This window comes from Biomphalaria glabrata, chromosome 16, assembly GCF_947242115.1.
Source record: "Biomphalaria glabrata chromosome 16, xgBioGlab47.1, whole genome shotgun sequence".
NCBI lineage: Eukaryota > Metazoa > Mollusca > Gastropoda > Planorbidae > Biomphalaria > Biomphalaria glabrata.
The window spans coordinates 23,268,987-23,341,075 of record NC_074726.1 but is presented as its reverse complement, the minus strand read 5'-3'; the positions used below and the strand labels follow the sequence as shown (position 1 = coordinate 23,341,075).

The 72,089-nt window shown below is 37.8% G+C and overlaps 2 protein-coding genes across 2 annotated transcripts in view; one reads left to right on the top strand and one right to left on the bottom strand.

Moving 5' to 3' along the window:
• LOC106069984 (deoxyribonuclease-1-like) overlaps positions 1–558 on the bottom strand; it is an 8,909-nt gene extending 8,351 nt beyond the window's left edge. The window contains exon 1 of the mRNA XM_013229773.2: positions 428–558. The gene's annotated coding sequence lies outside the window, so the exon portion shown is untranslated. The remainder of the gene's footprint in view (positions 1–427) is intronic.
• An 11,958-nt stretch (positions 559–12,516) lies between these two features.
• LOC129923295 (protein PRRC2C-like) lies at positions 12,517–28,308 on the top strand. Its single transcript, XM_056013563.1, has 2 exons — positions 12,517–12,586; positions 27,713–28,308. Exons 1-2 carry the CDS (start codon positions 12,517–12,519, stop codon positions 28,306–28,308), a joined length of 666 nt encoding a protein of 221 aa, XP_055869538.1.
• Positions 28,309–72,089: the final 43,781 nt, after the last annotated feature.

Genomic DNA, 72,089 nt, shown 5'->3' with positions numbered 1-72,089 from the left:
TTCTTTTTACCGTGACTATAATACTAAGGCTTACCTTCGAGCTCGAAGATAAATGAGGCAGTATTTACTGTGGCTACGTAGCCCCAGCTGCAACCTACATATTTGCCACATCTAGCAACTATTTATCATTACTAAGCAGTCTTGACTGCTTGAAAAGGGTCCCCTTGCTCATGTATCTGTGCATGTTTATTGTGCCAGCAGAAGTATACACCAATACAGTAGGACAAATATAAAGTTTTAATCTTTTCTCTATATGTGTATTACACTCCAATCTGCACTGGTACCGATTTTAGCACTATATCTGTTTCATTAGTGGATTACGTACTTACAATAACCATAAACTCTACGCTAATATATACATGTATAAATATATGCCTTAAAATATTATAAATACAATAACAATATAAACAAATTAAACTCTACTTACTGTCTGCTTTTTGAGAGTCTGTGCGGTCCCACCGCATCTTGTTAAGTTTAAATTTCCACTTTAGTTTTACCTCCCTTTGGAGCTGACGTGTTGTTTAAAAGGTTCCCCGCGTCACAGACTTAAAATAGATGCTCTATATTTAGTCTAGCTTGACGTCAGAGCTAGACTTTTTTTTTTTTTTTTTTTGTAAAGCGTGAAGATAGTAAGGGGAATTCCGCCCGGGCTTTCACAACTGCTAATTATACATTCAAACAGAAGGGGAGAGCTGGACTAACTCAAACTGAATAATCGCCTCTCTAGAGTTTAGAAGGGCTGTGAGGGCGCTGATTTTTTTAAATTACAAAGCTTATATCAACTCACTTTGTCTGTCTGTCTGGTCAAAAGTTTCAACACGTCATTTCTCCCACAGCCATTCTTGGATTAAGTTGAAACTTCCCACAACCATTCATATGAGCAGAGGCTTAAAGAAACTTAAAATTTCCAACAAAATATCTTTGCAAAACAGGATTTTGCAACTTACAATATAGAAAAGTAGATTTGACACAGAAGATGACCTTCGTTATGATCTGGCAAAGACTGCTTTAGAATTCCAGATCTGGTGAAACAGAAAGAAGCTTAACCTTCCCAAATGACATTGTCATGTTCTGCACAGACTGTCGCCACAAAGTCGTAGCCATGTAGGATTTAGCCTCTGTAGCTACTCTCTCTGCACGATCATGCTTTTCAAATTGCAAATGAGAACATGAATATGGTGAATACTTCATTGAAAGTAAATATTCAATTTAATATCGGTAATTATTCATTTTATTTTACATCGAAAAAAGGCAATAACTTTCCATTACTGATATATATATATATATATATATATATATATATATATATATATATATATATATATATATATATATGTAAGTGTGGAGTTCTTCCCCTCCGATAAACTTTAATAAAAATGATTTTTTTTGTATTTTGCTTGTTTAAAATGTCTTATTAACCTTTAAAACATTAACGCATAGAAAGAAAGAAGGGAAAAAATCACAACAAAGTGTAGAGTGGCCACTTACGTCTTTCGACAAAGAGTTTTCAACCTTAAGTTTATTGTTTTTGTTTAACTCCCTTGTGTCTATAAGATTAGAGCAGTGGTGTCCAACATCATACTGCCTTGAGGCCTGTTCGTTCACTTCTGATGCTACTACTTTAATGCCCGGTCTATACTTGTAGCTCCAAACAGCAAAATAAAAAACTCGAGTCTAATGGAACTGAACCTCTGGATTGTTTTGTAGTCCGGATAGCAACGCATCACACGCCGGAACTGGCCCGCGAGCTGTAGTTTTTGCATCACTCGAGTGTAGGGTAGCCCTAGAGCAGGGTCAAGGACCACTTGTGAAAAGCAACATTGAGGTAAAAACATACGTCTTGTGTGGGCTGACATGAGTTACTTGTTACAGTAAAATTAAAACAAAAAGTATTTGCAAAATCGCGTGCATTTGAGAAATAATTATTACATGGTGACCAGAGGCGGTCTTAGGGGGCGGCAACCGTACCCAGGCCCCCGCGGCCGATGGATCCCTAGGACAGCAGAAATTGATATGATCTAGTTTGTTGATATTTCGTGCAAAATGTTTTTGAATCATTAGTTACGTTGTTTAATCAGTATTTGAGGACAGAGGACACAATCTTACAATCAAAACCTTGTTTAAATGTATGAAACAGGTGTAACCAAAGAATTTTTTTTTTTTTTTTGAATTGTATTTTTGGTCTCAAAAATTTATTTTGATTTTTACTTATTCATAATGTTAAAAACCAATCTGAATGTATATTTTTAAGCATATGAATAAAAAAGAATATACAAAATTTTACACCGAAGCCGCATATTTTTCAAATAAAGCTTTTAACACATACATGGCCACTCCTAAAAAGTTCTATCAAGCAGCAAAGCCAGTTAATATCTACATTAGATCAGCCTCAGGGACGTAGGAGGCAAGAATATAAGTCATTCGACTTGTGGTACAGTACCTTCTTAACGTATCAAGTGGTCGGTCGAACTAACAATACAACAGCATCCCTTTTGACATGAGCACATGTCTTCTTGAAACTGTAAGGTACAGTTGAGCCTTCGCCTCTTGGAACTCTAAGCCACCAAAAGTGAACAAGAGCTCCCTTTCACGGCCTGAATGAGAACAGTGTACACCGGGACCCCTGCCATTTTCCTTTTCTATACCAGGCTAACCGTGCAGGACACGCCAGTTATGTAACGGCCCCTTGAGGAACGGCGCCTGGATTGTGACAAGGTTGTGGGAGCTTTTTAACAACTCCGCGCAGTGCAATGAGGATGCCTCGCACCCCCTTAGGCACCCCCACGGGAGTCTTGTTTTGCTACCCTTTAGCCTAATCGTTTCCTCCTACGATCGTTTCCACCCGGGCGCCACTATGATGCAGGGTAGTGGTAGCATGCCTGGGTGAGCACGAGTCTACTTTTTGTATCGACCGAGATAGGGTTGTAGTTGTTAATAGTTTGTAGTTTATAGTTTGTTATTCTTTCTGAAAATATTGACGCCTGCCTTTTTACCTGCATAAGCGGACACTTTTCGGGACCAGCCATTGTTTCGTATAGAAAACAAACAGTTGACCTTGTTTAAATGTATGAAACAGGTGTAACCAAAGCATAGTTTTTTTTTAATGTGTTTTTGGTCTCAAAAATGTATTTTGATTTTTACTTATTCACAATGTTAAAAACCAATATGAATATGCATTTTCAAACATATGAATAAATGGCATTAAGAAGTTGTTATTATTCCGAATGCCAAATTTCTTCGTGTAAAGCTTTTAACAAATATATTTCTTAAAAAGATTTATGTAAATTGAATTTGTCTACTCCAAGAACATGATGGAAATCCTGGAATATGTTACGAAAGTATTTCCTTCATAAAATTTGTTTTTATAAAATATATCTTTGTATTATTATTAATATATAATAATATGTTATGAGTTTTCTTTAATACAAAATAAAAAAATATTTAACTCTTAAAGTGCTGAGCTGTTTTATACTGAGTGTATTCAAAATGGAATTACAATTCTGATGTTTAGAGGCTAAACTGCGACACGCGTTATAAGGGTTAAAAAAAAAAGTAACAATAAGAACGACGAACAAAAGTAATATACACACTTGGCTGTGTTTAGTACACCATTCCGAGTCTTCTCCTAAAATTGTAGATCTACAGAAGAAAAGACATATGTTCAGAATTTATCTTATAAAAATTATTGAACGCTCTTTACACTATGAGAAGGCGTGGTGGCTGAGCGGTAAAGCGCTTGGCTACTGAACCGAGGTCTGGGGTTCGAATCCTGGTGAAGACTGGAGTTTTTAATTTAAGGATCTTAGGGCGTCTCTGATGTTAGTTGGGGAAAAGTAAAGGCGGTTGGTCGCTATGCTGGCCACATGACACCCACAGAATCAGATGAGCTTTACTTCATCTACCCTATAGATCGCAAGGTCTGAAAGGAGAACTTTGCTTCTTTTTTACACTATGAGATTGATTTTTTAAAAACATTTTGTATACACCTAAATAAAGTAATGCTGTTTTAAGAATTAATAATACAGTTCAAGAACACTAAACACCCCAAAACAGGACACTTTAAATAATAAACTTATAATATTACACATATTACATTCATGAGATATGATAGGCTAATATAAGAGACCCTTGTCTAGAGAAAGAAAAATAAAAGAAAAGAAAATCCTAAAAAACAAAATAAAAAACAAAGCTTATCTAAGGGGAAGAACCACAAAACTTTCTAGCACATATATCTCACTACTGTATTGATAAGCTCTCGTGTTTCTATATAAAACATAATTAATTTATTAAAACTGATTAACTAACTATGTAATTGGTTAATTATTTTTAGGCACAACAAATATTCGTGTAACGTTTCATTTGGTCCGAGTATGGGTGCGGAAGGAGTTGGGTGTAGTAAATATTATACCAGACAGACAGAAAGAGTTTATATTTGCTTTGTAAAAAGTAACAAGTAACAAGTATTTTAAATGTAGTAGGAAAATAACATGGTCTGGAGTCTAGCGAGTACATTACTGCAGACAACAAAAGGGACATAGCTCTGTTTTTTTTTTGCATTCTAGTATTTATTTTTGTTATGTCCCCTGCGCCCTAAAAAACAACAACAACAACAAAATTGTATTAATCATAGAAATAAATAAATATAAACTGGCCGATAAAAGAGTTATATGAAACGAAAATTTGTGACTGGCAATTTTGTGTACTTTATTATACCTCATTTATGAGCAGTATAAAAGTTAAGTATTCATATCTATTTCAGCCATAACCTATATAAGTATTACAATATTTTCACTTATGTTTTTTTTTTTTAAATCTTTAAGACTGAGGTTCTTTCAACTTTTCAGAATTCGGAAATCCGACAACAATAGATGTACATGTTTTCAAGCTACATGAAGTTACTTCCTTCGGCCAGTCTCTATTTATGTATGTCTATGGTATTAATCTTGTGGTCCTTAGCTATGGGTAGAATAGTTGGTAGAACGCAACTGGCTATAAAAGAAACACAGCAACACACACATGTGGCGAGGTTTTTAATATTTTAAAAGATTATGGTTCGTTAGCTCTAGGGGAAGTTAATTTTGAGTTTTCCCCAGCCCACAAAAGAAATTTTATTTAACAGGCACACTACGAGCCAACAATGAGAACAAATGAACAAAATATATACTCAAGATGTGAATAATTTAATAAAAAAAAAATAGTTTGGGTAATGGGTTGACAATGGGAGATAGTTTGATGGATTGATTTCATCACAGATTGCTTTTAGAGGAGTGGATAAGTGTCTCTATTTCTGTTTCTTATCTTTTCACTGCTGGTTGGTTGACCGCTGGACTTATCAGCATAGTAGATGCAGGATAGACTCGGGGCCGATCTTCTGTAACTTGTAGATGGATGAGGTTGACTCATAGAAGCTAGTCGTCTGCAGCGAAAGGTGGGAAGGGTGTTCTCTAGGCTGTCGGCAGTGGGCAGTAGGCGCTCAACACTTGCCAAGTCTCTTGGCTCTGGACCGTAGGCAATGGATAGTGGGCACTGGGCTTTTAGGCCGTTTGTAGTGGGCACTACAGAGAGTAGGGGGGAGTTCTGGCGTTGTCGGCTGAGGTTTTGTGACGCTGTAGACCTAGTCTATGCTGAATATCTAACATGTGTAGACAGTACAGGTCTAGTGGTGATAAAAGCTGCACGTTTTGTGTGTTTAATATTGCCCCACAAATAACAACCAGGCACGGCTGTTTAAAATGTACAGGCGACTTATAAGATAGAAACTAAGTTTTAGCTTTGCCTGCTTACTGGAGAAATTTGTTTGGCGGGTGTGAGCTAGTGAGTTTGACCCTACTCTTATAGAGATTGGGCCTAAAACTTATTAGCGTAGCCACTAATGCCGGATCCAATAGATTTTGGGTATTTTAAACCTTAATTTAAATCAGCCTTGATGTCGGACCCAATAATATTAACGCTTTCTAAATTTCTAACTTTCCCTGCGTCCAGTAGAATTTAACCTTAAGTTTTTTAAAGTTACCCAAAAGGGCCCAATCTAAACTTGTGACCAGGTTAGGAGTAAATAAGGTGGTAATTTGGAAAGTTATCTTTTCCCTAGTAACTACCTGGAAAGAGAAGATGTCACTAACTGACTTTATTGTTAAGTCGACGTTATTCTTTTTATGGGCGGACGTGTCCTGCTTGAGCAGGGGGGGGGGGGTTGCAGATATTATTATTATAGCTTTTATATAGCGCTACTTTCATGCTTTTAGCATGCTCAGAGCGCTTTGGTCCAATCTCATTTGTGGGCCAGTGGGGCGCGGGGGTATCTAGGAGTTGGTTTTCCGTGTTGCCTTTTGGCGCTCAGTAAACGCAACTCTGCCCGAGTCGGGTGTCGAACCTCGAGCCAGTGGCGTAGCATCCATGACGCGAAGGGTTTCAATGAACCCGGGCCCATGACCATTAGGAGCCCACTGCGTCTGGGCTCATGACTCTTGACTAGTTGAGAAGTTTGGGGTGACACCAAAGTGAAAAAATAAATGCACTTTTGTAAAAACCGATAAAAAATAGAATTTAAAAGTTCTTTCAAAATATCCTGAACTTTGTCCCAGAATTTATATAAACTTAAAAAGCAGTGTTTTAAGCTTTAATGTAAGGATTTGCTTTCCATCAGGTTTAGTGAATTGTAATGGGGGCTAACCCTAATCGTGCGTTTGAGGTGACAATCGTCTCCATATTGTCCCATTCTTTTTTTTTCTTGTCTGTTTATAGTTATACACTTATGGGTAGTACAGGAATGGTGGGCGATAGAGAGAGTTTGGTTAAGAAGTATGGATAGTCCCGATTATCACTAATTAAAATTTCGATACAGCTGCAAATTATTCAATTTTTTGAAAGCTTATTATGTTTTTTATTTGTTTTGTATTTAAAGTATGTAAAGTGGACTTTTGTACATTGAAAAACTAATACATTCCTAATTACCTAGTTACTTGTTGGCAAGGTAATCTCTTCAGTACTAAATAACCAGAATTACCATTTATATTTCTTGGAATCCTTAGGCCAGAGGTCGGCAACCTTTTGAGTTGAAAGAGCCAAAAATTACAATTTACCAAATTTTAAAGTTTTTAAAGAGCCACACATTTTTCAATAAATAGCATAAATAATTCCCTAACTATAGAGTGAACAAAACAAAAAAACTATTAATTCATATATATACGTGTTTTTCACAACAAATTAGGTTTACAAAGTTTGGATACATTTGGCTCATAACTTATTTTTAGTTTCAAACACAACTCGAGTGTTAGTTGGCTTGTTACTTTATATTTATAAAAAATAAACACTTGCTCGCACGAATATGTCAATCCAAAGATTGTCAGTGCTTCAAATGCCAACTTCACCTCACTGTAGCATTATGGAAGATTATTCCATGCGTCGAATATAGGCTAAGTGCCTCAGCTCGAGACATTTCTTTTAAAGTTGTCACTTTTGTTGTGTAACGTACATACACTTCTGGACCTCCAACTTTTCCAACTTGCTTCTAGACTGTACATTTTCCAACCCACAAAGCTTTACTTTTAAAATCGATCAATTGCATTTCTAGAGATCCAGTATCAATTTCAAATTACTCAATGTGGATTTGGTTATTAGTTGTGTTGAGAGGCTTTACCAGGACTGTTCGAATGGTTTTGTTGGTTTTGAATTGCTCAAATCTGTCAAGAAATTCATCTTGATTCTTTTGTTACTGTGCTGAAGCAATTCATGTCACTTATTTTATCGCGATACTGATTTAAACATTTTGCTCCGTAGAATCATTGTTGCTTCTTTATTTGTTCCTGTCATACTTCTGGCTCCACCAATTGCTGTTTAAACGTTTCTATTTAACTCGATCTTAATGTGTTCAAGGCATTTTTGCACGGCATTCGCTCTATCGTCCTCGCTAGTTTGTCATGAGAATAGCATTCCTAGAAGATCTTCTTTTGGACCTTGGGAAGACATATACCTGACAAAATGGGCAACTTGTGCCGTGTCTTTAATGTCGCAAGACTAGCAAGTGATAAGGCAGAAGAAAGTTAAATATCTTCCACCTGCAACTATGTTACATTTGAAAATATTTTAGCTATTCTATCTTGTACTGTTTTTTAAAATCACGAAGCAGTTCTTCAGACGCATGTAGGAAGCAGTCTTTGACATACTCACCATCTGAAAATGGTTTGCCTTTTTGTGCAATTTCTATTGGTACCTCAAATCTTGCCAGACTAGCATTACTTGTAGATTGCTTCTAACTTTGAGAAGGTAATCGCTTCTAACTCATTTACTTGAGACAACAAACTGTACGTCACAGTCAAAGCACGAGGTGAAGATGCGTTTCGACTTGCGTCGAATTAAACCTACATAGAAACACCCGACGACTGCGTCCTTCAAGAGCTTCTGACGACAGTGACGACGCGTGAAATGGGGGGGGGGGGGCTGTAAGGCTGCCTAATCCTCGTTAAACGATGTTTCGATAAAATAAATAATATTTGCGTATGGAACTAAAGAGCCGCAGCTTCACACCCAAAGAGCCGCATGTGGCTCGCGAGCCGCAGGTTGCCGACCACGGCCTTAGGCTTCCATATGAAATGAATGACAGATCCTTCCGAAAGAATCCCAAAAACTTCGTTTGTCTACAGCAAAGGACAATGGAACACCCAGTGATCGTCAAGTGTGGACAGTTTATGAACAATTTTAACGTGAACTGTTGTGTGAACCGTAAACTTATGTTAGTGTCTTATGTGTTGTTGGCAAGGTAATCTCTTCAGTACTGAATAAAAAAAAACTAAGACTGACATCTTTTCAGTCTCTGATGGTTCTAACAGAACTTCAGGACCTCTCGGTGTCTTGCTAACATACTGGTACTTTAGGACATCCATTCTGTATCATTTGTCTCTTTCATTAGTGGCAACACTCAAGACAAAAAGTTGATACCAAATTCGTATTATTATTATTGTTTTATACTGCTAGTGATCTCCGATGACGCAACATCCAAAGAAAAAGAAATAAGATAGTAATTTCTAGGTTTTCCTATTTGTTAGAATCATACGTCAGCAGAATTTGCTGAACAAATGCTCCAAGTAATTAAAAAAAAATTCCCATTTATCCTTAACTAAACTGCAAGGCCTAAGCTATGATGGTGCTTCCAACATTAATGGCATTTGGACATTGTTTCATCAGAAGAAGCCGCTCGCGCATTAAGAAATAGATGCACTGGTTTCTTACTTTGCTACTTAGAAGGCCAGAGAAATGTTCAGTAAATAAATATTCGATCCATTTACTGTTAAATAATGGACGTAGAACTAGATACTAGCTTGTATCAATGCTTCCAAGTTTGACACCTGGAAGTGTTTTAGGAATGTCATAATGTGTAGAACGGGAACTAGAACTCTTCTTTATATATTTGAAACTCCGTTTACTGGTTGCATTCTGTTTACAATTGTACAAACATTGACTTTGAATTCGTATTGGAGACTTCTAAGAGTCAAACGTAATAAGATTATTAAAAAGCTATTCTACTTGCATTGGAATGTCTTTTGGTCAATGTACCGATACATTCAGATGACTCAATTGTTTTGTCATACATTGTATTTGTCTTACTGGGGAAGGGGCCCACCAATATATTCTTGAACCCGGACCCACGGGTATCTTGCTACGCCACTGCCTCGAGCCCCCTTTTAGGTAGCCAAGACAAGCCAAGTTCAAGCGCACTTAGCCTCTCGACCACGCTTATCCATCTCGTTGCCGACCTTGCTGGACGTTTGTAAAATGTTTGTTAAATGTTTTACATGTTTCGAATGTTCCTTCAGAGCTGAAGATAATTACTTCCTAGTCCAAACCTCCCGCAGGACGACGGGAGGTGGGAGCGGGCAGGGTTTGAACCCAGGACCATCGATAAATCTGAACGACAGTCCAGCGCGCAAACCGCACGACCAAGCAGCCATCCTGGAGGGGGGCGGGAGTTGGACGAAGGCGTATCCGGGAGGAGTTTATGGACTTAAATACACTGGGTCAAGGGATCGGTAATTAAATGAAAACCAAAAATTCTAACAGCAAAATTTTCTCTCTAACGTTGTAACAACACAAATGAAACTTGTATATGCAAGCGTTTACGTATCGTGACAATATACACGATAACAAAACAAAAGAAGGAACAAGAGAACAAAAAAAGTGGATACACACACACACACACATACACACACACACACGCGCACACACACACACACACAGAGATAGAGAGACAGACAGACAAGACAAGACAGACAGACAGACAGACATACACACTTCAACATAAGAGAGTAAACTAGACATTCATATGTATTAGTAACTAGCCGGATATGACTCCCGGCCTGCGGGCCCTAGTATGGACACTACTGATCTAGTGGACTGGATTTGGATCTATTTCAAACATGCCGAATGTTCCTTTATCATTTAAAAAAATATTTTACCACTAAAATGAAAGTAGAGTATGAAAATGGGTTTACCAGTTTAGCCGAAATATTAAGATAGATAAGATAATTTTTTTTGCCAGTTTAGCCGAAATATTAAGATAGATAAGATAAGATAACTTTTATTGATCCAATCAAATGGAAATTCGGTTTGACAACAATTGACAACCTCAGCGTAACTACTGTACACTAACGATATAGATGCACATACGAACGACATTCACACACGAAAAGCACATATACACTCATAACCAGCGCTTTATAAATAGACTTCTATGTACCTCTCGATGACGACAGAATGTTAATTTTTAATGTTGGTCATCCAGGGTCTATTATTACTGAATGTTTTAATTTTCTTCTTTGGTACAATCATGATTTCACAGAACTGGATGTACGAATTAACAGTTGTGGTAAATTCATCAATGTCTGGGCAGTTGTTTACAAACATGTCCCAATCTGTTTGCTCCAGACAACTTTGTCGTTGCATCACTGATAATTCGACTTAAATATCTTCGCTACAATTGACATTCTGGAGTTTTTCAATTCCTGCTTAAACTAATGGGTCAGGCAGAGGAAACAGTGGCGCATGTCTTACTAGAGTGTCCAAGAGCTGCGGGGAGACAACTGAAGGGTCACGAACTCCATGGAGGCTAGGATGCACTACGTTCAACAACAGAGTTTCTTACCAGAGCACTACGGGAGGCCCACAACAGACTTTCTTACCAGAGCACTACGGGAGGCCCACAACAGAGTTTCTTACCAGAGCACTACGGGAGGCCCACAACAGACTTTCTTACCAGAGCACTACGGGAGGCCCACAACAGACTTTCTTACCAGAGCACTACGGGAGGCCCACAACAGACTTTCTTACCAGAGCACTACGGGAGGCCCACAACAGACTTTCTTACCAGAGCACTACGGGAGGCCCACAACAGACTTTCTTACCAGAGCACTACGGGAGGCCCACAACAGACTTTCTTACCAGAGCACTACGGGAGGCCCACAACAGACTTTCTTACCAGAGCACTACGGGAGGCCCACAACAGACTTTCTTACCAGAGCACTACGGGAGGCCCACAACAGACTTTCTTACCAGAGCACTACGGGAGGCCCACAACAGACTTTCTTACCAGAGCACTACGAGAGGCCCACAACAGACTTTCTTACCAGAGCACTACGAGAGGCCCACAACAGACTTTCTTACCAGAGCACTACGGGAGGCCCACAACAGAGTTTCTTACCAGAGCACTACGGGAGGCCCACAACAGACTTTCTTACCAGAGCACTACGAGAGGCCCAAGCTTTCCTGCCCTACTACCATTAGAAGTTCATCCAAGGTTCATGTTGTCCAATACGTTATGCATTTCTGTACAAAGTTTACGTATTAAAATTCAAATTTATGGATGCGCTGTTCAACCTTTTTCAAAATGTACACATTTTGATTCACATATTACAGATTCATAAACTTTAAAAAAAATAAAATAAAGAAAATAAAAAAAAAAATTCACTTGTATCTTATTAATTATTGACGATTGAGCATTCCACGACATTCGCATTCTTAAACATTACACCATTTAACCTTTTACAAGATTACAGTCATTTTAATGTCACCAAATCTAGATTTATATCACCAAACTGGAATTTTTAAAAAATCGGAGTAGATTTACAAAAGAACAACCAGAATTATTTTAGGGAGAAAGGTTTGGGTGGTGCAAAATATTGTTTCTTTTTTTTTTTCTTTTTTATCAAGTCACTCTGTCTATCTGTCTGTCTGTTAAAATGTGTGTACACGTTATTTCTCCCACACGTGAAATCGGACCAAGTCGGAAGAGATGACTGAAGAGATGACTGAAGGTATAAAAAGATAAAACGAAGAGATGACTGAAGAGCAGACTGAAGGTATAAAACGATAAAACCGAAGAGATGACTGAAGAGCAGACTGAAGGTATACAACGATAAAACCGAAGAGATGACTGAAGAGATGACTGAAAGTATAAAAAGATAAAACCGAAGAGATGGCTGAAAAGAAGACTGAAGGTATAACAAAAGATAAAACCTCGAAGAGATGACTGAAAAGATGACTGAAGGTATAACAGAAGATAAAACAGAAGATATGACTGAAGAGATGGCTGAAGGTATAAAAAGATAAAACCAAAGAGATGACTGAAGAGATGACTGAAGGTATAACAAGATAAAACCGAAGAGATGAATGAAGAAATGACTGAAGAGATGACTGAAATGGTGACTGAAAAGATGACTGAAGAGATGACTGAAGGTATAACAAGATAAAACCGAAGAGATGACTGAAGAGATTACTGAAGTAATGACTGAAGAGATGACTGAAGGTATAACAAGATAAAACCGAAGAGATGAATGAAGAAATGACTGAAGAGATGACTGAAATGGGGACTGAAAAGATGACTGAAGAGATGACTGAAGGTATAACAAGATAAAACCGAAGAGATGACTGAAGAGATGACTGAAGTAATGACTGAAGAGATGACTGAAATGATGACTGAAGTAATGACTGAAGAGATGACTGAAATGATGTCTGAAGAGATGACTGAAGGTATAACAGAAGATAAAACCGAAGAGATGGCTGAAAAGAATGACTGAAGGTATAAAAAGATAAAACCGAAGAGATGACTGAAGAAATGACTGAAGAGATGACTGAAGAAATGACTGAAGGTATAAAAAGATAAAACCGAAGAGATGACTGAAGAAATGACTGAAGAGATGACTGAAGAGATGACTGAAGAGATAAAAGATAAAAAGTTAACCCTTTCAGACCTTGCGATAAATGGGAACCAATGATGTAAAGCTCTATGATGGTTAACAAGAATGTCATGTGGCCAGTACAACAACCAACCGCCTTTATTCCGCAAACGTATGTGAGGCAGAATTGGTTGGCCTCAGGGTGTCTTAAAAAATCTTAAAACTCTAAACCGACGTTGGGATTCGAACTCGAGAGGTCCACGTTCGGAATGCAAACGCTTTACCACTAGACCACCACGCACCAGACTAAACAGAAGTAGATTTAGAACTTGAAAAGACTTTATGAATCTTCTTTTGAAATTGTCGTCTGTGTGTGAAAAACAAACACAGTTGAATATTTAATGAATGAAACAAACAAAATAGTTTCGATTACAACAGAAGTAGACTAGCAGTCTCTTATATCCCAAGTATGATATAATATGCGAAACGGGAAACTCATAAGCGTGCTTAATTTTTTTTTCACTTTAAACACGACAGACTTAAAGACAGACGAACGGACACACGGACTGCACAAAGACAGTTGCAGCTATTTCCCGGTGGCTAATTATAGGCTAACCCAAGTTGGCAGCACTTAGGCTTTAAAAAAAAAGCCGAGAGATTTGTTTTGAATTAGAACTATCAAATTCTTTCCAATGACGCCCGGCTTGTTTGCTTGTTTCTCGATCCTACTGATGTAATCTGTTGAAGTGTGTTCTACCAAATGTTTAGGCGACACGTACACCTTTCTGGATGGATGGTGTCACGATGTTAAGGTCAAAGTTGACGACATCGATTACCTGGCCAGCATTGCGGTACATTCTCACAATATTGACAGAACGTCGTCACGCCTGATGACTCATTCTACCTGATTTAATAACTGGGTTACGAAAGTGTTTCTCATCCTGGTGATTCTAGAGGATCTGGCTCCAGTCCCTTAGAGATATAAGTAATCCGCATGCTAGATAATGTCAAACAAGACAGATTTTTATCATAACTAAGCTTCAAGATACCAGTGTGTAGTCGCTGAATGAACTCTTTATGTTGTCTGTTGTATTTATGTGTATTTTTCTGTTGTGTTGTCTCTAAATGAGAAAAGAGTCCTTGTAATCACAACAAATTTCCGTAAGGATCAATAAAGCAGTCTTAGTCTTAGTCTTCGTCTTAGTCTATCGACAGCTTCTGAAATTTCGTGAGGAAAGGGTACAACGTCACTGTTAGGCCGTGAGAACCACTGGGCTAGAAGATTGTGGAGTGGATATAATAGACAGGCAGGTACAATTAACTCAATCAGATAGTCGTTAGAGTGGGTTGATATTGCGTCATGAGACCAACAAGTGTGACGCCATGTGATGAGAGCATTGCTAATACACACGCAACAGGTCGTTTTACTACTATGTAAGAAAGTATCTGGGCTCTGAAGCCAGGGTTTAATAGTTCTAATAGAACAATAGTGTGTTGAAGTCACAATAGAGCACGAATACGTCTAAATACAATGATAAGATGGTAAAAAGTACAATGTTTCTGATGGTAGTAAAATTAAAGCGTCCCATAGTTTCTGATGGTATAACTGCTGTAATAGAAAAGGTATTTTGACACATTTGAGTAAATTATAATGGGCGTAGACAGAGTTTTTTTTCGGGGGGAGGGTGTTTTTTTCTCCCCCTCCCCCCCCCCCCCCCCCCAGAGCTAAAAGCATGAGACTGCACTAAACAAAAACAAATGGTATAAATATTTCTAATCGCACAGGTTAGTCTAAATCTAATACGCATTTTCTAACATGACTTATCCAAACTAATGAATACAACTACAATTAATAGAAGCTTGTTTTTATTTTTTTAAAGTATTTTTAAAAATATTTTTATAGTTTCTTGTTATTTTAATATATTTTGCTGTAGGGTTGTTAGGAATTAATATTAGATTACAGTGTGGCCACTTAGCAAGTAACTTTTCCCAAAGATATACATCAATTGTCGAATTTCCAGTCAATCGTTAGAGCCTTTTTCGGGATCCCTGTCTCTGTATGTCGCTCTTGTTATTTGACCCGATGACTTTGCAAGCTGAATAAAGGAATTAAAGTAATTATATTGGTTGTTTAAATTTGATTATTAACCTTCATGTTGAAATAAGTGTTCCTGACATTGTTTAGTTTGAATATCTACAATAGTTTTATGAAATTAGTCAATAAATCGATCAACATTTTACATATATTGTAGTTCAATGTACAGTGAATGCTGCCTAACTCTAATAGCTCACATTACAACTGCCTGATCTACTTCTTGTATAGAGACACCGCCTTCTGTTTTGCATTCATATTTTGTGTTTTGATCCGACATCTTCGAGGTCAACCCGTGCAGACAAACATACATACTGCGTCGATGCATCCCATCCCATGTGTGAGTGTGCCCGCGTGCCTGTTTGCTAGTCGCCCCATTGGTATTAAAGCAAATGTCTCGCAAGATGCTGCAAGTCTTCTGACGTCTTCCAATCTGCTGTGCGAGATCGCTTGGTCTACGTAGATTGGAAACAATGTGCGAAGACACTGCGGATGGGTCCATGCAGTACAAGTCGGAAGGAAAGAATTACGAGGCTAAGTTTTTTTTTTCGTATCAAAAGCTTTTTAAACCTCATGTAGATCCAGACAGTGTCCCCCCCCCCCCCAGATCTGTGCGTAACCTGTTTATCTCATAACCCTAATCCATACTTGCATAACCCCATAACCCTTTGTGCTTAGTTATGCTAGTCAGATCTAGTTTTTTTAATAAAGTATTTACATGGCTGTTAGACTAAAATGTCTTTAATTGACAGATAAATACGGCTCCAAGTCATGGAGAGTCACGAAAACAAATATGATAAAAACTTCCAACCACAGACCTATATATTTATTATATCTAGACCTCAAAGCAAAGAAAAATTCCTATCCGATCGTTATAAACGAAACACTTTTTCAAGTTGTACGGAAATTTGCTCGGAATCCTGGGAAATCGCTTTTTTCTGTCTTAGAAATATAATGATCTTTTGTTTTTAAAGTTTAGAGATAATGTAGTGCAATTTTGTGGATTAAAAAAGAATGGGCTTTTAATCACAGAACTATATATTCATGGACATTTATGATATAAAACCATTTTCTTATAATTCCACTGAAATAATGTTTCGACAATCCTAGATCGAAAAAATTCAAGTATGTCGATGTTAATTATCTTATGATTTTAGATTTTACATTTAAATATATTGATTACCTAGATATTTATAGATCTAGATTCTGGAGCTAAAAATTCCAAAGTAATAATTCTGTGAAAGTGTGCTTTTCTTTACGATGTTCATTTATCTTATCTTATAAAATACAAACGTTACTTCCTACGCGTCATGCATCTAGTCATGCATATTAACCAATGACTTGAATTCTGCCAAGTAATTTGGTTTTCCTTTCATTTTACTCGGACTAAACATTATAATGATAATTAGTATTAAATGTTACATAGGTAAGTTTTTTTTAAAAAGAAACTACTTTACTTCTTATAACTACTTTACAAAACAAAACCTTGTTTCCGCTTTTTGAAGTTTTTCACAACATTTTTATGTAGTGTTAAGAGACAGGCGCGTCCAGACTAGGTCAAATATATATGTAGATCTGTGCTCCATACTTTCAAAAACAGTTGCCTACGCCGGATATTGGGAATTGGGTGGGCCGAAAAGATATCTACTGTCGACTTGTGGGAACTCATAGACCAAGATATCAAAAAGCGAAAGTGGAGCTGGATAGGACACAGCATGCGAAAACCAGTTACCAATGTTGCAAGGCAGGCACTTGACTGGAACCCACAAGGAAAGAGGAAAGTGGGCAGACCCAAGCAAACCTGGAAGAGGACAGTCATCAGCGAAGCTGGGGATACTTGAATAACCTGGGAGCAGATAAATAAAACTGCTGAGATCCGAGATCGCTGAAGAGGTGTGGGGTGGCCCTATGCTCCCCTGGGAGTCCACTGGAATAAGTTAAGTTTAGTCAAATAACGTCTACTCTTAAGATTTACCAACACAAGGGGCAGTTGATGTAGAAGTTGTTTTTATGTTCGAAGGTTTACCAGGGTGTCATGTGGCCAGCGCATCAACCAACCACCTTTACTTTCCCCAACTAATGACAGGTACCCCGATTTAAGTTGTAAGTTATTAACGCTTTGAGAAAAAAATGAAGATTTTTACATCATGGTCTAAAGCTTCTGCAAGAGGGCAGAGAAGGTGGAAGGCTTGGTTCTAATCTAACCATGGACCATCTTGACGTTACTCCAGAGCGTTGGGAGGATTCAGGGATAAAATAAAAAGCCCAAAGTTGAAAATTTGAACATGAGACCGCTAGGTTGGGAAGCCAAGCTCTTTATCACTCGGCCACCTAGCATCATAATTGGCGCAGCACTTTACATCCTCTGCCCTATAGACCAGAAGGTCTGAAAGGGGAACTTTAATTACTTACTTAATTTCGTAGTGAATTAATATAAAAATGGATACCTGACTTGGGAAAGAAGAGGCGGTTTTTCGTTGTGCTGGCCACATGACACCCTGTTCGTTAACCGTGGGCCAAAGAAACAGATGAGCTTGACATCATCTGCCTTGTAGAGCGCAAGGTATGAAAGGGAAACTTAATCACTACTACTCCAGGGATAGTATCAGATAATTCAAGATGGATACAATGGATTGTTTACTCATAGTATCACGATTGCGAGACCTTACATTGATTGCATTCATTGTATGAAACCCATATCCACCTACACTAATAAAAAAAAAAGCGGTCAAGGCCATTAGAACTCCGTAGCCAGCGCACAGATCGTCTGCTGCCGTAAACTGACGAAGAAATCCAACTGCAAACGCCAGGAATCAATGTTGCCATGGAAACATCAAACAAGTCCATTTCCTTTAAAGTGAAGCAGGAAGGTTTCAAGTTTCATGGCTCTCTATTGCCCCATGCTCGTTCGTTACGTTCTGTCTTGAGTTGATTTGAAAGCATTTGCTCAGCCATCAGACTGACAGTGAGATAGCACAATCCATTCATGCTGGAACAGAGAAGAAGTTCAAGCCTTGAAGAAGTATACACACTACTTTGCAGAGATTACAGATCACACACAAAAATTTGGGAGTTTTGTTTTGAGGTGATAGCGATTTGATTTTTTTTTAAAAATATTGCCAAAATTTCTTGCTGAACGGAAATAGGCTCTGGGGTAAAATGCATTTTCATTTGATGGACTTAGTGTTCAATTAACTCTTTATCTCCGTAATTATTTTTCTACGTTCTGACAGAATTGTTCATTTTTCTCATTTGTACATTCTACCTTGTTATGATTAAACTCGAGTAACATTTTTTTTTTCATAATCAGAAAAAGTTAATTTCGGTATAGAATTATAGGAGAATGCATGCTCATTTTATTTACCGGGTAACACAAATTATAAAAACAAAAATTAATTTAATTTAATGAGGTCAAATCAACGATGATATCGTTAATTAGGAGAGAATTAAAAAAAATAAACGAAACAAAAAAAAAAGCTTATCGAAGGAAAGGAACAGCAAACAATCCCTGCATAGCTCTTATTACTGCAAGGTTAAACTGCATTTTCCTATTTAAAATTACCACTCATTGATTAACTAATTGTTTAATTTCTTTATTGATTCTTGTACTGTCTTCGTCTATGAATAATTGTGAACAAATTTTGAACTTGATCCGTGATTGGGAAGAGGGAGAATAATAAAAAAGCATGTACACAATGTGTACCAGACATTCTGCGTTAATATCAATTACATAGAGACATACGATACACATAGGAACCAGATGTACACCTGGACATTCACTTAGCACAAAGAGCTCATACTTCAAAAAGACCAAAACAAAAAGAAGGAAAAATAAATTTCGAGACATCCAATGTATTTCTTTGTATTCTCTTTCTTCAAGACTCCCTCCCCCCCCCTCTCTCAACTTTGACAGCATAAAAATTGAGGCTTACGTTTTCCCTTCAAGACCCTCCACCATCCCTTAAAGGGGATGTTCCATTTACTTTTTAATCAGTAAAAAAAAGTCTAGAAAAATACAGCTTTGATAGGAGCCCCACCCCATTTTCACAAAGCTTATGTTAACTCACTGAGTCTGTCTGTGTGGTAAAAATGTTGAACTTGTTATTTCTCCCACACTCAATCTGTCTGTGTGGTAACAATTTTGAACTTGTTATTTCCCCTACACTCAATCTGTCTGTGTGGTAACAATTTTGAACTTGTTATTTCTCCCACACTCAATCTGTCTGTGTGGTAACAATTTTGAACTTGTTATTTCTAATACACTCAATCTGTCTGTGTGGTAACAATTTTAAACTTGTTATTTCCCCTACACTCAATCTGTCTGTGTGGTAACAATTTTGAACTTGTTATTTCCCCTACACTCAATCTGTCTGTGTGGTAACAATTTTAAACTTGTTATTTCTCCCACACTCAATCTGTCTGTGTGGTAACAATTTTGAACTTGTTATTTCCCCTACACTCAATCTGTCTGTGTGGTAACAATTTTAAACTTGTTATTTCCCCTACACTCAATCTGTCTGTGTGGTAACAATTTTAAACTTGTTATTTCCCCTACACTCAATCTGTCTGTGTGGTAAAAATGTTGAACTTGTTATTTCCCCTACACACAATCTGTCTGTGTGGTAACAATTTTGAACTTGTTATTTCCCCTACACTCAATCTGTCTGTGTGGTAACAATGTGGAACTTGTTATTTCCCCTACACTCAATCTGTCTGTGTGGTAACAATTTTAAACTTGTTATTTCCCCTACACTCAATCTGTCTGTGTGGTAACAATTTTGAACTTGTTATTTCCCCTACACTCAATCTGTCTGTGTGGTAACAATTTTGAACTTGTTATTTCCCCCACACTCAATCTGTCTGTGTGGTAAAAATGTTGAACTTGTTATTTCCCCCACACTCAATCTGTCTGTGTGGTAACAATTTTGAACTTGTTATTTCCCCCACACTCAATCTGTCTGTGTGGTAAAAATGTTGAACTTGTTATTTCCCCCACACTCAATCTGTCTGTGTGGTAAAAATGTTGAACTTGTTATTTCCCCCACACTCAATCTGTCTGTGTGGTAAAAATGTTGAACTTGTTATTTCCCCCACACTCAATCTGTCTGTGTGGTAAAAATGTTGAAATTGTTATTTCCCCTACACTCAATCTGTCTGTGTGGTAAAAATGTTGAACTTGTTATTTCCCCTACACTCAATCTGTCTGTGTGGTAACAATGTTGAACTTGTTATTTCCCCTACACTCAGTCTGTCTGTGTGGTAAAAATGTTGAACTTGTTATTTCCCCCACACTCGATCTGTCTGTGTGGTAACAATGTTGAACTTGTTATTTCCCCTACACTCAATCTGTCTGTGTGGTAACAATGTGGAACTTGTTATTTCTAATACACTCAATCTGTCTGTGTGGTAACAATGTTGAACTTGTTATTTCCCCTACACTCAATCTGTCTGTGTGGTAACAATGTGGAACTTGTTATTTCCCCTACACTCAATCTGTCTGTGTGGTAACAATGTGGAACTTGTTATTTCTCCCACACTCAATCTGTCTGTGTGGTAAAAATGTTGAACTTGTTATTTCCCCTACACTCAATCTGTCTGTGTGGTAAAAATTTTGAAATTGTTATTTCTCCCACACTCAATCTGTCTGTGTGGTAAAAATGTTGAACTTGTTATTTCCCCTACACTCAATCTGTCTGTGTTTTAAAAATGTTGAACTTGTTATTTCCCCCACACTCAATCTGTCTGTGTGGTAACAATGTGGAACTTGTTATTTCTCCCACACTCAATCTGTCTGTGTGGTAAAAATGTTGAACTTGTTATTTCCCCCACACTCAATCTGTCTGTGTGGTAACAATGTGGAACTTGTTATTTCCCCCACACTCAATCTGTCTGTGTGGTAAAAATGTTGAACTTGTTATTTCCCCCACACTCAATCTGTCTGTGTGGTAAAAATGTTGAACTTGTTATTTCCCCCACACTCAATCTGTCTGTGTGGTAAAAATGTTGAACTTGTTATTTCCCCCACACTCAATCTGTCTGTGTGGTAAAAATGTTGAAATTGTTATTTCCCCTACACTCAATCTGTCTGTGTGGTAAAAATGTTGAACTTGTTATTTCCCCTACACTCAATCTGTCTGTGTGGTAACAATGTTGAACTTGTTATTTCCCCTACACTCAGTCTGTCTGTGTGGTAAAAATGTTGAACTTGTTATTTCCCCCACACTCGATCTGTCTGTGTGGTAACAATGTTGAACTTGTTATTTCCCCTACACTCAATCTGTCTGTGTGGTAACAATGTGGAACTTGTTATTTCTAATACACTCAATCTGTCTGTGTGGTAACAATGTTGAACTTGTTATTTCCCCTACACTCAATCTGTCTGTGTGGTAACAATGTGGAACTTGTTATTTCCCCTACACTCAATCTGTCTGTGTGGTAACAATGTGGAACTTGTTATTTCTCCCACACTCAATCTGTCTGTGTGGTAAAAATGTTGAACTTGTTATTTCCCCTACACTCAATCTGTCTGTGTGGTAAAAATTTTGAAATTGTTATTTCTCCCACACTCAATCTGTCTGTGTGGTAAAAATGTTGAACTTGTTATTTCCCCTACACTCAATCTGTCTGTGTTTTAAAAATGTTGAACTTGTTATTTCCCCCACACTCAATCTGTCTGTGTGGTAACAATGTGGAACTTGTTATTTCTCCCACACTCAATCTGTCTGTGTGGTAAAAATGTTGAACTTGTTATTTCCCCCACACTCAATCTGTCTGTGTGGTAACAATGTGGAACTTGTTATTTCCCCCACACTCAATCTGTCTGTGTGGTAAAAATGTTGAACTTGTTATTTCCCCTACACTCAATCTGTCTGTGTGGTAACAATGTGGAACTTGTTATTTCTCCCACACTCAATCTGTCTGTGTGGTAAAAATGTTGAACTTGTTATTTCCCCTACACTCAATCTGTCTGTGTTTTAAAAATGTTGAACTTGTTATTTCCCCCACACTCGATCTGTCTGTGTGGTAACAATGTGGAACTTGTTATTTCTCCCACACTCAATCTGTCTGTGTTTTAAAAATGTTGAACTTGTTATTTCCCCCACACTCGATCTGTCTGTGTGGTAACAATGTGGAACTTGTTATTTCTCCCACACTCAATCTGTCTGTGTTTTAAAAATGTTGAACTTGTTATTTCCCCCACACTCGATCTGTCTGTGTGGTAACAATGTTGAAATTGTTATTTCCCCTACACTCAATCTGTCTGTGTGGTAACAATTTTGAACTTGTTATTTCCCCTACACTCAATCTGTCTGTGTGGTAACAATTTTGAACTTGTTATTTCCCCCACACTCAATCTGTCTGTGTGGTAACAATTTTGAACTTGTTATTTCCCCTACACTCAATCTGTCTGTGTGGTAAAAATGTTGAACTTGTTATTTCCCCTACACTCAATCTGTCTGTGTGGTAACAATTTTGAACTTGTTATTTCCCCCACACTCAGTCTGTCTGTGTGGTAAAAATGTTGAATTTGTTATTTCCCCTACACTCAATCTGTCTGTGTGGTAAAAATGTTGAAATTGTTATTTCTCCCACACTCAATCTGTCTGTGTGGTAAAAATGTTGAAATTGTTATTTCTCCCACACTCAATCTGTCTGTGTGGTAAAAATGTTGAAATTGTTATTTCTCCCACACTCAATCTGTCTGTGTGGTAAAAATGTTGAACTTGTTATTTCCCCTACACTCAATCTGTCTGTGTGGTAAAAATGTTGAAATTGTTATTTCTCCCACACTCAATCTGTCTGTGTGGTAAAAATGTTGAAATTGTTATTTCTCCCACACTCAATCTGTCTGTGTGGTAAAAATGTTGAACTTGTTATTTCTCCCACACTCAATCTGTCTGTGTGGTAAAAATGTTGAACTTGTTATTTCCCCTACACTCAATCTGTCTGTGTGGTAAAAATGTTGAAATTGTTATTTCTCCCACACTCAATCTGTCTGTGTGGTAACAATTTTGAACTTGTTATTTCTCCCACACTCAATCTGTCTGTGTGGTAAAAATGTTGAAATTGTTATTTCTCCCACACTCAATCTGTCTGTGTGGTAAAAATGTTGAAATTGTTATTTCTCCCACACTCAATCTGTCTGTGTGGTAAAAATGTTGAAATTGTTATTTCTCCCACACTCAATCTGTCTGTGTGGTAAAAATGTTGAACTTGTTATTTCTCCCACACTCAATCTGTCTGTGTGGTAAAAATGTTGAACTTGTTATTTCCCCTACACTCAATCTGTCTGTGTGGTAACAATTTTGAACTTGTTATTTCTCCCACACTCAATCTGTCTGTGTGGTAAAAATGTTGAAATTGTTATTTCTCCCACACTCAATCTGTCTGTGTGGTAAAAATGTTGAACTTGTTATTTCCCCTACACTCAATCTGTCTGTGTGGTAACAATTTTGAACTTGTTATTTCTCCCACACTCAATCTGTCTGTGTGGTAACAATGTTGAAATTGTTATTTCTCCCACACTTAATCTGTCTGTGTGGTAAAAATGTTGAAATTGTTATTTCTCCCACACTCAATCTGTCTGTGTGGTAAAAATGTTGAAATTGTTATTTCTCCCACACTCAATCTGTCTGTGTGGTAAAAATGTTGAACTTGTTATTTCTCCCACACTCAATCTCTGATTAAGTTTTAACTTTACACGATTATTTATTGCAGCTATCAAAACATGAATAAATAAAAAAAAACCAGTCAATTAATTACTGGTAATTGATTATTTTGTTTGATACCAACAAGGGAAACCAATCCTGTAGATTTAATAGATTTAATTATAAATATGTGAGTTTTGTCCCCATTGATAACAGTTATTTTTCCAAAACCCGTTCTCGGGAAAAGTTGAAACTTTAAAATTTTTTTATTCAATTAAAAAAAAAACAATTAAAGAAATTAACGACGTAGTCAATTAATTATTGTTAACTAACTATTTTGATATCGTAATGATAAATGACGTCTACAGTATTGAGATATACAGTTGTACGTGCACAGTTTTCCCCCTTAGATAAGCTTTTTGTTTAAAAAAAATATTTGCTTGTTGACATACGTCTTTACTTCGTTTGAAATGTTTTATATTCTCATGCATTCATCTTATTGAACCAAAAAAAAAAATGAAATTCTTAATTTCTCCAGGGAAATTTGTTTCATAGTAAAAGCCCAAAGTCCACTTTGGATAAGACCAATCTGGAAGAACAAGAACATCGATCATAACGTATTTGTCCATTGACGCCCAGCAGTTGGCTCTTAAGAGATACAAAATATATGCACATTGAACTAAGGAACAGGCTGACTACTCCTTTGAATCTTCATGTGCCAAGCAATCATCGAGAACTCTCTGGAGAAAATGTAAGGATTTAGAACCCCAAGACCGATTTCTTTGAGTTAGAAGGCTTAAGGAAGAACAGTTTTTTTTAAAGTGTGACCCTAGTGTGAGCTAATTATTTTGCTACTTATTACGGAGACCTCATTACCTAAAGATTTTCAAGTCAATGAACTTAATTAATTATAAACCGAAGGCCTTTTATCTATGTACATTAATAACACCTCTTAATCGTATCCTGCTCATGGATCATTAATGTTTATGAATCATGGCATTTAACAGCAGTGCCTACAAATTCTAAAAAAAAAAAGCGATAGTGTTAAACGCGCAATGATTTAGAATTTTGCAAGTAATAATGTACAAAAGGTTTACCGGGAAAAAAGATAAAGATGGTAGGACAATATGTAATTAGACTTAAGGTAAAGTACTGTTATAACCCTGCTCCCGCGCCGACACCGATGGTGCGCAACAGCATACCGTTCAACACGATAAATAGACGACATATTTATTCTAGAAGAAAGTTTTAGATCCGGCTGAAGTGATCTGCAGGTTATGGGAGTCTGAGCTGTCTGGGACTAAGAGCGTTCTTCGTGCTACCTGTGAACTGTATTGAGGACCTGGAGCGACACTGGGAAGTGTGTCGGTGCTCTTTACAAGTGTTTACCTAGAAAAAGACTTATGGAACTTAAGACAAGACTCCCTGTGCCTTAATAGCTGAAGTCCATTGTCTCATTGTGTATTTTACAACTGTAAATACATACATCGTCTATTATTACCTCCTACACAGTTTCAAGCCACACAGCTACTCACCCTATGGACAATAGTATTGTAACAAATCGATGAAGACTAACTGTAGACAATTTAAAACATCCTCTAATTAAAAATATCATAAACAAGAGCCTCTAAAAATACAATCAACTAACCCACTAAATGTGGATACATGGAAAAGGTTATAAAAAACAGCTCACATCTATTGGACAGCTATTCGACCAAACGATACATAAGTCAACAACATGGCAACATTAAGAGACATGACTGTGATTTTGCAGTTCTTCCTCTTAGATGAGATTTTGTTCATAAAAATAGTATTTTAAAAATAATTTGATTGTTACAACTTAAAATAATTCAGAGTCATTCCCAACAAAAGTCAAATGGTGTCTAACAACCCATAATAAATAGATAAATAAATAAAAAACAAGCAAACTAGTATGAAATTATTAACAGGGGCATCTTGAAATTTGCATTCAAAAATATATTGTTATATATAGGGGAGCGACGCAGCGGGCGTAGCCGGTGGATTAAATGCAGAACTGTAGAGCTACAGCTTTCAGATGTCAAGTAATAGAAGTAATTTACTTAAAAACCACTACACTTTGAGAAGCATAGAAAAAAATGCAGAAATAAGAAAAAACTAAAAAGGCGAAATAGTTGAAATACACCGCGGAGGCGCAATAAAAACACAGATGTTCTACATTTTTACTACTTAACATTTTCTCGAGCCGAGTTTTTGACGTCATCCAGGGGGAAGTAACTGAATCGCCGATTTCTTTAACCTGAGTTTACATTTTGTTTATCCCCCCTCCCTTACAGAAGAATGAAACAAAAATATGAAGAAATAAAAAAAAATAGATCAAACCTGTTATAAGAAGAAAAAAAAGGAAAAACACTTTCCCGCCTATTTTTCTTCTTCCCTCTCTGGCTTACTTATGTAAACTTAACATTGTCAAGGTGGCCTCAGAATGCCAGGTTATTCTGACGTCATTTTACCAGGTGCCAGTATGACGTAACAAGGTAACACCCGGGGGTATGGTGTGGTGAATTAACTTATGCAGTACTAAAAGTCACACACTATATACAACTACAACTATTGGTTGTTAATAGCCAGTGGTCTGTACAGATTAAGACAAAACTAGCGAAATATTTTTACAAAATCTTTTTTTTTTTAAATCAAAGCTTATCTAAGGCAAGGAACTCGCACCTAAAACATTATATTTCAAGAATTTAGAAGCTATTTACTTTATTCGATATCAAACAAAATAATTACCAATAATTGATTAACTAATTAGTTAATTTTTCAATTGAGTCATGTTTTTTTAGATACAATAAATAATTTTTTTAAAGTTTCAACTTGATCCGAGAATGGGTGTGGGAGAAATAATGTGTTTAAATATCTAAGGGACGAAACCATACATATTTAGCCGTGTCTGTGATTACCGAATGATTAATTACCATTGTTGGTATAAAACTTAATAATTAATTGCCTGGTCTAAGTAAATGAATAATTGTGTACAATTTCAACTTGATCCAAGAATGGGTGTGGGAGAAATAACTTGTTCAAACTTTACATCATCTGCCCTAAAGATAACAAGGTCTGAAAGGGGAACTTTACTTTACTTGATTCTAGAGTTTGGAAATGTTTACAAAAGCCCAGTTTTCTTTGGTTTTTCTTATGTGTTTTCGTTTTATTATTAATAATAATGATTGATAAAAAAAAAAAAGAAAAATGCGCTTCCTTTATTGACATGGCCGTACCATTACCCCATAATATAAGAAAAAACCGAAATGGAAAAACAAAAAAATTATGGGAACCTTAGCTTAAAGATTAAGCGATAATGGAAGTTGTCTAAAATAACAATATATTCTGTTGTTAAATTAAATGAGGGGATAATGACAACTTGCCTTCAAGGCCCTTAACATTCCTAATAAGATTCTCATTGCCTGTCAGAGGTCGGTACTGCTGCAGACCTGCCACATCACCAGAAAATTACGTAATGGACGCTGTTCAAGGCAATACAATGAATTTGGCTTCTCTCTAACAGAAATCGACCCAGGCAGTACCAGAGAATGAATATTATTTCTTTTTTAATATAATAATAATAACAACAACAATAATAATCTTTATTATCATAGATTTAAATTGTCTTACAAATGTGCATTATATATAACAAAACATATTAACAATAGCAAAACCAATTATTGATCTATGTTCATACCACAGTTTCATGTCAACAGTACATGTGGAGTTGACATCAGAAAAGTTGGATTGTATTCAATGATTCAATTGCCATGGGAACAAAAAAGCTCTTGTGTCTGTTCTTGTGTCTGTTCTTGTGTCTGTCCTTGTGTCTGTTCTTGTGTCTGTTCTTGTGCCTGTTCTTGTGTCTGTTCTTGTGTCGGTTCTTGTGTCTGTTCTTGTGTCTGTTCTTGTGTTTGTTCTTGTGCCTGTTCTTGTGTCTGTTCTTGTGTCTGTTCTTGTGTCTGTTCTTGTGTCTGTCCTTGTATCTGTTCTTGTGTCTGTTCTTGTGTCTGTTCTTGTGCCTGTTCTTGTGTCTGTTCTTGTGCCTGTTCTTGTGTCTGTTCTTGTTCCTGTTCTTGTGCCTGTTCTTGTGTCTGTTCTTGTGTCTGTCCTTGTGCCTGTTCGTGTGTCTGTTCTTGTGCCTGTTCTTGTGTCTGTTCTTGTGTCGGTCCTTGTGTCTGTTCTTGTGTCTGTCCTTGTGTCTGTCCTTGTGTCTGTTCTTGTGTCTGTCCTTGTGTCTGTTCTCGTGTCTGTTCTTGTGCCTGTCCTTGTGTCTGTTCTTGTGTCTGTTCTTGTGTCCGTTCTTGTGTCTGTTCTCGTGTCTGTTCTTGTGTCTGTTCTTGTGTCTGTTCTTGTGTCTGTTCTTGTGACTGGTGGATGATCTCTTCTCTGTGAAAATAACATTTTAAAATCGTGATCTAAATGTTGTTTTGCTTTGCTTAACCCATTTCTTCAGTACTGAAGATCAATACATCCTAGGCCTAAACCTACCGCAGGACGAAGGGGAATGTCGGCCAGCAGTAATTGAACCCCGGCCATCGAGACGACATACCACACGACTAGGCAGCTGTCCTATGTTTATTTAAAAATTATTTTTTTTTAGCTTTCTTAAGATATCGTGTTTTTTAATAGGCCATCAAGTGGGGAAATGTGTTGCCGATGAGAAAAAAAGGTAAAACTTTGGTCCGTTTGCAGGGACGTCGTACGTCTATATAAGTACGTTAGGGTTAGGGGTTTCTGTCCAGGCACTACTATGTATTAGGAAAATCTGAAGTTGAAATGTTCAAGAATTGTACTAATTCTAAAATGATTTATTGTTGGTTATTTAAATGTAGCCATTTTTATTCTGCGTAAAAAGTTTAAATGTAGGCGTTTAAAATGCAGATAGATGACGTGGAAGCAGATCTGAAGCAGCTTGGGGTTAGGGCGTGGAGACGAAAGGCCCAGGAGAGATCTGAATGGAAGGATGTGTTAAAGCAGGCCAGAGCCCTCCATGGGCTGTAGCGCCACTGGGATGGATGATTAAAATGCAGAGTCAATTTGCATGAGAGCCAAATCAATGTGTATGGGAGCCATATCAATGTTTGTGGGAGCCAAATCAATATGCGTGAGAGCCAAATCAATGTGTGTGGGAGCCAAATCAAAGTTTGTGTGAGTGAGCCAAATCAATGTGTGTGTGTGTGTGAGTGAGCCAAATCAATGTGTGTGTGTGTGTGAGTGAGCCAAATCAATGTGTGTGTGTGTGCCAAATCAATTTGTGTATTTAAGAGAGAAAATATTGTGTGTGTAAACCATATTAAGTGTTTATATGAGCCAAATCACTGTGTGTGAGAGTCAAATCAATGTGTGTTTAAGATCTATCAGTGTGTTTGAGCGAAATTTAAGTATGTGTGTTAAAGAGAAATCAGTTTGTGTTTAAACCAAATCAATGTATATATGAGCCAAATCAATGTGTGTGGGAGCTGAATCAATTTGTACGTGGGCCATTACATTGTTCCTCAACTAAAGACCTGTTCTAGTGGCACTAAGGAAAAACAACAAACTGTATTTCTGGGCTGCCTTATGTCTCAGGGATCAACGGACTCGGAAAGTCTCTTCTCTCATAACTAAGCCCCACCCACCCCCCCCCCAAAAAAAAACATAACAAAAACCCCCAAAACAATGACTTGGTAATGTCTGCGAATGTCTCGATACCAAGACTGTGAACACATACAGACTTTTTTTTCTTCTTGTATTGGTATGATCTACCCGCTACCTGCTACCATCACCTCTTCTCCTGGGCGCGCTACCTTCATCCCTTTAACACTTGACACCCCTGTTCTTTCTCTGCATTTACCTCCCTCCCCCCCCCCAAAAAAAACACCCCCATAAGTCATAAAGAAGTTTGTTTCGGAAAAAGATTGACAAGAGAAAGAGTAATAGTCTGTCTGTGTGCGCTTGTGTGGTGCTATCTTTTGTTCATGTGGATTACTGTGTTCATTTCTCTTTCCTCCGTGTGTGCATCTGTTTTGTTCAGGTGATCAGGAATCGAACCTAAAACCTAAAGCAAGGTGATTGCAATTTCTTACTGGATAATCTACATTTTCATTTGAGTGAAAAATATGTGTCATTGAAGTTTTACAATTCTCATGATGTAAGTTGGCAAAAATAAAAGGTAATTACTTGATTAAGTCTTTTAATTTCAGCTTTAGCCTCTATCGTATGATAGGCTTTGTCCTGTAGTAGTATACAGGCTGTCAGAAGTTGAGTTTCTTGTACGGGTGTATTAGATGTGTATAAAACTACTATAACAACAAGGCCTATAACATGAACTTAAATGAAAGACTAAGTCTAGACCTTTAGATACTTGAATGAAGTTTAATACATAAAGTCTCTGTCTGTAATACAATGTTTTCACCTTGAATTCTTAAGACAAACTGCCTAACATCAACAAGCTAAATCCCACTATCCGTGACGTCACTAGATGTCGCGTTGAAAGTCTGTCAACTACGGCGCGTCTCTATTCTAAGTACCTAACAGTCGTCTGAAATACACTGGTAAAAAAAAAATACAGACTGCCTGGTCGGGTCTAATGGTATGTGATACAGACTGTCAAGCTCCACATCTCGAATGATGACGCACGTCATCCCCTGTCGTCCTACAGGACGTTTCAGCTTGGACGTAATAATCTTCAATTTTAAAGTAATGTCCGAAACTCACAATTAAAACGTAAAATCATCTATTTTACTTAATGAGACCCAATTTTAGAAAACAAAAGTAATTTAGAGGCCCCTTAAAGGAAAAAAAAAGATTTTTAGTGTTTGTTGCAATGTAAACATCTGGAAAAAACTATTGACAACCATATTTCATGATATTTTTAGCTTGCTCAATTTTGATGCAAACTACTGTCGTCTGAAAACAAATTCTTCTGTTTCTTAAATTCAATATGCAAGTCGTTGTTTTTGTGTGTGCATAGAACATACACCATTAGATACACCAATAAATGCTACACCAATAAATGCTACACCTATAAATGCTACACTTATAAATGCTACACCTATAAATGCTACACCAATAAATGCTACACCAATAAATGCTACACCAATAAATGCTACACCTATAAATGCTACACCTATAAATGCTACACCTATAAATGCTACACCTATAAATGCTACCAGAATCACCAGAAAATGTATTTACAAATTAACGTCTTTCATATTTGGAGATACCTACAGCAAACTTTATTGCCATACTAAAGCAACCAAAACAAAAGCCTTACAAAACTGCTTGTAAAGTCCGGCCCTTTTGAGAAGGTCAGATACAACACATTAATTTATCTACTGCAGCATTGCTTAGAGGCTAATCCATAAATAGCAATCTTTTTGGAGTATCCGGTGTACAAACTACGGAAGTGATGATGTGCCAAGTATATTAATAAACCATTCATTCATGTTTGTGCCCTTTTTGTCAACACTGTCAAATCAAATTTCTTAACACTTTCTATTTTAGCCTAAAAAAAAAAGGTATTATTGAGTTGGCAATAGCATCTTTGACATTGTTTATTTTATCTATTTCAAAATCTCACAGTCTTCCACTTTTCATTTTCTAATTCATTTCTTTAGGTTCCATTACATCGCCACCATATTTCTTTACACCGCTTTCATTCTTTTTTCTCTCTTATTGAATTTTATTGCTTAAATAACGTAAACAGGATCTTAGTAATCAAAGCGTGAAGAAAAACCAGATTACCGTGAGGAACTTTTGGCGTGAAAATCTCCGATTGGGTTCCATACAAATGATTAAAAGATCTTTCTTCTAAGCAAAAAATAAACTAAATATAGATCGATACAAATTCTTGTAGGAGGAAGAAGGTGTAATAAACAGGCGTCATGGCGCCTTGATGAACGGGAAAACCAAATTGACAACTGAAGTCTGTAGCTACAAATATGCACCATTTTTGTCTTCTTGACACCAAACTATTTTCCAGGAATGGAATGCTGCGCATCACAGACAAGCGAGTCCAACATCCTTAGCTCGTATTACGTTTTCTTCTTCCCAAAGTTAGCTTTGACCCACATTTCTTTCGTCTGCAACGTAGACAATGCTAATCCTAACTCTAAGTCAAAAGAGTTCTTTGGCACGTTCCTACTTTGTCAATCAGAACTAGATAAGTCGTTTCGTTTTTTTGTTGTTTGTACTGGTTAAACTTTTGTGCTTTTGAACAAGAATGTGTATCGTGGAGGTTGTTCCATTGTAGGTTTTGTCATCATGACAACGCCTAAACCAAAATGATGATCCGTAGACCAACATGACAACGCCTTAACCAATTAGATGATCCGTAGACCAACATGACAACGCCTTAACCAATTAGATGATCCGTAGACCAACATGACATCGCCTAAGCCAAAAGGACGATCCGTAGACCAATATGACAACACTTAAACCAATTAGATGATCCGTAGACCAACATGACATCGCCAAAGCCAAAAGAACGATCCGTAGACCAATATGACAACACTTAAACAATTAGATGATCCGTAGACCAACATGACAACGTCTTTTAACTAATTAGCTGATCCCTAGACCAACATGACTATCATTGCTTAACCAATTAGATGATACGTAGACACACATGATATCACCTAAGCCAAAAGTACGATCGTAGACCAATATGACAACACTGAAACCAATTAGATGATCCGTAGGCCAACATGACTATTATACCTTAACCAATTAGATGATCCGTAGGCCAACATGACTATTATACCTTAACCAATTAGATGATACGTAGACACAAATGACATCACCTAAGCCAAAAGGACGATCGTAGACACACATGACAACGCCTTAACCAGTATGACGATCCGTAGACCAACATGACAACGCCTTAACCGATATGACGATCCGTAGACCCAATATGACAACGCCAATATCAAACTTGACGACCGTAGACTAATATGACAACTCGTGGTCCGTTTTCCCCTTTACTCTGCTAAGACTTCTTTCCGGACTTCCTTTCTTTGAAGTTTGCGAGAATTTCTTTCTGAAATTTTTAGTTCAGAAATATGGATTCAATGTATGTATCATTAAACCACAGCATGTTTTGACTAGCTGTGTGGAGCAGCAGCCCAATACTGTTCAGACCAATGTTAGGTCCTATGCTGTTAGATGACAAGGTCTGAAAAGGGAACTTTACTTTTATTTTACTGCTAGTTTAGTCGTTCATTCGTATTCGAGATTCAAACTCCTTTCAGCCATCGTTTGAGTCACTTGAAGGGAAACATGTTCCACGTTTGCATGACTCTTGGAATGTAAATGATCTTTTAATGCGTTTTTCTTGAAAATAATGTGAAAATATAAACTAAGTATCTTTCTAAACATCTTATTATAACGCATTTTCTCCAAACTTATCATGACTTGATTACTTGTTTGTAAGCTATTTCCCCCCTTTCGACTCAAACATTCTGTATCCTCCATTGGCTAGTGCTCAATTATTCTCCTAAGTTACACGGACAGAAGCACTTTTAAACGCGCCAATCTATTTTTAAAGATATTTAGAATCTAATTAATGTCTACAAAAAACGCAAATTTGTTAAATTGGCTTCCCGCCTTCCTCTTTTCCTGCATTTTTATATCCATAAATAATTGCTAGGAAAAAACATTTAAAAAAAAGAAAAATATAATAAACAACTTGAGTAGCTCCGATGCAAATTCTGTTTGTAAACACAACATCGTCCACTTTGTACTTCTTGGCCACTTTCGTTTTCTACTTGGCCTACTTTTATCAACGAGTACCTCCACTCGCTTGCTTTGTACTGCAGGTGACATCACAGGGGTGAAGAGTTCTGTTCTTGTGCCGACCAGCTGCTAGCGATGTTGTGGTACATGAAGTCACATGTTTGGAACGGCGAGGCAGAGCGTTGCGCAATCTGGCTAGGGCGGTCGAAGGTTCTCACTGGTTTAAACAGAAAACTCAACAACAACTAGAATGCCATTGGTTTAAAAAAAAAAGATAAAAAAATCATAGAAGTTCCTTAAGTGTGTGGGAACATTGTTTACTGTCAAATGTAAAAAGGAATTTCGCAGATTTTTACTAACATTATGCTTAGATTGGAATAAAGAAAACCTTTAACGCAGACAGTACTGAAACATTTTTTAAACCTCTTTTTATAGTCAAAACTTGCCCAAGGACCACTAAGTAAAAAAAAAGCTACATAAATGCACAGTAGGCCGTATATAAATGCACAGAAGGCCGTATATAAATGCACAGTAGGCCGTATATAAATGCACAGAAGGCCGTATATAAATGCACAGAAGGCCGTATATAAATGCACAGTAGGCCGTATATAAATGCACAGAAGGCCGTATATAAATGCACAGAAGGCCGTATATAAATGCACAGAAGGCCGTATATAAATGCACAGTAGGCCGTATATAAATGCACAGAAGGCCGTATATAAATGCACAGTAGGCCGTATATAAATGCACAGTAGGCCGTATATAAATGCACAGAAGGCCGTATATAAATGCACAGAAGGCGTACATAAATGCACAGTAGGCCGTATATAAATGCACAGAAGGCCGTATATAAATGCATAGTAGGCCGTATATAAATGCACAGTAGGCCGTATATAAATGCACAGAAGGCCGTATATAAATGCACAGAAGGCCGTATATAAATGCACAGAAGGCCGTATATAAATGCACAGTAGGCCGTATATAAATGCACAGAAGGCCGTATATAAATGCACAGAAGGCCGTATATAAATGCACAGAAGGCCGTATATAAATGCACAGAAGGCCGTATATAAATGCACAGAAGGCCGTATATAAATGCACAGTAGGCCGTATATAAATGCACAGAAGGCCGTATATAAATGCACAGAAGGCCGTATATAAATGCACAGAAGGCCGTATATAAATGCACAGAAGGCCGTATATAAATGCACAGAAGGCCGTATATAAATGCACAGAAGGCCGTATATAAATGCACAGAAGGCCGTATATAAATGCACAGAAGGCCGTATATAAATGCACAGAAGGCCGTATATAAATGCACAGAAGGCCGTATATAAATTACAAATGTAAAAAAAACAACAACACATATCTTGTTGAAGGAGTGTTTATTGAAATAATAACTTTTGTTTAAAATAAAATTGTAACAGACTAATGACTTATATAAAAGTGATGAGATTTAATGACTGTGTTGAGCTTATGTCCAGCTCAATGTTTGTTTAACAGTAACCACTAATCTGCACGATCACAACAAATTTCTAGTCGGTTTATTTTATTCGTTGAGGTTCATTACGTCATTGAATCCACGTTCTACTAATTACGACGACGGGAAAGCAGCCAACAACTTCTGTTCAATAACCTATAATGCAAGATCCACTATAGCAGGGGTTCTCAGCCTGTGGGTCGCGCCCCCTTTGGGGGTCGATTGACGCTTTGTCAGGGGTTGCCTAACGCCATCGAAAAAATGAATTGTTTTTGTCTATTCTTCTATTGCTGTATGTATGTGTACAGAAGGGGGGGTCGCGGCAGAGTGGGAGATTTTAAAAAGGGGTCGCCGAGCCTAAAAGGCTGAGAACCGCTGCACTATAGGAATCTGCTTTTTTCAACCAGTACTTATGTTTTTCTTGTTGAAAATTTTTTTTTCTCCTTTTTATTTTGTAGATATTTCAAAAAACTACTTCTCTATTAGAATGGATTCATCTGTGACTTGGATCTCATTTTGTCTACTAGCAAAACAGCTCAATACCCAGTCGAGAATATCCGAGTGAAGCATGTCTTCAAAACTTTGGTTTAGGCCATCTGAGAATTCGTAATAGACATTTTATGCAGTATTGAGGGGAGACTTAGACTTAGGTCCACCCGCGCCGTTCGGCGCATTGGGCGGCAAGCTGTCTCCATAAAGGTCTGTCATTGGCAATGTCTGAAGCCTCCTCCCACCTGGTGTCCACTGTTCTGAGGTCCTCAATGAAGGTGTATCGCCAAGTAATACGAGGACGTCCCTGTTTGCGCTTTCCTCGTATTGGCTTCCATGTTATCGCATCTCTTGGTGTGCGTAGTTCATTTTGACGTAGAACATGTCCCGCAAACCTCATGCAACGCTCTGTCACAACCTCACTAAGTGTTCGACTCCCAGTTCGGCATAGGATTTCCCTGTTTGAGACTCGATCTGTGTAACTGACTCCCAAAATCCGTCTCAGCCATTTTGGTTGAGCCACATTTAGTCTTTTCACAATTTTGACAGATTTCTTCCATGTCTCACATGCATATGTAGCAGTTGGAATGACGAGTGTGTTGAGAAGGTGTATTTTTGTCTCGAGTCCAATGGCTTGGCTAGTCCAAATAGGCTGCAACCTTTGGAAAATGCTCCCTGCCTTTCCTATTCTGCACGCTACATCATGGTAAGCATCTCCATCATTTGTTATGATGCTGCCAAGGTATGTGAACTTGTCCAGCTCTTCAAGCTTTGTCTTGCCAAGTCTGATGGGAGAGTTGATTTATATTAAATTATCCTATTGGATAACCTGGCTTTTAGCGAATACTTTGATTGTATACCATTTTCATCTTTCTTCGGACTCCCTTACGGTCGTCTCGGGGACCCCTTGCAGTCCGCGTACCACAGTTAGAGAACCACTGCTTTAATGAAATAATGTGCATGTCTATATTTGCTTGTCTTGTTATGCATTAGAATTAGTTCAGCGCACCAAAAAGGACGGGTTGTGAACACGACTTAAAAAGTGACGTACTTTTAGAATACCATCTAGCTAGATACTTAAAGTAACATACTAGACATAGTGTTGACATCTTGATAGCCTTATAGACTTGGACTGATCGCCCGCCACTAGCACTAGGGTTGGGGGCGGTGGTGCGGAAGATGCAATTGTCCCTCAACCGCATAACATACCAGAAAGGGGCGACACAATATAAAAATTGGTTAAAATGTAAATAATAAGCACAATAACTGGAGAAAAGAATCGAACTCAACTTTTAAAGTTCGTGTTCGGTTCGGTTCTGTCAGGTCTAAAGTTCGGGTTCGGTTCGATGTTATAAAATTAGGTAATAGCGAAATAAGGTAGAAACAGCGATGTGAAATCTTATTTGGCTTGTAGACCATTTTAAGTTCCAACACTCGTGCCGCGTGCTACAGAACAGAAAAGATACAAAAAATATTAAATAAGAAAATAAAGCACTTATATTAGAAATCCGTGGATATAATAAAAAAAAAGTTTCCCTTTCAGACCTTACGATGTAAAGGTCATTTGTTTCTGTGGTATACGGTTAACGAGGGTGTCATATAATCATTACAATGACCAACCGCCTTTACTTTTCCCCCAACTTATGTCAGTTACCTATTAAAGTTTGATGGGCGACCTTAAGATCACACGTGAATATAATATTTACTATTTACACTGATGCATGAGATTTAGGAAGTTTATCCAGAACTAACTTCTGAAGATCTCACTGCACCAAGTTGAAGCAGTGACTCTAGAAGCTCGTCTGTGAGGCGATTAGGTCACATTGGTTTCACCCCTTTCCGCATGCAAAATGAAGAGTTACAATTTCGCTTAGAAGGCGCGTATGTCAGACTGATTCCACTTCTTGAAACAGGTTCCGTTCGACTTGACAATTTTTCTAATAACTCTTGCTGCCAGTTCTCTATGTCATCCAGACATACTTCTGGTGGTGTCAGTAGTCACTCTAATTACTCCAAAACGAAAGAAGCCTCCTCCTCTATGATGTCGGAAACTTCTTTGAACAGGTCTTTGCCAGTGGTAGTCCCAATGCATGTTCCTCATAGCAGATATCTTTTCTGTGATTTCAAAATTGCTTTTCGTAAGACATAAATGAGGAATGTATTAACACACAAAAAGTATTTTTATGTTACCTTTTCAACGTGAACTGTATGCCGGGAATATAGAAGAAAAACGTCACAGAGAAGTTCTAACAAGCGTCTTCGAAATATTATATAAACTTATCAGTTCTTAATTGAAATATTTGACAGGCTCTACGATTTGTTTTTCTTATTACAGCCTGCAAATCATAAAATAAGCTCACTTAATATTTTGGAACGGAAAGCTCTCCCCCCCCTTTTTTTTTTCTTTTAATAAAAATGTCTTCATCTTTCAACAATCTCCGTGAATAATTCTAGTCTATGTTACGTTTGATTGGAACAACCCGCTTTTAAACGCCCCCCCCCAAACACACATTTATCCTGTGATTCTAGAATCTTTTCCCTTCCCTAGCCACACCCTCACCCCTTAAAAATGTATGGATTTTATTATCTGTTACATATACTCTTCCCATGCATATACTTTTTGCCCGTGAAGAATATGTTTCGGATTTTCAGTTTCGTATGGATTTATTTGAAAGGCTCTATGATGCTTTTTGGCGGGGGCCCTTTTCTATTTTGGCAACCTCCCCCATATTTTAGCACTCGCATAAAATAAATATGTCCCATAAATTATAGTATGTTAATTTGAATCAGATTGGCCAGTTTATATCGACCCCCCCCCCCCTCCCAAAACACAAATACATATTTACCTTTACCTATTTCATAGATTTTTGCTTGCGTTTTTTACGCTAGTTAGCAGGTCATCATTGGGTCCAATCGCTGCAGTAACCCTGTCTCAAATCTCTTGGTTTGTGATGCGGTCTTTGAATGTGATACCTAGGATCCTTCTGTTTCATCTCAATTCCAGTGCTAGCTAAAAATAGTACAATCACTGACTTTTCTTCAACTAGTTAATTCAATATTGAAGTACTTCACAATCTCTATGTTGCTTGTGGTCGGAACCCATGTTGTTATCATTCTGTCATCACGATCTCTCACCCAAGAATTCTATTTTTTAAAATTCGATCAATAGATAATTTGAACATGAAGAGTGAAAGACGGACTTTTTCTCACTTTAGACCGATGCCTAGAGACAGGACCCCAATTAGGAGGAAATGTCTTCTTTTTGCCGGACATCTGGTAACCTTAAGCCGGTAATGACATTTTTGTGTGTGTGTGTAAAAAAACTCCTGACGGATAAAAAAGAGGCATGTTGTTCCGCTTGATATATAAAACCAAATGAACATTTTTCAAAGAAAACTTAAGCTTGAGAAATAAAATCTTACACACTGCTCCATTGAGAACCTCGGGACCAGATGCTAGCAGTAAATGCTCCTGGCGCCAATGTTCAGCATGCATACCTGGTTCCGGTGAAGATTACTGCCGTGTGGAACAGACGAGAGGGTCATCCACTCACAGCAGTGGTTCTCAAACATGTCAAGCTGTTGCTGTGTGGTTTTCAGATTACCCTGAATCTAGGTCTAGGGACACATACTGCTTGTTGTGGGTCAAAATTGTTGTGCTTCCTCAAAACGCAGAATTCCCCAGCTCCTCAAACTGTTAGAGAAATGATTAAATTTGTCTTTTAGGATGAATATAAAAGGAAAAAAGAAACAAAAGGTCGCATCCGGGGACGTGGTGGCTGAGGGATTAAGAGCTTGGCTTCCGAACCGATGGATCTCAGGTTCAATTTTCGGATGAAGTCTGAACGGGATGTCGTTGTTCTGGCCACATCACACTCTCGTTAATCGTCAAACTTAGAAATAAATAACTTAAACATCATTTGCCCAGTTCGATCGCAATGTCTGAAAGCGGTTTATTTTATTTTTTTTTGGTTACAAACATAATAGCCTTCCTGTCCCGGCATAATCGGTGTCCGCCCCTGAATGCTGGCTAAGGCTCCTCACACAAGTAGCGTAGAAGCTAAAGGCACAAAGGCATGCACACTTCGAGCCCCGCATTCTTTTAGGACTAGCCCTGGACTTTTTTTTACAATTTCCCGATTATTAAATCTGTTAGTTTTAGGATCTATAACTTTAACCTTGCTCTTAGCCATTATCGATTTTTAAAACTATAAGAGTTAGTGTATTTGTTAAACATTTGGGTAAAACTAAACGCTTGCTCTCTGTCACTCTGGTTGAACTGTAGTGACGTCATCTACACTCCGAGATCACTAAAGCAAACAAAAGATTAGTGAAGGCAATTGCAATGTCTCTGTGATATGTGAAGCTCCTTTTTGATTGAAGATGACAATATTCTGATTTTCTATTTTCACAAGAATACTGCAATCTTATTTTCTCTGTGCACAGAGAGTGCAGGGCACTGTGACTGAATGGTTAAGCGCTTGGCTTCCAAACTTGGAGTCCTGGGTTTGCATCTCGGTGAAGACTGGTATTTTTTAAGCGCCCCTGAGTCCACCCAACTCTAATGGATACCTAACCTTAATTGGGGAAAGTAAAGACGGTTGGTCGTTGTGCTGGCCACATGACACCCTGCTCGTTAACCGTTGGCCAAAGATCGCAAGGTCTGAAAGGAGAACTTTACTTGAAACTGTTACAGAAAATTCAATATGATTTTCTATGTGCACAATAATAGAGCAATATGACTTTCTATTTGCACCAAAATAGTGTAATATTATTTTCTATGTGCATTAATATGAGAATAGTGTCATTTTTTATATAGATCAAGCTATATTTTTCTGATGATTTGTTTATTGTGATGTTCTAATTTCTGGAAGGTTCCTAGCTTGGAGAGCTCAGTGAAAAAAGCATATTGAGAGTTACTTGACTTGTATGAAAGTATCATGGGTAACACATTTTTGGTGTTATGTTTAGCCTGTATCAGTTTTAATGTTTTTGGTCTAGCGGGCGGGGCTGTTGTAAAACTTTTGGAGGTGAAGATCAGATCCCCAATGTTTTGTTATGACTATCACATTTGCAGTATCGGGATACTATGAGGCACTACGACCAACACCAAACTGTCTTGCCAGGGCACTACGACCAATTGCAGAGTGTCTTTCCAGGGCACTAGGACCAACAGCAGTCTCTTGTCAGGGCACTACGACCAACAGCAGAGTATCTTTCCAGGGCACTACGACCAACAGAAGAGTATCTTTCCAGGGCACTACGACCAACAGAAGTGTCTTGCCAGGGCACTACGACCAACAGAAGAGTATCTTTCCAGGGCACGACAACCAAAAGCAGTGTATTGCCAGGGCACTACGACCAACAGCAGTGTATTGCCAGGGCACTACGACCAACAGCAGTGTATTGCCAGGGCACTACGACCAACAGCAGTGTATTGCCAGGGCACTACGACCAACAGAAGATTATCTTTCCAGGGCACTACAATCAAAAGCAGTGTATTGCCAAGGCACTACAACCAAAAGCAGTGTATTGCCAGGGCACTACGACCAACAGAAGAGTATCTTTCCAGGGCACTACAACCAAAAGCAGTGTATTGCCAGGGCACTACGACCAACAGCAGAGTGTCCATGGCAACGGAAAATAAAAGCAAAGGAAAATAAGAATTGTGTTTTTATATCTTAACTTTGCTTATCAGTAAATAGAATTTTGCAAATGACTTGTTTATTATTTGCGATTTAAGCCACAAGTATCTCGCTGCATCTCTGTCTGTCTCTCTGTTATATATATTGTAATAACTCAGCTTCTATGTCGACGCTTATGATGCGCACCTGCAAAGTGTTCAGCAATGGATACAGGACGTATTGTTTAGATGAGCAAGAAGAGACAATTAATTCCCGCCTAAGCGAAAGTTAAAACAGAAACAGAGCAGAGTTTGATCCGCCTCGAGTTGAAAAAAAAGGGATCATCGCCAGTGGACAGGCCAGCAAGATGAGGAACAGTTGAGGTGCTCTGTGGGTTGTCTGGTCAGGAAGTTGTCTGAGAAATAGTGTACAGGTCGTCCCTGCGAGTGAGGACATTCCTGGTGGTTTAAAAGCGACGCCTACTGCATCTTGTGGTAGTGTCTATCAAGGCGACATAGGTGGCGACATTGAAACTTGTTGAAAAAAACAAAGACAGTGGTGGCGTAAGTCAACCCTTTTAATGAATGTCAGGTACCAAGTTGAGTTGGACTCAGAGGCGTCCTAAAAATCCCGAAAGTATTTAGAACCTGCTTAATATTTTGACACTAATTTGTAAGATTAACCTTTCCGACAGCATACGAATCAAATCAAGTAAAAAAAACACCAAATTGTTAATGAATTTCATGAGTTCTTCTAACTAAATTCGAAACTAGCGTTCGATATAGTTGATAGCTTTATATGATTTTTTTCTAAAGACGAGAATGCGAAACAAACTATAAAGCAGCTCTACTTGTTTATAGCTAGTGTGCAGACAGAAGTGCTATGCATCCGAGATGTGTTGACGAGGAGGGCGGGGGGGGGGAGAAACTACTGGAAGAGCGGATGGAGTAGGGAGAGAGAACCTTGATCGTATTACCAACTCGGCTCGAACCTTAGCAAAATGTCATCTCGCTGCATGAAGATCTATTCTTAGCAGGAAATACTCTGCAAGCCAGTGGTTCTATTAGTTGTAGGCCTACTCTCAGAACTCCCACTTTACAGTTATTGGCCCGCATTTATTTTTATTTCTAAGTAATTTTCATGATTAAGGTTGTCCCCCTTGCACTCGGCTGTTTAATCCCCAAATCCAAATACATCAATTATTGTTTTCCATATATATCGTGTTGTGGCAATTGAAATCTCACTGTATTCTGGAATGTGCCTGTGTGAGTCTGATGTAACATTGGGTAAAGGTGGGTGGATGGTTAGGTTGTGTGGGCTGAATAGATTCTGATGAAATCACGAGGTGGTCTGTCGTAATTCAAGTTAATAAATAGTGGTATGAAAGTTGAAGAGAAAGGGAGACAAGCGGAAGACATGTGACGGAAGGGAGTGTATTGTTAACTAGATCACATTACAAAACGTATATTGACTCACTCCATCTGTATAATTTTTCTGTCTGGGTGGATTCAATTACGCTTTATATTTTCTCCTATTTCCCATTCTCGGATCAGGTTGTCAAATTTACGGTTATACAATGTCAATGACAACTCATGAATAAATTAAAAAAAAAAAGTTAATTGGTGGTGATTAATTGTGCTTTGAATAGAAAATGAGGAGATAAAGCTCACAATATTGATATGGCAGCTATTGAATGGTGCTCTCCCTTGTCTCAATATACGTGTTTTAGTTTTCAAAGTTTTTAAACAAATATTTTGCTCGTTTAAAGTCTCATTTCGTGTTTCTACATACATCAAGTTAAAAGCTGTAAACATTTATAAAAAAAAAACACATTCAAAATACTTTAAAAAAAAAGACAATACTTCCTTTATACAACTTAGAGAGATTGTTTTTCTCTTAATTATTAATGAATGTTAGATTACAATAAACAATGGAACATTTTTATCCCTCCCCCAGCCCCCCGAGAAAGAATCCTTGTTAAACGAATGTATCGATCTTCTACTTTATAATATTCCAACGGTAGGCCTTTAGATCTAGACTTAGCAGACGATGCACACATTTTTTCTGAACATTAAGGAATGCGGAAATACCCGAAGACGTCTAGTCCGTTCAAGAGAAATATTTCCTCACTCTCTAGCCAAATTAAAATTTCTTTCTTTTTTCACTTCCAAAAATTATAACGGTCAAACTAGAGTTTTCCCAGCGTCGCCAACGTTCTACAGAAACTGTCGAATTTCTAGAAAAATCTTTAGAGCCGTTTTTGTGATCCGTGCCCACCCACCCAGGTCTACAAATTGAATATAGGTATGGTACTTGACTTACCTGACTTAATCCTGTGCACTCCCAGGGGAGCATGGGGCCGAACCACACCTCTCCGCCGAACTCGGTTCTGAGCAGCTTTCTTCATCTGTTCCCATGTCATTCCAGTACCTTCAGCTTCACTGATTACTGACCTCTACCAGGTTTGGTTGGGTCTGCCCACTTTCCTCTTTCCTTGTGTGTTCCAATCAGGTGCCTGCCTTGGTCTTAGGCTTTTGTTTCCACGAAGCTAAGAACTAAATATAGGTATGGTAATAAATTTTTATTTTTCATTAACGAGTACACCGTTTGTATTAACTGTTGGCTGCTACAAACCAACGACCTGGGTATTAACACACAGTTGGCATACTTATTAGCCCAACCCAACATGACCAATACTTTGTGTGGCAGCGCGGAACAGCTGAGAAAAAAACAACAACAACAACATGCTATTTTTCCTTAGCACAGTCTGCAAAAGAGCCTATACGCCCTATAGCTTAGCATCAAAAAGCTGGCTAAAAAGAAGAAAAAAAAATTAGACCTACATGGAATGCCGTTTGAGAATCCTCTTCCCAGCCTCCTGACATTAAGGTTGCACCCACTTCTAAAGAGGCAAACCAATGACAAAGATTTATATTGCTTACTTAGACCCCCCGATACTCGGATTCCATCATTTACTTATGTCAACTGAAGATACCGTGTGCAGAAGTTCCAAATCTCAGCTCTCAATTTATTATAGTGGAAGGAGGGGGGGGGGATATTGACCAAAAAAATGATGGTCAATAGGAAGGTTTTCAAACATATTTATAAGCAATCAATAATGGCTGCTAAAATTATATGCTTGCATATTATATGCTTACATATTATATGCTTACAGCGCACCGTTTAAATTATGACATACATTTGTTAAGTCCTAAAAGGCCATTAAACTATCTATCTATCTATCTATCTATCTATCTATCTATCTATCTATCTATCTATCTATCTATCTATCTATCTATCTATCTATCTATCTATCTATCTATCTATCTATCTAACCAACAATTACATATAAATATATCCTGTACAGTTCCATTGCGATAAAATATGTTTAAAAATCACAACTAGTTATCATGTTATGTTGTTATATTTTCTTTTCTTAAATTTCTTGCTTACTTAGCCTTAGGAATTTAATTTATAGCATATATAAATAATATAAGTGACAGATTAAAAAAAAATGTAATATCTTAACTATAAAACAAAAAAAAAAAGTATTGTTTTGTCCGAAAGCGATTGCATGAATCGGCCCTCCCACCTGGTACAACCCTTTTTCATTTTATATTTACTAATGATAAAATTTGATATTAGAGTGTGGTGCGACATAATATACAATGGGTTCACAAATCAAAATGTAGCTTATATTATATAGATATTCAACTTATTTTGTTCACAAACTATGATTTCTCCATAAAAATAGAACCGCCCCCCCCCACTCAGAGGGCTAGAGTGGGGAGGGCAGTAAATGCAATTCCCCCCCCCCCTACCCCACCGAATCGGCCAAGATACCAGAAAGGGAGCGACATAATATAAAAATTATATTTTAATTCAACTAATTTTGCTCACAAACTATGATTTCCCCATAAAAGTAGGACCGCCCCCCCCCCACTCAAAGGGTTTAGGTGGGAAGGGCAGTAGAAGTAATCGCCCCCCCCCCCTCCAAATCGGCTCGCAGGGGAACGACATAATATAAAGATTACTTAATACACCAATAACAAGTTTTAATCATATAGATATTTAATTGATATTGTTAGCAAGCATTTATTTCCATAAATAAATTGGACCGCCCCCCCCCCCACTCGAAAGTTTATGGAAGGGGGGGGGGCGGAATGATGCCATCCCCCCCTCCCGACCCCACCAAATCAGCCTACATACTAGAGGGGGGGGGGGCGGCGCACTGGGCGCTAAGTATTCTCCTCAGAGATTGGTCACATGCGTCATCCACAGCCTATTCCAAACTAATAAGGATGCTGTGACAGTTCGCGTTACCAAGGTGCGACCCCACGTGTGAGGGTGACGGCCCTGGTGTCGTTTCTTTAGCGATTCTTTTTTCTTCCTCCTTCCTCACTTCCTCGCCCGTTCCACTCTTGTTCTATCCCCCCCCCCCCCCCGATTTCTTCCTATTATTTCCCTCTCTGCCTCTATCTCCCGCTTTCCATCTCCTTCAGCTCAGCTCCCCTCCCCCCTCTCTACCTCCTATATCTTCCAGTGCCTCCACCTTGTCACTTAAACCCTTCTCCCTCGACCCCCCAACAGCCAATCTGCTTATTCCGTGTTTAGTTTGCAGCATCTCCTAGGATCGAAGTGTTTGTCCGACCGTTAAATACTGTCCTTCCTGGATCGGTTCCTGGATAGGCTCGAGCACTGGACACACTCTCAAACAGACTGGTCTCAAACTAACGTAGATAGGGCAGTGGCGTAGCAACACTGGCACTCAATTGTTCATTGTTCCCATGAGGCGCAACTGGAAGAGGGCAGTTCTATTACCTTTTAATGGGACGCACAATCACTGAGTGCCATGGACTTAAGACACTGCTACTTGTAAGAAGTCTTTGTTGAATTTAGTATCATGTCGCTATTAGGTCCTACTTAAAGTTGAACTTTCTTGAAGTGATTAGAATTTAGGTAACTATTTATTGGAACACTCGATTTCTTTGTTTTTGTTACATTTAGCCTTTGAGTTTCTTTGGTGCGGAAGGGGGGGGGGGGGAGCACCATCATATTTTGGAACCCGAGTTCACGTACACATGGCTACGCCACTGAGACATGCTTTTTAATGGAAACATGATTTAGCGTTGCCCATATCGTGCTCTGCGGAACCCTAGTGTTCCGGGAGGCCCGAAAAAGGTTTTCCACGAACTAGTGGAGTCATTCACTAGTAGGTCACAACCTTAAATAGCCTCAGTAAAAAATAAACAACGTGTTCCCCTAAATCAGGGGTTCTTAACCTGTGGGTCGCGACCCCCTTGGGGTCGATAGACGATTTGCCAGGGGTCGCCAAAGACCATCAAAAAAAATGGATTGTTATTGTCAATTCTTCTATTGCTGTATGTGTGAGCGGGGGGGGGGGGATCGCGCCAGAGAGGGAGATTGTAAAAAGGGGTCGCCGAGCTTAAAAGGTTGAGAACCGCTGCCCTAAATACTCAAAATGTGTTAAGTGTTTCGTTGAGGAAAAAAGTTGTGAAAACACTGCTTTAGAATGTTTGTAGAGTGCTCTCGATGAATGCAGCAAAACATGTTCAGAAATGATATCTTCCATTGACTTTCGTCGTAGGGGTGCTGTAGGGGTGCTGTAGGGGTGCTGTGACAGTTTGCTGTAGGGGTGCTGTAGGGGTGCTGTGACAGTTTGCTGTAGGGGTGCTGTAGGGGTGCTGTGACAGTTGCTGTAGGGGTGCTGTAGGGGTGCTGTAGGGGTGCTGTGACAGTTTGCTGAAGGGGAGCTGTGACAGTTTGCTGTAGGGGTGCTGTAGTGGTGCTGTGACAGTTTGCTGTAGGGGTGCTGTAGTGGTGCTGTGACAGTTTGCTGTAGGGGTGCTGTAGGGGTGCTGAAGTGGTGCTGTGACAGTTTGCTGTAGGGGTGCTGTAGGGGTGCTGTGACAGTTTGCTCTCGATGAATGCAGCAAAACATGTTCAGAAATGATATCTTCCCGTGACTTTCGTTGTAGGGGTGCTGTAACAGTTTGCTGTAGGGGTGCTGTGACAGTTTGCTGTAGGGGTGCTGTGACAGTTTGCTGTAGGGGTGCTGTGACAGTTTGCTGTAGGGGTGCTGTGACAGTTTGCTGTAGGGGTGCTGTAGGGGTGCTGTGACAGTTTGCTGTAGGGGAGCTGTGACAGTTTGCTGAAGGGGAGCTGTGACAGTTTGCTGTAGGGGAGCTGTGACAGTTTGCTGTAGGGGAGCTGTGACAGTTTGCTGTAGGGGAGCTGTAGGGGTGCTGTGACAGTTTGCTCTCGATGAATGCAGCAAAACATGTTCAGAAATGATATCTTCCCTTGACTTTCGTTGTAGGGGTGCTGTGACAGTTTGCTGTAGGGGTGATGTAGGGGTGCTGTGACAGTTTGCTGTAGGGGTGCTGTGACAGTTTGCTGTAGGGGTGCTGTAGGGGTGCTGTGACAGTTTGCTGTAGGGGAGCTGTGACAGTTTGCTGAAGGGGAGCTGTGACAGTTTGCTGAAGGGGAGCTGTGACAGTTTGCTGTATTGGAGCTGTGACAGTTTGCTGTAGGGGAGCTGTGACAGTTTGCTGTAGGGGAGCTGTAGGGGTGCTGTGACAGTTTGCTCTCGATGAATGCAGCAAAACATGTTCAGAAATGATATCTTCCCTTGACATTCGTCGTAGGGGTGCTGTGACAGTTTGCTGTAGGGGAGATGTAGGGGTGCTGTGACAGTTTGCTGTAGGGGTGCTGTGACAGTTTGCTGTAGGGGTGCTGTGACAGTTTGCTGTAGGGGTGCTGTGACAGTTTGCTGTAGGGGTTCTGTGACAGTTTGCTGTAGGGGTGCTGTGACAGTTTGCTGTAGGGGTGCTGTGACAGTTTGCTGTAAGGGTGCTGTGACAGTTTGCTGTAGGGGTGCTGTAGTGGTGCTGTGACAGTTTGCTGTAGGGGTGCTGTGACAGTTTGGTGTAGAGGTGCTGTGACAGTTTGCTGTAGGGCTGCTGTGACAGTTTGCTGTAGGGGAGCTGTGACAGTTTACTGTAGGGGTGCTGTGACAGTTTGCTGTAGGGGTCCTGTTACAGTTTGCTGTAGTGGAAATGTGACAGTTTGCTGTAGGGGTGCTGTGACAGTTGGGTAGCTGTGACAAATCGTGTCATCAAATGCCTCTACTTTTCCAACAATATCAAGAGAGAGGTCGGTCCATTCTTCTACGTCATCCAGCTTTTCTTTGGACGGCTTTTTCTTCGTGCTGCGTCCACCGTACCTTGAAGTATGACTTTTGAAAGTGAGTCGTGCCTTACGTTCTGACCAAACCAGCTCAGCTTTCGTCTTTTTCACGGTATCACTTTCCGTTGTATGTATTGCCAGCCTGAGTGTTGACTTGTAAAAGTACAAACTCATTTGTCTTCTTTTACTGGTATGTGATACCAAGCATATTTCTGTAGCATTTACTCTCAAAGCATTGAATTGTTAAGTATATAGTACGCTACGCAGTAATACTTCGCAAAAAAAAAAACCAATCTAGTTCGTAAATTGTTTTTTTAATAACCACCTTACAATACACGTCATAATATTCTTATATTATCAGTGATATTTAGGTAGGTTGGTTCTAGGTATATTTACTTTGGTCTAGTTCTAGGTATATCCACTTTAGTAGGCTAGTTCTAGGTATATCCACTTCGGTAGTTATGTTCTAGGTATATCCACTTCGGTAGTTAGGTTCTAGGTATATCCACTTCGGTAGTTAGGTTCTAAGTATATCCACTTTGGTAGGTTAGTTCTAGGTATGTCTAGTTGGTATATCCACTTTGGTAGGTTAGTTCTAGGTATGTCTAGTTGGTATATCCACTTTGGTAGGTTAGTTCTAGGTAAGCAGCATTATGTGGTTCCCACCACAAAGTGTAACACCCCAGCATACATTATGTACCAACCAGGCCTGGGTACCAACCTTGTGTACCATGGGACCAACCACTTTTTAACTAAGTATTTCCTTATTCAACAAGCGAAGAGGAAGCGGCAGAAACAAGTCGAATAAAAAAAGAAAAAAATCAATAAGTCACAAGTGACTTAAATCCAATCTAATTATTTAGGTGTTATCCCCAAGGTTACTGACAGGTCGTTGACACTGACCTATACCTATATCGATCATTAGAAAAATCTCTTTTTTTTTTCTTATTGAATCTAGTCAGGAAGCGGTAATTAAAAAGCTTTCAAGGAGAGTGCATATTGTTTATTTCTAACTATTTAAGCTTGTAAGTGTTTAAAGAACTTTTGACTATTTGTTGAGCACCAATCCGCTTACAGTTGTTTACAGTAGGCCTACCACTCACTACTATAGTATAATGAGCATTCACTATTCTGCGTTTTTAAATAACGTAAATACTATCTCATGTAATTTTCCACATAATATTTTTAGTTGGCTGTCTTGATTCCACAGTTACTATTTGTTTATCTCATGAACTGATCACTCGATATGTCCCTCAGGGAGCCCTGCGCTCCATGGACTCAACGCTTCTAGTGGAGCCACGTTTCTCCCCAAAAGCTACGGTCTTCGGGCTTTTTCAGTGCATGGACACACTCTCCATTGATCTCAGACAGACAACTTTCTACACTGCTTTCACGAAGAACATTAAGACCTAACTGTTTAAAACTTTTTTTTAGATTCGTTTGTCATTTTAGCTCTCGTGTTTATGTTTGTAATGTTATCACAGCGCCTTGAGCCTACATTTTGTTTGTTAAAAGTGCCTGCCTCTCATCCATGCGGCTGTTGGTTCGAAAGGATTGGCATAGTGTACCCCTCCTGTAGTTCGATAAATTCTGCCATTATAAAGTCTCCTGATGAGTACTTGATGAAAGGACGAATGTATCTTGACTTGGGTTCTTGCTAGAAAATAAAATGCCAAACAGGAATAAAATACTAAGTTTTTGTAAAGACAATAGCTCACTTTATACAACTCAGAGAGCGATTGTGTTTCTCTTAATCATTCATGAATGTTAGATTAGAAAACAATGGGACATTCTTTTTACCCCGCTATCTCTCCCCTCCCGCTGAGAAAGAATCCTGGTTAAGCAGCGAATGTATAGATCTACTACACTTTATAGTATTCCAATGATAGTCGTTAGATCGAGACTCAGAGGACGATGCGCACAATTTTCCTGAACATGAATTTATGAAACTATTGAATCAATGAAGCCTTACATTCGGAAATTCCCGAACGCAATATTCCATGCAGGAACGCGAACTGAAGTCTTTAATTTACATGCATGACTAGATTAACGCAGGGATACGCATAGGAAGTAGCATCTCTTGTTTTTGAAGCAACATCTGTAATTTATAAGACCTCCCCTCCCCCCCGCAAGTTTCCACGCTTCTGGTGAATTGAAATCCGCTTTTGTACATTCACCATCACTCTTCAGTCACGTGATCGATACAGATAATAAAAAAAAATGATGGCAAGGGAAATTACTGCAGAAATAACTCTTCCCAAAAACTTTATAATACATGAGCGTATTGACAATATTATTTCCTCCAAATTCGACAACTTAATCCTTTGGGTTTTCACATTTTTAAAGCAACAAATTGTAATTTCAACACATTCATTTATATGTCTATATCATTATTGACTGGATAAACCAGCTTTTAGTGAAGACATTATTATAGCGGTTTACAATTTTCATCTTTCTACTGACCTCCTATAGTCGTCTCGTGGACACCTGGGGGGTCCGCGGACCATAGTGTCAGAACCACTGACCTAAAACACGACCTGTTGCTGACAAATAAACTATCCATTTTCAAAAATATTTTTCATTAGTCTTTTTGGGATAGAAGCCTTATGAGCAATGGCTGTCTTGATTTGCAAAAGAAAAAAACAAACTTCTTTGATTTTTCAACTAAGCCAATGGACTGCACAGTATAAAATCAAATTCTAAAGCAAACATACAGTGACTTTAAAGTAAAATAAGGTTCCCCTTTCTGCTGCTGTGACCTACGGTTTACGAGGGTATCATGTGGCCAGCACAACGACCAACCACCTTTACTTTCCCCCAACTAATGTCAGGTACCCATTAGAGCTGGGTGGACTCAGGGACGCCCGAAATTCCCGAAAAAAGAAATCCCAGTTTTCACCTTGGGACTCTCAGGTAGGGAGGCCAAGCGCTTTACCACTCAGCCACCGCGACACCACACACACTAAAGACCGAAAGGAAATCAACTGCTGAGGCCAAAATTAAAAATCCCAATCTTCACCAGGATTCGAACCCCGGACCGCAGTACGCTCAGCCACCGCGCCTCCAAATACTAACTAAAAGTTCAGAAATATTGTCTCGTCTGTCGGGTCATCCACAAAGGTCATACGCATGCGTGAGTGTAGCATTGAAACACAGAGGAACACACATTTCCGTGTTTAGAGCCAAAGAATGTCCGTTCTCTACTTCAATAATAAGTTTCCCTTTCAGACCTAGTGATCTATAGGGCTGATGATGTACATATCATCTGTTTCTGCGGCCCACGGTTAACGCGTGTCATGTGGCCAGCACAACGACCAACCGCCATTAACTTTTTTGCCAAATCATGTCAGTTGCCCACTACATCTGGGTGGACTCAGAGACACCCGAGATTCTCGAAATTTTAAATCCCAGTCTTCACCATGACTAGAACCTGGGACTCTCCGGTAGGGAGGCCAAGCGCTTTATCACTCAGCCACATACATTATGAACCTAAAGGAAATCAACTGCTGAGGCCAGACTTGGACGGTAGACCTGTTATGTCTGCGCTAATTAGACAAACTATTGTAGAATACAGCTAGGACGGCGTATCTAAGAAAGATACAATGCTTAGCCTTCATCCTCGGACTCTGAAGACAAGCCTTTATGTAAAAAGTCGTTGGAATTTGATAGTTTTTCCAATATTTACATCTGCCGTAAATATTCAGCATTTTCCACAATGCTATAAATAAAGGTAAATGCATATTTACACTACTTGTCACCTAGTGACGTAAACCAAATGTTCAGTAATAGCGATAATTTACATGTATTACATAATATCACGTAGTTTAATGCACTCATAATAAATCGAGTTAACACACTGCTTTCTCTCAAGCGAATATGGCGATTTGTTTGGTTCGATAACTCCAGTGATTCAAACTCAAGTAGTCTTGCGTTCTCGCGCGGGATGAGACTGGTGTGAATTAGTTTAGTGGTAGACATTTTGTTTCGAAGTAAACAAGTACAATAATTTTATTTTTTAAACAAAAGCTTTTTAAATGAAACTGCACCAGTTATTTCGAATAAATCATATTAATAATTTTTAAAAATAGATCTAGACTAACGACTAACGACAATAAATGTGTGCGAAAAAGAACCAAAATCGACCATCTCCAAGCAGATCATCCTACCGGATGTGGCAAAATATGTAGGTCGCAGCTGGAACTGCGTTTTTACCGGACTTCGAGAATAGACGTATTGTTATTATGTGTGTAGATTTGATAAAGTTATTTTACGACATATATATCATTGGTTAAAGACAGATTTTAATTTCAGAGGCCACTATATATCCACACATATATTATTATTATCATATTTTGAATATGGAAAGTTTTTAAAATTTTGTACATATGAAAGTTTAGATTTTTTTTTCAAAAGATAAGGATTTCGAGATCCATTTCAAATTTGTTTGTGATTTGACCTTATACAAACTTATACAAACGCCTACTTGTGAGATTGTATCAGCTATATTTTAGTGTTGCGGCCATTGAACTGTTTCCGTAAAATGAGGTTAAGTAGAATTATTAGAACCAATAAATAGCTATCCCCACACTAATGGCATCAAATTAGTGAAAGAAAAGTCGCAGACGAAGCGTTGATGGTCTGTCGTTGGATAGTAGCTCCTGACAGCTAGCACATCTGAACCAATGTAGGCCTATTGTAGTTTTTAATGAAATGAGCTTTAAATAACTTGTGAACAAAAGAACCCAATATACATTATATTAACAATATACACACATTTAACTTGAGATGAGATACAGATCTAATAGTAACAACTACAAATGATGTTTAAATAAAATTTAAACTCACTACAATTACACGTCTTGACTCCCTCACGTCCCTGATTTGTCTCTCGTTCCTCCATCACGTGACTTCTTACAATAAATTATGAAAGACCAACTCAATGTTTCATCATTCTATTCAACCCTCAAAAACATTCCCTTCCTTTCTCATTGTCACCTGTAACACACACATATACACTCCAAGACACAAGAGTTAATGAGCTTTGTTTAATTGATAAGTGAGTAGCTGGGAAAGAAGCGAATTTATGGTGAACACAACGAAGTGACCTAACATCAGTAGTAGGTCCCTTTAACTGACTTTTAAGGCCCTCTCTTTGTCCAGGTACTCGCTTTAGTTATCGACCCTATGACTTGTTAAAACCCTGGCACTCAGTTACGTCACAGACTAGACTATTTCACGTTCATTTTATAACCAATTACTGGAAGGCTATATAATGTCAAAATTCCTTATCCCTGGGGGAAAAAATGTAGTGTTTAAAGACAAGGGAGAGAAGAGAAATAATCAAAGAGTTGTTGACCTTTGATGATGAGATTAATAAGCTAAGATGAATAGCTGGGTTTGAAAGTAGGATGACCTACTAGTGTTAGTAGCTGAACCACGTGGTCGACGTATCTCTCTACCAATGACTTTGAAATGACATTAGAGATACAAACTTCAAATAAAAGAAGAGAGATTTTATTTGATTTCGTTTTAAATAAAGAAATAAAGAACATCACTCTCTCTTTCTCTTTCTTTCTCTCTCGTTTTGTTATTTTCTCTCTTTTTTCTCTCGCTCTTTCTTTCCTTCTCTCTTTCTATCTCTCTCTTTCTTTCTTTCTCTCTTTCTCTCTCTCACTCTTTCATTCCTTCTCTCTTTCTCTTTCTTTCTCTCTCTCTTTCACTCCATGTCTCTCACTTTTTCTTTATTTCTCTCTCTCTCACTCCTTGTCTCTGTCTTACTCTTCTTTCTTTCTTTCTCTATCTCTCTCTTTTTCTCTCTCTCTCTCTCTCTGACTATATTCTCAATGTGTTTTTTTTATTTCTTCCTTTCTATTCTTCATATGTCCATTTAAAAAAAAAAATCTTTCCAAAAACCCACTGCCCCTTACAGAAATAAACACAAATATATTCCTATTTTCATCATATAACAGTATGTACCTATAAAAATCTCAATAAGTACAAATTGCGTACTAACCTCTGCAAGATAATGACTATGTTTTACGAAGCACATCAAGGTTCATGTTACTTTGTTGAACTCTTAGTAGGCACATAAACGGTATTTAAAAAAAAAGGTGAAAATCACTAATTTGTACAGATATGTAAAAAATAATTAATTCGAAGTATTTAATTTTACTATCAAGACCGGACTTAGGCTAGATAAGGCCCTCAGCTTTTTGAGAAATGGGTGCCTTTGTAATCTACACCCAATGCAGTTTATGCCTTTGCTTTTCGGGGTGCGGCTAGTGAAGATGCTAAACTACAGGCAATGTTGACAATGAAAATAGGAGCTATTTAAGACAACAGAAAGATATTGGATTCAATTATATTGGAAATTGTAAACAGTCATCACCCCTTTGTTTGCACTTCGATCAGGTTTATTTTTGTATAGCCAAAAACAACAAGTAAAATATAAAAATAAAAAGAAAACAACAACAACAACACCCTACCTAAAGAGAAGAACTACACATTTAAGGCTATATCTTTCAATGATGTAAAATTTATTTGCCTTTTTCAATAATAAACAAACTAATTAATTGACTAACATTTATTGATTAATTAGTTAATTTTTGAAATGGGTTCATGTTATGTCATGTACAGTAAATAATTGTGTCAAGTCTGAACTTGATCAGAGAACGGGTGTAGGAGAAATTACCTAACGGGAAAAAAACAACAACACATTTTCAGCAACATATCTTAATACGGAAGGATTTATTTCCCTTTTTTGGTATCAAACAAAACAATGAATTACTAGTAATTAATTTACTAATTGGGTTAGTTTTTTTGTTTTATTGATTGATGTTTTGTTTGGTACAGTAAATAATTGTGTCAAGTCTGAACTTGATCCCAACATGGGCGTGAAAGAAATAACGTGCTCAAACTGTGTACCTGACAGAGAGACAGAGTCAGTTGATCTAAGCTTTGGAAATATAGAAACTTGGTGAACAAGAAGACAAAGTGACATGGAGAAATATGGAGACGATGTAAGGCAAAATGTAAGAACAGAAAGCAGACGATTATAAAAGATTTAAAAAAAAAAAAAAACTAAAACAATGTCAAGGACGCCACATTGAAAGATTATTGTTGCCAAAAACAAATTAAAAAAAAAAAAAATCTGTGTATGAAAAGAATCATCTTTGACTATTGATTTTACAATCACAGTGCACAAACATTAACTAATTGATACAACTACGCTTTATATATACGCTTTGTTTTTTTTAAAGTATTTTATATGTTTTTCATGTTTTGTATTTAGCTAGATTAGAGTTATATTTACTTTAACAGCAGCCTTTCTGAAGCTACAATTTTGTCTATTAGATATAGACAGGATCTTTAATTTACCAAAATGTTCATCCTTCCTGAATTTCGAACTCTTCTTTGATGATTAATAAAGGGAGGTAAGGAGAAAAAAACGTTAAAATGTCGTTTCACTCTTACTCGTATTTGTCCACATCATCTTTTGATGTTTTTTTTTCCTGACGCGACCCAAGTCATCATCAACATAGGGACTGCTTATTGATAGTCTCAACTCATTGATCTTTTTTTTTTCTTTCTTTTTATAAATTTTTTTAAAATTAATTAATTATTTTTTTTGCCTCTTTTTTTGGGTATTTCTTTCACCTCTTTTTTGGGCTCATGCCTCTTTTTTGGTCTTTTTTTTTTTTTTTTTTTTTAAATTTTTTATTTCAAAGAAAACACTTCACATATTATTTTATATTAATAATAATAGAAAGAATATTTTATAAAAACAAATTTACATAAAGGAAATAGTTTCAAAAACACATTCCAGGATTTCCAGCAGGATCGTGTAGGCTGCAGCAAAGGTCCGGAAAATGATGACAACAAAGGTCTACAAATGATGACAAAGTCATTTACAAAAATCTAGAAAATTTTGTCCGATCAAGTATTCAAAACAAAAATATTTTTTTTTAGGGCTTATGGGATATTAAAATTCGTTACTTTTTTTTGTGTTTTTTTGCAACAATTTTTTTACTTCAGAACCCAAGACAAAAGACCTCTATCCTTATATCATAAGGAACTCTCTGGGGTCTGTTAGAGTTACAAAAATGTACATATTATGAATCAATTTGGTTTCTATAATAGTACAGAATCCATACAAGTATGCTTATGAAGAGCATAAAAATTATTACATTTCCGAATATAACTCATTTTTAAGATTAATGCTGTCACTTTAAACAAATGTTTTATAGATAAATTTTGTCCATCAACAGTAGCAACATAAAAGAAGTTAAGAGCTTGCTGAATAAATTGACAGATTGAAAGAACATCAAACAATGAGTAGCAAAATGGGTTATTGTACAAACTAGTGAGCGTACACTCCATCTGAGTTTCTTCTTGTGTGTGTGTAGGTCATATGAATTAAGAAATGAAATTGATTTCAGTTTATTTAATATTTTTCAAGCTTATATCGTTTTAGGCTTGGTGGCCGAGTAGTAAAGCATTAAGCTTTTGATCCTAGGAATCATGATTCGAATCCTAGTAAAAAGTGAGTTTTAATTTCCTCTGAACTATAAACTATTCGGAAAATAATTAGGGACCTCCTCTCCTTCTTTGCCCAGGGCCTCTAGTCCGCCAAATCCGACCCTGAGTATACCCACATTAAAGTGGTCTACATTCTACAAAACAGAGCTATAAAAGCAAAGACCACAACATTATCAAACTGAATAATACTGTCAACAACGATGCTAAAACAATCAATAAATACATTTAACGACTCCTAGATCAATCTTTGGTCGAACTCAACTCAAAACCTGGCCAGTAAAAAACAAAAACCCGCCAAGACTATTTTAAAACCGTCTCGCTACTTCTGCTCTTTCTTAATGAAATCGTTTTAAAAGCAAATCAATCTTAGTTGAGATGAAGCTAAATACAGTTAGATTTCCACCATTTCTGTCCGCTATTTACTCTCTCACTCTCTCTCTCTCTCTCTCTCTCTCTCTCTCGCCAACTTCAACAGAAGAAAATCTTATCGATTACATAACCTTGGATACCAATTGCGTCTAGTGAAAAAAAAAAGGTCGCCCGGGAAGGGGGAAGAGAAGAGACGGTGGGGGGGGGGGCGAAGGAAAGAAAAAAAAGGGGGGGGGGGTTGTGCTTTGAAAAAGGAAGGTATTGTAGATTCAGTAATTATTTTGTTAATTTTTTGAAAAAATATTTTTTTCATTTGTTTCCAAACATTGAACGGAGGTAATAATTAATATTTGCTTTTTAAATGAGAACAAATAATATTTCGATTAAAAAATAAGAAAAACATTTTAAAAAATACTTTATAAAAAAAAAAAGCTTATACGAAAAGTAACCATATCTATTCGTTTGGATCAGTCATGTCATTAAATTTGTAATAGATCTACACTAACAATAATACATCTGTGCGATTAATAATATTTTGACAAAATTTTTTTTTTTTTTTTTAGCGCTATAATATGCTTTTAGCTTTCTCAAGACGCTATAATCTTATCACTTGTCTGGACCTGTTGGGACTATGGGTGGGAGGGGGGGGGGGGAGAAAGAAATGGATACCTGGGTAGATTTTACCGTAATTGGTTTTTTAAAAGGGTTTACAAAAAAAAAAAAAAGGTTGTGTTTGTTGGGGGGTGGGGTGGGAGAGGGGGAACGAAACGATCTAATTCGAACTCGTGGCTCACGCCTCCTCAGGACGATGTGCTATCCATTGTTTGTTTCAATTAAAGAGCGGCGACCTATAAGGGGACTCATTCAGCTTATATCACCACTTCTGTCAAGTACAATTTCTTTCTCATGTTCGAGATATCAAATAAATAATTAATTACCAAAAGTTAATTAATTAATTATTTTTTTATATTGATTCTTGTGTTGTCAGGTAAAAGAAATAATAATGCAAAATTTCAGCTTGATTCGAGATAGGGTGTCGAAGAACTCACGTGTACAAACTTTTTACTAGACAGACAGACAGAAAGACAGAGTGAGTTGATATATGCTTTGCAAATATTTGTAAAAGAAATGTAAGATTGTACAAGACAAATTGAGTCAAGGGAGACAAAGGTGAAATACAAGGGCCATAATTTTGCTTTATGGACTGCCGTCTGCTAATATGATTTATGGCCTACTTTGTCCTATTTATTGTCTCTGGTATGTTGTTTACTTTACATTATTGTAAACTAGCTCCATGTTCTATTATAGATGAAAAGCTCAAACATATTCCCATAACTTTGTAACATTTAAAATGGGCGTAGTCTGTATGTTAGGGACTAGTAAGTTATTGGTCACTCTAGAATAAATTAAACAATGTAAATCTATATAGCCGTCTGCATACGTATTCCGTACAGTGGTGAAACCAAGAAGCGGTTGGGTTTTAAATTTAAATTGGGCAGACGATTAAGTTTTTTTTTATATTTTTGCTTGTGTTGACAGAAATGATCTACGACCAGTGGCGTAGCATCCATGGCGCGAAGGGGTTCAAAGAACCCGTGCCCACGACCATTTAAGGGCCCACGCCCGATGGCGTAACAACCATTCGTCAGGGCCGGGCTTACCTATATTTCACATAAACTCTAGCTTAGGGCCGCCAAGAAATATCTAGTAGTTTCCTATAGTATGTGGACTTCTATGAACCCCAACACCACATATCTCAAATAGATCAGGATGTTTTCAACTCTAAATACGGCAATAGCGTGTAGGGGTTTCAAGGCGCTTGGGCCCATGACCAATTGTGGCATGCTCTACATGAGCCCTTGGGGGATGACAACATAGTGAGAGAAAAAAATAACGGCAACTTTGTAAAAAAATGGTTTAAAAAGAATAACACTTTTTAAAAAAATATCCTAAACGTCATATCAAACTTTATGTTAACTTCAGAACATAAACCCGTGGTTTCAGCAAGTCAATGTACAAGCGGCTAGAACAGTTTTGATGTAGGGTTTATTGTAATGGTGGGGACGTTTTGGGTTCCATTCTTTCTTTTGGTTTTTCCTTTATTTTAATTTGGGTTTCACAAGGTTATCTTTAACGGAAGTGGTAATGGATGCAAGTACTCCACTACCTATAAAATGCTTCATAATGGCATGCGTCTCAATTAGCCTCTGACAACAAGTCTAACTCCTGGCTTTCACGTGTGGCTCAAAGTCCGACGGAACTGTTCTCACTAACATGAGAAGGGACAAAGGCGAGTAACTGGCGCCTTAATCAGTAAGTTTCGGACAGGAGGGGCTCGTTAGCCATGGCTGGCTACCCACCTAGGAGAAGGAAAACTCTGAATTCAAACCTCTGCTGCCTTGCAGCTATACCCAATTATGGGAAAGGCTTAGGGAGTCATCCATAAGGAAAAATCAGGAGCTGGCGACCCTAAGGCAGTTTGCAGTACCCAGTGCTACACTCTGGCAGAACCAGCGACGCAGCTGACCCCAAACTGCATCGGCACTGCCGTTCCTTCGGATACATCAGCTGCGTGGATAGGGGAGAACTGATGTGTGGGCGACATCCAGGGGCGGTCTTAGAGCACTGCAACCTATGCGGCCGCAGTGGACCCCGCACTTTCATAGGACCCGCGCTAACTCTAATTGTAAAATTAAACCATTTTAACTTATAACAGGATTTCCGCGGTCTTCTGATTTCCAGGAGCTCCTGGAAATTTCAGGAAATTGCAAAGTATACAAAAAAAGTCATGAAAATCTCCGGAAATTATTAAAATTATCCTGAAAACTCAAAAAAAAAAAAAAAAAAGTTCTGAAAAATAGAAAAAATTGTAATTTCGGGTGTCATTCAATTTGGAAAACGGCAATCCTATTCGCGTTTAAAAAAAAAAAAAGCATTGTCAGTTTTCATTTAATAAAAGTAATAGGGCGAATTTTAACCAAAATAGTAAGTTCTAACTCTTAATTTACTGTAATAGTCAATGGCATTGAAATATAGATCTAAATCTATCTCGATCTCTTAAACAAAATCAAAAGCGATATTTTGCTATTCGATAGTAAATCTAAAAGGCAGATCTGAATGTTTATCAGCTTTATGTTGGAAATCTATTTTCTATTGTAGATGGCTAGTGATTTTGCACTTAGTAAAGTTCGAATAAAATGCAAAGAAGAATTTCTTTTCTAACAAAAAATCTTAATTTTCACTTATTACCCTTATCCCTACCCAGACTAGGCCCAGCGCAATCCGTTTCGCATAGGGCCCCACAATCCGTAGGACCGGCCCTGGCGACATCGTTCCGACCACAACTAATGTCCAGGCATTCATCCCATTTCCATGAGATGATCCATATTCGCTTCGCGACTGAAGGAGGCCATAGAATTAAACCATATTACCTTTTTTTCTGCTTTTTTTAGTCCGCATTTTCATTCTTCTATTACCAGAAATGTCGATTTAGACGTGGCATTATATATATAACAAGCAATAGAAACATCATCATATTCTTTTACCTAGGGAATCATTAAAGATGTTGAATTTTTGTGATACTTATCGTGACCAAATTGGGGAGGAAGTTTGTAACAGCAATTTTAAAGAATGATCGATAATCACATTTACCTTGGAATAGTGTCTTTCACTTGAATGGCTGCCTTTCCTAAGGTAAAGTTTTGGGGACTGTCCTTCGGATGGTCTGGGGTTTATACCCTAAAACAACATCGGTGTTGTTCGTTTTCCAACCGAATCCAAAAAAATAGGCCTGCTAATGACTTCACTTCATCAACAAGCTTGCTGAACATTCAGACACCATGGACGACTGAGAACAGTGGATGATGTAAACAAGGAACACATTGTAGAAGTTGACAATTACTGACGGAAAGTTATTCATCGCATAGTTAATATAAGCTTTAATCTTCTATTTCATGTTTATCACGGAGATTATCTTTTTGGTGACACAAGAAAACAAAAAACACAACCCCTTACCTCGCACCACTGATTCAAAACGAGATAATAGACTGTTGGTCAATGCAGTTTTAGCAACAAAAAAAGACATATACAATATTTAAAAAAACAACAAAAGCTTATACGAAGTTTAATTGTATCAATTAGCTTGGATAAGTCATGTAATTAAATTACTAGTCAATCTAGACCAACGACAATAGATCTGTGCGATTTATACTATTTGTACGAATTGGTTTTATTTAGCACTATTTCATGCTTTTAGCTTTTAGCTTTCTCACTGCGCTATGATCCTATCACTTATCTGGACCAGTTGGGAAAATTTAGAGCGTCGACTTGTTAATGGGACCAATTCAACTGCTACCATCACTTCAGTCAAGTACAAGTTCTTTACCTTGTTCGAGATACCAAACACAATAATTAATTATCAATTGTTAAATCACTAATTAGTTTTTGTTTTTTTTTAAAATTGATTCTTGTGTTGTCAGGTAAAAGAAAAAAAAAAGTGAAAAATGTCTGCTTGAACCGAGTGAGTTGATATAAGCTTTGTGGGAATACTAAATGAGATCCAATCAGCGCCAATTTTCTGTATCATGGTTGACTCCATAAAATATTAAAAGTTGATTAAATTAGCATTATTTTCTGAAATTGTTTTGTGAGCTCCGCAAAGAAATAGCAATCAGAGAGTCATTACTAGGTTTTCCTATTTGTGAGAACCAGAAGTCTGCAGGCTGAACTAAAACTTCCAGTAATAAAATTTACAATCTTTCTTCATATTACTTGTGAGACCAAGGCAATGATGGTGCTTCCAATATGAGTGGATAGCATTGCGCCTTATTCCTATATCCCACAATAAAAGCAGCCGCTTGTGAATAAGACAAAACAGTACTTAAACATGGTATTCATGAAGTTGCATCGGAATGTCTTTTAGTAAATTTGCCGATACAAACAGACTCGATTTTTGTCACACACAAAATGTGTCTTACTGGGGGTTGGGGGTGGGGGGGGGGGAGGGGGCCCATCAACATATTCTTGAAACCGGGCCCACGGCTCTAGCGGATCCATAACTTTTCAGTGGGTGGGGGGCGATTTTTTCCAAACCCTAACCCTATGTTTAAATGCTTGTATACAGCACGGGGGAACCCGTCGTCTCAAGGGGCCGTGTCCTACGACAAGACGGATGTGATTAAATTATCATCTAGTCGCAGGAGGGCAGCTCCCCCCTTTCCGATTTCTCATCCTGACCACGGGATAAAATCCTTTCCCGGGTCACAAGGTTTATAAAAGGTGTCACAAGACGCTAGCAGTGTGCTGGCGCCCACTTGAACTGGTCGTAGTCTAGGGTGATTCAGGAGGCCCGACTGTTGACGCTGGAACTTTGGTGGCTTTAGCCTTGTCGCGATTTTGGTGTTATAACTAACATATATATAACTTAGATATGCAACTCAACACCGGAATGTAGTTAGAGACTATAACTCTAAACTGTAACTTTATTTTACACACAACACATAAACTTCCAAATGAAACGTTATATACAGGTACATCAACTACTAAAACTAAACTCAGATCTCTAATGACTATGTCTCTAATCATGAAGTCCTTCTGCTATAGTTTTCTCGTACCAGATTAGGAAACGAGCAGGAGCGCCAGGAGCGGGAAATACAACCGTCCGCTCTACAAGACCCACGCCAACTAACTCTCTTTTTAGAGCAAAAAGAACCCTCCCACGTGGACTACACCCAACACAGTGGTTACGTCCCCTTGCATCATCAGTGACGCATCCTCAGTGGTTACGTCCCCTTGCATCATCAGTATCTGACCAGTGATGACCACTGCCCCTTTCCCCAGATTTCCCAGATCACCCCGCCCTCGTTGTAGCCTAGGTACTCTGGTCCCGTGACAACAAAATAAACATTAAAGCACAAAAAAAAAATACTTATTTCCCCCTTCCAATAATAAACAAATCTAATTAAAATATATTAAAACATAAATAATGACATTAGATCTAAAATATAAATAACAGAAATCAACTTAAGACTTTACACCATAACTAAGGCCATGGTAGTGGACTGCGGTTGTTCTGCTACACACACACAAACGGTTGTGGGCTCACAGCGGTTTGTGACAAAAGGGATGTGGTCATCTCGAACCATAAATGGACATCTCTATGGGATTGCGGATAATCTTTGTAATTTCTGAAGAAACTTCTGAAACTAAGGCTTCCGGTGAAAAATACAATCATTTCGTGCTATTGCAAGGTTTTGAGCTAGGGCTTCTGAAAGGAGGATTCGAACCACCTTAGAATTTCTGAAAAAAGTTTTAAATAAATATATTTCATTATAACTTTATAAGGGAGGGATTATTTAATTGAATGTGACAATGAGAAAAATTGTTGCCATGGAAACAAATGGCTACATTAATCGCTCAGATCTTTGAAAGCAGATTTTCAGAGATGTACTTCTCTCATAATTTCAATCCATAAAAAAACAAACGAACAAGAACGAGGATTTGGAACAGCATTAAAAAAAAACCCCAGCCCAACACTGGAATTACATTATCAGATGAGACTGTAAACATCCACAAAGATTTTAAACTCACGCATAGCCATCTTTGGTTTCTGGCTTGTTTTTTGGTGTGTGTGGGGTATTTGTCTGAGTGTGTGTGTTTTTGATGCTGTTTTTTTTTTTTTTTTACGAACTGTCCGCCATGTTTGTGACGTCATGACAATTTCGCTTCAATACTCCAGACAATTGACACATTTTCCCTCGCCGAAAAAAGGTATCGATTCCCGAAAAAATCTGTACAATGAGATCGATATGTCACAAAGCTTTTAGTCGAAAAGAAAAAATAAAAGTGGAAGACGAAGAGGGTGAAAAGGAAAACAACAAAGTTCCGAAAAAAAGCGCAAAATTTCCCCGTCATAAAAGACATTAATCAAAGGCAATCGATGTCAGTTGATCAACGTAGGATCAGATGAACCTTTAGACTAGTAGAATATTTCTTTACTAACAATATCTTTGTGCCCTACGGGAGTGATACTTCTCAACTAAAACCTCGAATTTATTCTTTGTTTGGCCGTTTTCCTGTGATTATAGTTTTTCTTTGTTTGAATTTATAATTTCATTTTCCTCATTGATGACAAAGTAAACGCTTATAAAAACTACTAAGGTAGGTACATTTCTGTATTAATATATATATATATATATAAATAAAATAAAATACTACATTTATTCCATAAAATACAGATTGAAATATTTATGAAAAATTGTACTTTAAACTTCAGTATATATATGCCAGTGAGAATTATATGAACTCTTCTTTTCACAAAGTCAGTAAACTAGCCAATAGGACAGGGGTCGGCAACCTTTTGAGTCTCAAGAGCCAAAAATTACAATTTACAAAGTTTAAACGTTTTTTAAGAGCCGCAAAAAATGTGCCAACAGTAAATAGTACTTGCATAAATAAAATTTTTGATTAAAAAAAAAAAGGGATTTATTTATTCATAAGAAAAAATATCGATTTATTTTTATACAAATAGTGTTTTTCACAACAAATTAGACCACGTATCAAACAGCTTCTATTCTACCACTGTACAGGACATACATTAATAAAATGCGATTTGGATCATAACTTGTTTTTTGTTTCAAACACGACCCTAAATTTTCATTTATTAGTTGGCTTCTTACTTTACTTTTAATTATATTCATGCAAGAGAACCCTTGCTCGCACGAATATGTCCATACGAATATAGTCAGCCTTCCAAATGCCAACTTTTTCACCTAACTGTAGCAAGCTGGAGGACTATTCCGTGCGTCGAATATAAGTGCATCTTCTCGCGGTATTTCTTTTAAACCTGTCCACTTTTTGTTGCGTTACGTACATTTCTAGACCTTCAATACTTCCAACTTGATTCTCCACTCAACAAAGCTTTACATTTTTAATCGATCAGTTGCATGTCTTGAGATCCAGTAATAATTCAAAATGCCTTAATGTGGATTTCGTTACTATTTGTGTTGAAAGGATTTTTTATAAATGCTACAAATGTTTTGCTGGTTTTGAATCGTGTCAACAGTTGCACTGGATTTATTTCCATATTGCTTTACAAAATAGAAATGAGTAATTTACCGCTCTGAATATCTTCTGCAAAAAGAATTAATTTTTCTTCAAAACAAACCAATTTTTCTACCAAAACGACGTCTGGGTTTCCCTTTCCTTGCAGTTTTAGATTCAGCTCATTTAATTTCTCTGTTATATCAACCATAAAGTAAAATGCTTGCAACGATTTGTCGTTCTCTAATTCAGGGTGATAAATGCCTTTATCATTTAGGAATGTAGTTAATTCATTTAAGCAAAACATTTCAACACCTTTGGAAAGACATCGCACTTTATTATAAGAAAACGAGGTCGGAATACTGAGTCTCCATTTAGTTTTAAGAATTCTTTAAACTGACAATGTTAAAGTGCTTTTGAAAAGATGCTGTTAAAAATCTTGATTATCAAATTCACTATTTGGGCCGTAAATGTTTGGAAACAACGCGTTTCTTGGTGTATTATGCAGTGAAACGTAAGAATTTCATTTTTTTTTCCTCCAATGAATCGTAGTTGCCATTTTTTCTGTCATACTTCTGGCTCCATCAGTTGTTATTGAAGCGATTTTTTATAAATCGATTATATTGTCTTCAAAGTATTTTTGCACGACATTAGCTGTATCTTCTCCTCTAGTTTGTCACGAGACCGGTAGCAATTCTAGAAGTTCTTCTTTTAGACATTGAGAAGACAAATATCTGACAAGTCCAACTATAGCGTTGTCTTTTATGCCGCAAGACTCATCTATAGCAAGTGATAAGGCAGAAAAAAAGTTGAATATCTTCCACCTGCAAATATGTTACATTTAAAGACATGGGGAGGGGTGCGCTGAAAAGCGAGTACAACTGACTGATAGATAGAATCGGTACCTAATTCTCGTTAATCGGATCAGAACGATTTTTTTTTCGATAAATAAATAATATTTACTTATGGAACTAAAGAGCCGCAGCTTAACATCCCAAGAGCCGCATGTGGCTCGCGATCCGCAGGTTGCCGACCCCTGCAATAGGATAGGAGGTGTACTGAAAAGGAGACGCTTGCAAGAGTAGACAATAAGTATAACGTTCACCCTTTTTTGATCAATGAATAAGTGTACATATGTATGTAAGTATGACAACATTTATTTGTTCAAGGTTTTTGAAAACCAGCCTAGGATATTTCAGGCTTCAAAAAGAAATAGAACTAAATAATAAAGGAAGGCCAAAGAATTACAACGAATGTAAAACCTTCCTGTATCTCTTTCTACGTAAATAAATAAGTTATATTCACATAGCTCCTATTGCGTGCATCTCTCCATGGACGACTCATGATCACCCGACTAGAAATAACATTTCACCAAAGAAAGAAACAATGGTCCTCCAACTTATGTAGTCGAACAAGCAGATCTAAACATTCGCGAATAAACCTTTGAATCTTAGTAAAGACTAAGAACCAGGGCAGTAAACATAGAGCCACTTAGTTACGCTTCAGATTCGATCCATGTTTTGAAATTTTTTTTCTCGAAAAAAATCTTTAAGCCCTGTGCGAGGCCCCCAAAAATCGGAGACCCTAGGCGGCTGACCTGTTTGCGTATGCCTAATGCCGGCCCTGACACTGCGCACTAAGCACTATGTGTAGCTTACGTCTGAGAGGAGAGATCTAAAGAAAAAATGGATAACAAAATTCTCAAACAGTTTAGGTCGGCGTTTAGGTAAATTAGTACATCTGTTTTACCGATGGGCACTTTACATTTGTTCTACAACAGTCCTCAAGCATGGAACGATATTTTAATATGCGAATACATCAGATATATTATACGTTCATTAAAAACATAACCTTTTAACAGTCTTAAGCAGCATATCGCCTACAGTATAAGACAGTTAAAGGGCAACACTGGGACATAACATTTCCATGTGCTGAATCTAACAGAATTAATTGTTAATGGACAACAACAATAAAACTTGAAATGCCCAATCAACAACAAAACTTGAAATGCCCAATCAACAATAAAACTTGAAATGCCTAATCAACAACAAAACTCGAAATGCCTAATCAACAATAAAACTTGAAATGCCTAATAAACAACAAAACTTGAAATGCCTAATGCACAACAAAACTTGAAATGCCCAATCAACAATAAAACTTGAAATGCCTAATCAACAACAAAACTCGAAATGCCTAATCAACAACAAAACTTGAAATGCCTAATCAACAACAAAACTTGAAATGCCCAATCAACAACAAAACTTGAAATTCCTAATCCACAACAAAACTTGAAATGCCCAATCAACAATAAAACTTGAAATGCCCAATCAATAATAAAACGCTTTAAACATTTCAATTAAAAGTAAAGTACCTCTATCAGACCCTGCGATCTATTCAGCAGATGTAAAGGTCATCTGTTTCTGTGGCACACGGTTAACGAGAGTGCCATGTGGCCAGCAAATTGACCATTGTCTTTGCTTTCCCGAATTAATGCCAGGTACCCATTAGAGCTGGGCAGACTCAGAGCCATAAAGATCCTGAAATTAAAAATCCCAGGATTCGAACTCGGTACCCCTGTTTTAGAAGTCAAGCGCTTTACCACTTAACCACCTCACCTCTGCCTTAAACATTAATAAGCAAATTTCGCTATTATATTCTTACTAGAAGGACGGATGTACCTTGAGAAAAGAGATATATGCATGTCATGCCATTACATTGTAACATCACTTTCTGTAGAGCTTTATATCAATATGCTGCTCTTTCAGAAAGTTACACGATCAAATTTATCTAGGTCAGTGGAGGTCCAAATAATTAAGCACCCACTCTCCTGATCGGATGTTGTCATGTACAGGCGCTAGTGAAAGTATTTGGCTCTGTATTCTTTGTCAGATTCGATGTCTCTTTCATGGTCAATGGACAAAATTCTTTCCATTGATGACGTCCTGAAAGGGGCAGACTCTTTCTGAACACTCTAGTGCGGCCTCAGCTAAGGAAAGTTAAGTTGACGTTTAGTTAAATTTATCACAAAGTGTACTCGCAAAGGGAGCGCGGTGGCTGAGTGGTTAAGCGCTTGGCTTTCCGAACCTTGGGTCCTGGGTTCGAATCTCAGTGAGGACACGGATTTTGAATTTCGGAATTTTATGGCGCCCCAGAGTCAATCCTGCCGTTAGTGTGGGAGAGTAAAAGTGGTAGTAGGTTGTGCTGGTCACGTGACACCCAGCTCGTTAATTGTTGGCCAAAGAAAGAGATGACTTTTAACATTATCTGCCCCATAGATCGCAAAGTCTGAAAGGGGAACTTAACTTTTACTTCTTAATACATGCAAAACTGTTGCCATAGTAACGCGCGAGCCTATTGTATATTTTTATTAACCTTAATTAGTCTTCAGGTCTGCATATTTCATCTTCAAAAAAAAAAAGTTGTGTGTGTATTTTCTCCTTTTATCGGCTAGTTAGGGCACTAATGCTGACTCTTTGGTAACCCCCACCATGTGTCTTAGTTCTCTGCCCTCCTCAGAATATTAGTTTTAGATTTTATATTACCCTTTATTTGACCTCTACATCATCTACCCTATAGACCAGACGATCTGAAAGGGAAACTTTGCTTTCTTGTTTAACGTTAATTTAACTCTATCCCAATGGTAAAATAAATATGAAATCTATTAAAAATCCGCACTCCAACCTTTGACTTTACAAATTTTAAACCTGCATCTAAACCTTTACTAAATCTAAAAACCTACTTTCAATAAAATATATATTGCTGTTTACTAACCAAACTCGCATTGTGAAGACTGAAAAAATCTTGAATAAGTAGAATATTTGATAAAACAAGTATTTCTGTGTGTGTGTGAGAAAGAGGAGAGAGAGAGAGAGAGAGAGAGAGAGGAAGAGAGGAGAGAGCAAGAGAAGGAGAAGGAGAAGGGAGAAAGATGAAGAGAGAGTGGATGAAGAAAAGGGAAGAGAGAGCGGTTTGGTCTTGGTGATAGAGCGACAAAATACTAGGCTTTCTTACAAGGGTCCTCTATTTCGTATCCAGAAAAATGAAGATTCGGCTTCAGGATGTTAAGTATTTCCACCCAGATCTCGAAGGAAATGAATGATAAAACCAACACTCAGAAATATAAACTTGTTAAACTCGACTCGTGATATTATATACTGTTTACCAGCGGTAGAACCAATAATGCGCAAAATACGGCCCGGCGGTCAGATCTAGCCCTCAACGTGGTTCCATCCGCAAAAACGCCTGCACAAAGTGTAGAATATCTTCTCTAAAAAAAGGTTGAAAAATGTATCTTTTCTTACGTCATGGCCTTCACTGTATCTCTCATGGATTAGTTCCAAGACCTTTCACATTTGTGTGTTTGTGAAATGGGACTCTGAACGTAGTATCAACCAGGGTCCTTACTTTTGTTATGGAACATGATAATAAGCCAACATGTTTGCTCTATAAAGAAAATGTGGCTGTTTAAAAAAAAAAGCAACAACACATTAAATGTCATTATAAACCAAATATAACCGCAATCTTGGTTTGAGCCGCGAATTAAAGATTGTGGAACTTCGCCTAGGAGGATCGATGGGAATATTTACAAGAGACGAGAAAATGAGTAGTAAAGCTAACTGCAGGGATGCTCCACGTTTTAAGTAAAGAAATGAAGCCATTTTTAGACGCCTAAAAAAAAAGATAAAACTTTAAATATCCCTTTAATTACGATTACTTAGAAAAATGTCCTCAGTTAGTTTTAGCGCTATGTTTTATCACACTCAGATCTGCAATATTTTAAGTTTTAATATCACTGCCTGGTATGGCAATCTGAGCATTAAAAATAAAAATAAAATTCATAGAATCCTAAATGCTGCTGGTAAGATCATTGACAAAAACAAAAAAAAATTTGAGCTGCTGTTTGAGAAAAAACTTCATAAAAAAACTAAAAGTATTCTAGAAATAAAAAAAAAATCCGGATTTTGTGATTTTACCATCTCAAAAGAGATACAAGACACTGAGAGCAAAGACAAACATGAAAACTCTTTTATTCCCCTGGGAATCTAATCACTAGAATGAACGATCTAATCTAAACTTTTCGCATGTAAATTCTGAGTGAGTCTGGTGTGAATGTACATTTTGGTATCCTTTAGTTATAATGTTTTGTTTGGTGTAATGCACAAATTGTATGACAAATTTCCTTATGGACAATAAAAATTATTATTATTATTATTAATTAATGTAAGTACAGGATCCACGAGTTTTTAATCAAATAGTTTCAGGTCAAATTTATTTCGTTTATGTACCTATGGATTAGTATGAATATACCAAAGGATTTCCGACACTACTGTAGAAAATGAAGATGTCCCGCAGGCCGAATTAGTTTGAGCATCACTGTCTCAGAACTCATTCTAAGGAACTACTGTGATCTTTGTTTCCTACGTAAGGTCACACCACAACTGGATATGATTTCAAGACGAGGCTGTCAAAAATGCCACGAACTCAATCCCACAATATACACAAGAGATAGACTTCGCACAAGGTCGATGACATAGAATGTGAAGAATGAGGTGATAGTCTAGTCGCGTTATTCGAACAGAGTTTTCTATAGGCTAATGTTAAAGCTTTGTCTTTTCTGTTATTCAATGCTGCTGCTATTCAGACACAGTTTACCTTCACTTTCACCTATCCCTTAGTCTGTTGGACCGTTGGGGCACCACATAAGATTTGCCAGTCATCTTTCTCTATTCCTCGCTGTCTTTTGCCTTGGATAGAGCCTCTTTCAATGGCAGGCCCGTCCATTCTTTTATGTTGTCTTCTCGGTCTGCTCTTCTTCTTCTTTTTCCTGGTACTGTTCCCTGAAGGAAGGCCTTTGCAAGCCGCGAAGATCTTGTAATATGGCACTAGAGTTTTAGTTTCCGGGTGTTGTTGTTTTTTTTAACAAAAGTTAGCAGGTCATCGTGGGGTCTAGTCGCTTTATTATTTTTAGTAACCCCGTCTCTAATGTCTTCGTTTGTGTTGTGGACTTTGAATTTAAATACCTCATTAAAAGACATTATTAGCTGAGATGAAATACAAACGGACATTCAGTTAACCGTGCCAGGTCCAGTGAAACCATATGGTCACTGGGAAGGATTTCTCCCAGCGGTCAGGATTGAATCACATCCTCCAAGCTCCACCCTTTTCCCGGTTGTGTATGAGGGTCCCAGTTCATTTTTGTTTTAGTCAGATCATGTCTATGTAGTCACGTGACATTTGTCTACATTTCTTGGATGTCTTTTATTCGGTTTATTCACTTACAATAACACACAAGACAAACATGTTAACAGATCCACATGCGTACCATAGACCACTGTCGAGTTGTCAAGGGTATCGAGAAATCGTATATAGTTCATGATCATATAAATATGCACTGTTCATTGTAATATAGCGCCCAGTTCTTCAACTATACATTCAGCATCGCAAACATGGGAGAATAAGCGAGTAGTCAGAATAAGATCAATTTTTATTGAAAAACCAAGATGCCGGACTTCTGACTACTGACACATTTGAAATGGTTCATACCTCATTGTTTATATTTGTACTTTGAATTATTCGGTTACTAAACATTTGTTAAAATAACATGCTATTCTAAGGTGCGGTTGTGGTCGGTAGTCGAACCTCAAAAAGATTCTGATGTTCAAAATATCTGACTCGGTTTCTCAATTTTGAATAAATC

What these genes read in the sequence shown, in the direction of transcription:
- LOC129923295 (XM_056013563.1), top strand. Translation starts at nt 12,517, where the DNA reads ATGACTGAAAAGATGACTGAAGGTATAACAGAAGATAAAACAGAAGAT. An exon ending in GACTGAAGAGATGGCTGAAG is followed by an intron (nt 12,587 to 27,712) that starts GTATAAAAAGAT and finishes GGAACAAAAAAG; the next exon opens with CTCTTGTGTCTGTTCTTGTG.